We start from the raw sequence: 72,089 nt of genomic DNA on the forward strand, positions 1-72,089 counted from the left end.
CGTGTCATCCTAGCGCTCAGAACTGAACGCAGTCGTCCCGATGATTTCAATATAAGTTCCTTCCCACCTCGGGTGAATAGTTTTATCGAAGACAAACACTGAGCTTTCAACCCTCGAGAATTCCACTCATGGTGTGCGTTTTATTTCAAGAAAGATTCATCTGAATTCCACACTTCAAGAGGTTCTCGACTCAGAAGTAAATAAGGACATTCTGTAGTTTATCAACATGCTCCTGGTGACTGTGTCATATTCCCCTGCCGTTTGCATGTTGCAGGAAGTACAGTGTACGAAGCCCGCTGGAGTTAATAATTGTATCTGGGAACAAGTGTCTCTTTTTGCAACGGAGGCGAATGGTAATGTATGAGGAGGAGTGCTCTTGTCACGTTTACTGGAAGCGTAGACGATTCACTTTGGCATGCAACCAAGCTTAAGAGGGAAAACAGATTCAGGAGTGCTACAGTTCATGATTGCCACACACCTCGGAGTCCATTGCGGCAATTAAATCACACCCACCTGGATGGCGGCCCAATCGCTGTCAGTTACCTGAACAGGATACGCTGATGCTCTACTGCCCCCAAACCATTTGTCAGTTCTACACGATCCCTGAATATATTAGTTATATTTCGCCTGACAAATTCTCTCGGCTTTTTTTTGATGTTCTAATTAGCTGCAATTTAATGCCTGAATGTCAGATTGAAATAATTAAGCTTTCTGGTTGTCAGCATTCAAAAGAGAAATATGTGTCAACATTTGTAAATTGCCATGTTGAACAGCAAAGGTTAGGTGTAAGGGAAAGATAAAGGCTTTGCAACCCAAGCATTTCAGTTTCCGTGGGCGATGCACATCATGTAACATGTGAGATGCAGTTGTTGGTACTCAGCTGCAGAAGAACACGAGGTAGGTACAGATGAGGGAGGCCATTCAGCCCGTCTTGCCTGATCCACCTGCAGCAACAGACTGACATTCCTCCACCTTGTCATCAGGAGGGCTCTTCGAAGAGCACGGCCTCTTGCCTTTACTGTCCTAGCCACATAATCAATCCAAAATGTTTCCCATTCTCAAAGAATCATAGAAAGATACAGCCATTCATCATGTCTGTGGGGTCTCTTTGAAAAAGCGATTCAATTAGCCCCATTCGCCAGATCTTTCCCCGCAGCCCTGCAAATTTACCTTTCAACTATTTATCCAATTCTATTTTTAAAGTTACTATTGAATCTGCTTCCACCGCCCTTTCAGGCAGCGCGTTCCAGATCACAACAACTCGCTGCGTAAAACAATTACTTTTTATCTGATACAAAAGCAAAATACTGCAGATGCTGGAAATCTGAAATAAAAACAGAAAATGCTAGCAATACTCAGCAGGTCAGGCAGCATCCGGGGAGAGAGAAACAGCATTAACATTGCATGTCTTTGACCCATCGTCAGAACTGGCCTCACCCTAAACCTAATCCAGTTCTGATGGAAGGTCACCCTGGGGAAGGGAGCAGGAACTTGTTTGTGGGCGGGGGAAGGAGGGGTTGAGAAAAGGTCTTAACCCATGAGAGTGAGACTTGCCTGGTCCAAGTGGGCTCTCTTCTGTCGGGTCGGCAGTCAGAATGACTCGAATTACACTTTGCAAAGTCATTGATTAAGTAGGTAGGGCAGTTCTGATTACACATTCCAGAGGTATGTCTTATCCCCCATGGGAACCAATCAGCAATCAGCTCTTGTGATCAAGGGGACCCAATCAGAGCTTTAATAACATGTCCTTTTATTCTACAAACAGCCTTAATGAGACTTGAAAGCGGTTGACCAAGAGGGAATGTCACAAAGTTATGCAAGATTATAAGTGGTATGGAGAAGGTAAATCCAGAAGACTACATCAATTTAAAGCAGGATATCGAGAAAGGGTTCAAACTGGCAAAACACAAGCTTACCACAAAAAGGACTGCGGTCTCAGTTCATGTTGTTCAGATTGGGTCTCCCCCATGGTTAGTTACATTGGGAGATTAACGTGAACACAATGGCTGAGCTCCCGACAGGTTGGACGAGCCTCAGTGCTCAATGCATATTCCATCGCCCAACAGGGTGAAGTCCAGTAAGAGATTTGCCTCCGATAATCATAGCATACATTCCTATGTTTCTGGGGGGGTGCAGAATTGTTTTATGTAAATGAGTGGGCAAAACTTTGGCAAATGACGTACAATGTGGGCAAGTGTAAGGTCATCCATTTTGGATCCAGGAAAGATAAATCGCTCTATTTTCTAAATGTTGAGAAACTAGGGACTGTAGCGGGGCAGAGAGGTTTGAGAGTCCAAGTACACCAATCATGAATAAACCTGTCGAATGGTACAGAAAACAATTTTTAAAAAGACTAATGGAATGTTGGTCTTTATCTCAAGGGGGCTGGAATACAAAGTGATGGAAGTGATGCTTTGGTCAGACTCCATCTGGATACTGCGTTCGGTTCTGGCACTGCACTTCAGGATGGATATATTGGCCTTGGAGGGGGTGCTGGGCAGATTCACCAGGATTATAATGGGGCTTAAATGGTTGTAGGACAGGTTGCATATATTTGGCTTGGTACCCTTCAGTATGGAAGATTGAGGGGCAATCTGATTGAGGATTTGATCGGGTCAATACAGAGAAACTATTTCCTCTGATGGGGGAATCATCAACACAGTGACATAATCTTAAAATTAGTGCCAGGCCATTGCAACTTTCTTCCCCAAAAGGCTGTGCATGCTGATACAATTGGATCTTTCCCACATTACAACAGCGACTACACTTCACAAAGTACTTAATTGGCTGTAAAGCACTTTTGAGACGTCCGGTGGTCATGAAAGGGGCTATATAAATGTAATTTTTTTTTCCCCTTGGGTAAGGTATCAAGGGAAACGGAGCAAAGGCTGGTAAATGGAGTTGAGGTACAGATCAGCCATGATATTTTTGAATGGCGGAGCAGGATAGCGGGGCTGAATGACAATTTCTTATCCATTGCCAGATGCGACAAATTTCACACTATTGTCACCCGAAGCAGGTAGACAGAGGCTCAAGTAGCTGTTGGTATAAATATAGAATGCTGCATTTTGCACTTTGTAAATGTAAAGCTGAGCTTGGGGAAGGCGTGAGATGTATTTAAGGGGAAGCTAGATAAGTATTTGAGGGGGGAAAGGAATAAAAAGAAATGCTGATAGGGTTAGCTGAAAAAAGGCGGATAGAGGTTCATATGGAGCATAAACACTGGCACAGACTAGTTGGTCTGTTAGTGTGCTGTACATTCTGGGTATACCTAGTTAGATCATTTGGAATTGAATGCCCAGCTCATGATTGAAACATAGAAACATAAAAACATAGAAAATAGGTGCAGGAGTAGGCCATTCGGCCCTTCGATCCTGCACCACCATTCAATATGATCGTGGCTGATCATGCAACTTCAGTACCCCATTCCTGCTTTCTCTCCATACCCCTTGGTCCCTTTAGCCGTAAGGGCCACATCTAACTCCCTTTTGAATATATCTAACGAACTGGCCTCAACAACTTTCTGTGGTAGAAAATTCCACAGGTTAACAACTCTCTGAGTGAAGAAGTTTCTCCTCATCGCGGCCTTAAATGGCTTACCCCTTATCCTTAGACTGTGACCCCTGGTTCTGGACTTCCCCAACATCGGGAAGATTCTTCCTGCATTTAACCTGTCCAATAAATGTAAAGCTGAGCTTGGGGAAGGCCTGAGATGTATTTAAGGGGAAGCTAGATAAGTATTTGAGGGGAGAAAGGAATAAAAAGAAATGCTGATAGGGTTAGCTGAAGTAAAGTGGATAGAGGTTCATGTGGAGCATAAACACTGGCACAGACCAGTTGGATTGAATGGTCTGTTTGTGTGCTGTACATTCTAGGTATGCAGAGTTAGATTATTTGGAATTGAATGCCCAGCTCATGATTGGTGTTAAAACAGAAGATGCTCGAAATACTTAGCAGGTCAGGCAGCAACTGTGGAGAGAGAAACAGAGTTAACATTTCAGATCAATCATCTTTCATCAGAACTGGAAAAAGTTAGAGATATAACAAGTTTTAAGCAAGTGCAGAGACAAAGAAAGGGGGAAGAGGAGGAAGGAACAAAAGGGAAGGACTGTGATAGGGTGGAAGGCAGGAGAGATTAAATGACAAAAGTTATGATAGTACAAAGCAAAAGGAGATGATAGTGGGACAAATGAAGAAACAAAAGATGGGTCTAGAGGGGGTATAAATTGGGGTGCAATCATCAGCAATAGTTGCCGTCTGAAAAAATGGGGCAGAAATTTTGATCTGAAATTGTTGAGCTCGATGTTGAGTCCAGAAGGCTGCAAAGTGCCTAATCGAAAGATGAGGTGCTATTCCTCGAGCTTATGTTGAGCTTCATTGGAACAGTGTAGGAGGCCGAGGATGGAGATATCAGAGTGAGAGTGGAGCGAAGAATTAAAGTGACAGGTGGCTGGAAGCTTAGGATCACACTTATAGACTAAACAGAGGTGCTCCGAAAAGCGGTCACCCAATCTGCATTTGGTCTCCTCAATGAAGAGAAGACCACATCGTGAGCAGCGGATACAGTGTACTAAATTGAAAGAAGTGCAAGTAAATCGCTATTTCACATGGAAGGAGTGTTTGGGGCCCTGGACAGTTTGCTTGACAAATGTTCTAAAATTTCTTGAAGATGTAACTAGTAGAGTGGTTAAGGGAGAACTAGTGGATGTGGTGTATTTGGACTTTCAAAAGGCTTTTGACAAGATACCACATAAGAGATTAGTGTGCAAAATTAAAGCACATGGTATTGGGGAAAATGTATTGATGTGTATCGAGAACTGGTTGGCAGACAGGAAGCAAAGAGTGGGAATAAGTGGGTCCTTTTCAGAATGACAAGCAGTGACGAGTGGGGTACCGCAGGGTTAAGTGCTGGGACCCCAGCTATTTACAATATACATTAATGATTTAGATGAAGAAATTGAATGGAATATCTCCAAGTTTGCAGATGACACTAAGCTGGATGGCAGTGCAAGCTGCGAGGAGGATGCTCGGAGGCTGCAGGGGGACTTGGACAGGTTAGGTGAATGGGCAAATGTATGGCAGATGCAGTATAATGTGGATAAGTGTGAGGTTATCTACTTTGGTTGCAAAAACAGGAAGGCATATTATTATCTGAATGGTGACAGATTAGTAAAAGGGGAGGTGCAACGAGACCTGGGTGTCATGGTACACCAGTCATTGAAGGTACAGCAGGCAGTAAAGAAGGCAAATGGCATGCTGGCCTTCATAGCGAGGGGATTTGTGTACAGGAGCAGGGAGGTCTTACTGCAGTTGTACAGGACCTTGGTGAGACCACACCTTGAGTATTGTGTGCAGTTTTGGTCTCCTAATCTGAGGAAGGACATTCTTGCAATAGAGGGAGTGCAGCGAAGTTTCAACAGACTAAATCCCAGGATGGCAGGACTGACGTATGAAGAAAGACTGGATCGACTAGGCTTATATTCACTGGAATTTAGAAGAATGAGAGGGGATCTCATAGAAACATATACAATTCAGATGGGATTGGATAGGTTAGATGCAGGAAGAATGTTCCCGATGTTGGGGAAGTCCAGAACCAGGGTCACAGTCTAACGATAAGGGGTAAGCCATTTAAGACTGAGATGAGGAGGAACTTCTTCACTCAGAGAATTGTGAACCTGTGGAATTCTCTACAACAGAAAGTTGTTGAGGCCAGTTCGTTAGATATAGTCAAAAGGGAGTTAGATGTGGCCCTTATGGCTAAAGGGATCAAGGAGCATGGAAAGAAAGCAGGAATGGGGTACTGAAGGTGCATGATCAGCCATGATCATATTGAATGGTGATGCAGGCTCAAAGGGCTGAATGGCCTACTCCTGCACTTACTTTCCATGTTTCTATGAAAGGTTGAGTATGTTGGACCTCTACTCATTGGAATTCAGAAGAATGAGTGGTGATCTTATCGAAATGTATAAGATTATGAGGGGCTTGACAAGGTGGATGCAGAGAGAATGTTTCCACTGATGGGGGAGACTAGAACTAGAGAGCATAATCTTAGAATATGGGGCCGCCCATTTAGAACTGAGGTGAGGAGAAATTTCTTCTCTCAGAGGATTGTAAATCTGTGGAATTCACTGCCTCAGAGAGCTGTGGAAGCTGGGACTTAGAATAAATTTAAGACAGAAATAGACAATGTCTTGAACGATAAGGGGATAAGGGGTTATGGGGAGCAGGCAGGGAAGTGGAGCTGAGTCCATGATCGGATCAGCCATGATCTTATTGAATGGCGTAGCAGGTTCAAGGGGCCGTATGGCCTACTCCTGCTCCTATTTCTTATGTTCTTATGAAAGAGAAATGGCTGTGAAAGTGAGCTTTGATAGATAACTGATCAAACAAGCGAAGGAAACAGAAAGCAAAAAAGATGAACAAGGTAAAAGAGACAAAGGAAAATCCTGTCTTCGAGAGAAGAGCAGAACTTCTTCACAGTGGGCATTCCTGGAAGAGAAGTGTCAGTGTGGTGTGCTGATGTTGCTGCCTATGGAAGTGGATTGGGGGGATATAAGCTGCAAGGGGCACGAGTGATGTAGGACTGTGTGAATCTTAAAAGATATGAGATTTGTGAAAGGTCAGAAAACCATTTGTTCCATAGGGGATGTAAGGTCCACCATGGGAAGTGCAAGAGGGAACAATTCTTTAAATACCCTAAATTACCTTACACCGGGAGCAGTGAGATGCGATAAATACCTGCAGTCACACTGGGGTTTACCTTTAAACTTAACTAGAAGCCTTTCAGGTGAAACTTTTTCAAGTGCTTTCCGAAAGTCAGGGCACACCATGCCAGTCAATGTTCCCGTTAAGCTGCGCAGTCGCACAGCTGTCTGGGGCTCCCCCGCAGCTGCACCGCTGCCTGGGGCACCCGCGCAGTTGTACAGCTGTCTGAGGCTCCCGCGCAGCTGGCTCTTAAACACAAAAAGGATTTTGCATGCGTGGATTTTGGAATGGGCCGCACAGCCCCTTCAATGGGCCGTATGGCCGCCACCCCCCCAAAAAAATTGAAGGGAACATTGATGCTATTGCAAAAGGCTTCCTAACTTTCACTGGAAATTCTTAACACTGGTGAGTTTCGTCCAAAATAAGAAATGGGTTGCATTGCCCTGGAATAACAGCCCTCCCTTCGATAAGCGCAAAAGCAAAATCACTTCATTGTACAGGCTCTGAAACAGAAACCCATGTCTGCCCCCCAATTACAGAAAGCGATTGCCCCATTTCAAAATTGGGAAATTTCCATTTCTGAAGTATGAATGCGAATGAGGGAATAAAGCAAGATTTGGATTTATATAGTGCCTTTCACCACCACCGGACGTCTCAAAGTGTTTTACAGCCATTGAATTACAGTCACTGTTGTAATGTAGGAAATGCAGCAGCCAATTTGCACACAGCAAGCTCCCACAAACAGCAATGTGATAATGACCAGATAATCTGTTTTTTTTTTGTTATGTTAATTGAGGGATAAACATTGGCCCAGGACACCGGGGATAACTCACCTGTTCTTCTTCTAAATAGTGCCATCGGACCTTTTACATACACTTGAGAGAGCGGACAGGACCTCGGTTTAACATCTCATCCAAAACACGTCACCTTTGACAGTGAAGCACTCCCTCAGCACTGCACTGGAACATCAGCCTAGATTTTTGTGCACAAGTCCCTGGAGTGGGACTTGAACCCACAACCGTCTGATTACAGAGGCGAGGGTGCTACTCACTGAGGCACAGCTGACACCGTGCAGGGGTGCAAACTGCAACAGCGATTCAAGAAAAAGACGGCTCACCACCACCTTCTCAAGGATAATTGGGGACATGCAATAAATGCCGGCCTTGCCAGCGACGCCCACATCCCGTGAATGAATAGGAAAACAATTGTATTTTTTATCATTTTGTTCGAGAATGAATAAAACAACAAAAAACATCATAATTCGATCCAGCTTTACTCTGCCTGTGGGATAAAGGTATTTAAAATGTGCAACGTGTACAAGAAAGGGAAGCTTGACATTGCTAATGGACTGAAGTACAAATAATTTACATCCCACTTAAGAGGGTGTTTGACACAGACACAATGCCTCCTCCTCACCTGTTCAGACTAAAAAGCCACATAGATGTTAAAGGTTTAAAGTTTTTACTTTTCTGCTTACGGGACCAGTGCAAGTCAACCGGTGAATGGAAAATACTAAATGGATCGCACCCAGCAGTGAGCAGCCATTAGACTAAAGGACACTCTTCAGGAAAGACTGGTAGAATGAGTGACAACAGAAATATATCTAAACAAGAATAATTACTTCACGAAGGCTAATCGTAAGTGGCATAACATAACTGAAAGCATGATAAATACATGCACTCGTACCACGTAAGTGTTATCAGAGTTTAGCTTAATAGTCTACATGAGCACATTAAGATGCTGACTATCAGTAGGCTAGAAGCGTGCAGCCTTTATTGCAAGTGCAGAGTGACTTTAAATAGCTGCAGTCTTGCTGTATTTTTGTTACATTTATAATGCATTAATTTTTACAGCATAGTAATGGCACAACGTAATTAATTGCATAGGAAATGCTTTTGAACATTTCTGAGTGCTGTATGAATACAGGAGCCTAGTAATTCATTGAGGTGGCACTTCTTTTTCTGGGGTAAAAGTTGACAGCACAGCGTCCAATATGGCGGACGGAGCATGCGCTCATGCTCCGCTCTGGAGCTGCACCGCCTGCCATATTGGTAAAGGCCCCAGGGCACAAACGGGCGTTAAGAAACACGTGTATTCATATAGCACCTTTCACGACCACCGGACAGCCCAAAGTGTTTTGCGTTTTGAAGTGTCTCTGTTATAATGTGGGAGCCAACTTGCGCACAGCAAGCTCCCACAAACAGCAACATGATAATGACCAGATAATCTGTTTTTGTAATGTTGGTTGAGGGATAAATATTGGCCAAGAAACCAGGGATAGCTCCCCTGCTCTTCTTCAAAATAGTGCCATGGGATCTTTTACGTCCACCTGAGAGGGCAGATAGGGCCTCAATTTAACATCTCATATGAAAGAGTTCCCTCAGCACTGCATTGGGATGTCAGTCTAGACCTTTGTGCTCAAGTCCCTGGAGTGGGATTTGAACCCACAACATTCTGACTCAAAAGCAAGTGTGTTACCCACTGAGCCACAGCTGACACTGTTGAGCCCTTTATAATCAATATATATCTATATATATATATATATAAGCAAATTTAGCCTCTAATGCCTTTGTGAGACCTTATTTAAAAATGGGCTGCCCTGAATGCAGCTGGCCAAGTCTAGGATAAACAAGTCTTCAAGCGGCCTAAGCAGCAGGGCCTCGTGTCAGCGATGCCAGGCTTCTCTTACTTGTATGTGGAGCCCAGGAGTGTCTACTTCTGGCTTTACAGCAGTCTCTCTGCTCGATCCCCTCTCCTCCCAACGGACTATCCGATTGGCGTCCACAGCTCCCTAGCTCCTGCTCCACCATTGTGACTTGGCCAGAGGAACGACAGAAACCACAGGGGCTTCCACTACATCTCTGGCGAAATGAAAGATAGGACTTGCATTTTTACAGGGCCTTTCAAGACCTCAGGACATCCCAAAGCACTTTACAACCAAAGAAGTACTTTTTGAAGTGTCCTCACTGTTGTAATGTTGGAAACACAGACACCAAATTGTACACAGCAAACTCACACAAACAGCTATGTGATAATGACCAGATAATCTGTTTTTTTAGTGATGTTGGTTGAGAGATAAATGTTGAGCCAGGACACCAGCAAGAACTCCTCTTGTTTTTCTTCGACATAGTGCAATGGGATCTTTTGCCTCCACCTGAGAAGGCAGGCAGGTTTAATATCTCAACCTAAAGTCGCCACCTCTGGCAGTGCAGCACTCCCTCACTGGAGTGTCAGCCTATAATATGTGTACTTGAACCCACAACCTTCTGACTCAGAGACGAGGGCACTACCAAAGAGCCAGAGCTAAGCTATGGTTATGGAATGGGTGTAACTCTTAGGAAATTGCTGGCCCATTTTAACATTCAAGATTACAATGCAGAGAGTTTGAGTAGATTAGGCCCATATTTTCAAGAGTTTGGAAGAATGAGAGGTGATCGCATTGAAACATACACAATTCCGACAAGGCTTGACAGGGTAGATGCAGGGAGGATGTTTCTCCCTGGCTGGGGAGTCTAGAACCAGGAGTCACAGTCTCAGAATAAGGAGTCGGCCATTTATGGCTGAGGTGAAGAGAAATTTCTTCATTCAGAGGCTTGTGAATCTTTGGAATTCTCTACCCCATCATCATAGGCAGTTCCTCGGAATCGAGGAGGACTTGCTTCCATTCCCAAAGTGAGTTCTCTGATGGTTGAACAGTCCGATACGAGAGCCACAGACCCTGTTACAGGTGGGACAGACATTCATCGAGGGAAGGGATTGGTGGGGCTGGTTTGCCGTGCGCTCCTTCCGCTGCCTGTGCTTGACCTCTTCACGGTCTTTGCGTTGAGACTCGAAGAGCTCAACGCTCTCCCGGATGCACTTTCTCCACCTCGGGCGGTCTTCGGCCAGGGTCTCCCAGGTGTCAGTGGTGATGTCGCACTTTACCAGGGAGGCTTTGAGGGTGTCCTTATAACGTTTCCGCTGTCCTCCTTTGGCTCGTTTACCACGAAGGAGCTCCGCATAAAGCATTTGCTTCGGGAGTCTCGTATCTGGTATGCGAACTATGTGGCCTGCCCAGCGAAACTGATCGAGTGTGGTCAGTGCTTTAATACTGGGGATGTTAGCCTGGTCGAGGACACTGATGTTGGTCTGTCTGTCCTCCCAGGTGATTTGCAGGATCTTGCGGAGACATCGTTGGTGATATATCTCCAGCGACTTGAGGTGCCTTCTATACATTGTCCATGCCTCAGATCCATACAGGAGGGTGGGTATTACTACAGCCCTGTAGACCATGAGCTTGGTGGTAGATTTGAGGGCCTGGTCTTCAAACACTCTTTTCCTCAGATGGCCGAAGGCTGCACTGGCGCACTGGAGGCGATGTTGAATCTCCGCATCAATGTCTGTCTTTGTTGATAAGAGGCTCCCGAGATATAAGAAATGGTCCATGTTGTCCAGGGCTGCGCCGTGGATCTTGATGATTGGAGGGCATTGCTGTGCGGCGGTGACAGGCTGGTGGAGGACCTTTGTCTTACGGATGTTAAGCGTAAGACAAAGGTCAATGTATTCACTGAGGCATATGAAAGCATGGGCTTTACGCTTAACAGCTCTACCCCAGATGTCTGTGGAAGCTCAGTCGTTCAGTATATTCAAGACAGAGATTGATACATTTTTGGATATTAAGTGAATCAGGGATTTGGGAATCAGGCAGGAAAAAAGTGGAGTTGTGCTGGAAGATCATCCATGATCTTATTGAAAATCAGAACAGGCTCGAGGGGCCGAATGGCCTACTCCTGCTCTTAATTCTTAAATTCTTATGTTCTTATTACATTGAACAGGCGGATAAAGAATAAAGGGATGAAGGATGGGGCAAGTGCCCTGTTGCATGGTGTAACTTGTATTTAACAGATATGACAGAATAGTGGTTATATTACTGGACGAGTAATCCAGAGGCCTGGACTAATGATCTGGAGACAAGAGTTCAAACCTAATCACGGCATTATAATTAAGTTCAGCAAATTAAATACATACGAAATAAAAAGCTAGTATCAGTAATGGTGACCATGCAACTATCGGATTGTTGTAAAAAAAATCCATCTGGTTCACTAATGTCCTTTAGAGAAGGAAATCTGCCGTCCTTACCTGGTCTGGGCCTATATGTGACTCCATACCCACAGCAATGTGGTTGATACTTAACTGCCCTCTGAAATGGCCCTAGCTAGCCACTTAGTTACAGCAAAGGGCAATAAATGCTGGCATTGCCAGTGCCGCCCACATCCTGTGAATGAATTTAAAATAAATTGTAACGATTCATTCTGTGAACTAACCACAACCACAAAAAATGAGCCCATCTTACGCATTCAGATGTTGTACATTTGCAGCAATTTTTTGGACGGAGTGTCTCCTGACAATGAACCGGAAGCTATCAGAAGCTACAGGAAGCTGCACAAGTTAAAAAAATAATGGCAAGTTAAAAAAAATTAAGTTCCCAGCGGCTCGTGTCGTTCTGCAGCCGAGAGTTCCTGACCACCCTCGCTCAGCGGAAAACCATTTTGAAGCGCTCAGTAATTAGCATCATCACTCTCTTGCACAAATCTGTACTTTCCTGGGACCTCAAACCTCTGGAACTCGTTCCCTCCCTCAATCTTCCCTTCCTTTTAAAAAAAAATTTGTTCGTGGAATGTGGGCGTCGCATTTATTGCCCATCCCTAATTGCCCTTGAGAAGGTGATGGTGAGCCGCCATCTTGAACCGCTGCAGTCCGTGCGGTGAAGGTGCTCCCACAGTGCTGACTTTGTTTTAGCGGTTTGGTACAACTGAGTGTCTCGCTGGGCCATTCCAGAGGGCAGTTAAGAGCCAACCACATTGCTGTGGGTCTGGAGTCACATGTAGGCCCAGACTGGGTAAGGGGGGCGGATTTCCTTCCCTAAAGTGATATTAGTGAACCAGAAGGGTTTTTCGGACAATCAGGTAGTTTCATGGTCACCATTACTGACACTAGCTTTATAATTCCAGATTTATTTAATTAACTGAATTTAAATTCTCCAATTGCCTGTAATAGAGCCCCCCTGGTGGACGACATCTAGTGAACTACTGTGGTATTGCAACTACTGATGCAAATACAATAAAAGGGTCATGTCATCATCATCATAGGCAATCCCTCGAATCGAGGGTGACTTGCTTCCACGTCAAAAAGTTCACAGTTGTTTCAATGAAGGACCTAAAATTCCAGGCCCTGAACTACATCGTGAAGGGTGGAAGATGCCTGATAGAGAATTCAAACAGGCTGCATTTAGACAGGCTGTGAAAATTCACAGACACCAAGTCAGAGATGCTACGTGAGTGGGAGCATGTTGCATTAAGTCATCAATCAACTTGACATTTTAGGACCTTGGGTAGTGAGCCAATTAAAAGGTTAAAAGACTATTAATTGAGCCAATAAGGTCAAAGAAGGCGAGTTCTTTTCTGCAAATTGATCCAGGTATAAATATAGCCATTTTGGCCATGTGATATCAGATGGACAAAGACCTGGCTTAAAGCCAAGAGCTTCTTACTGCTGCCAAAAAATAAAGTGACATTAAAACTACAATTGGAGTTCGTATTTCATTGGAAATTAAGAGATCTAACAATGCCTGAGTGTGGATTTTTTTAACGAGCGGTGGTCGTTGCACACCAGCCACCACACGGGCTTGACAGAGCTAGGCCTTGGTCCAGTGGCAAGGGCTAAGGGTCATGTGGTCAAATGATGACAGTTGCCGCCATCTTGTAGACTGTGTTTGTTAGTGATGCCGTAAGAATATATCCCACTGCCGACAATCTGCAGGTGTTTAAAGACGAGTTTGTTGTCCCCTCACCATTACCTAGTCTTCTCCTTCCTTCTCAACCTCTGGTATCGTGGGCCTTTGCTCTTCACCCCCGCATTGTCAATTTAAAAAAAACAATTTGCCTATTTTATCACTTGTCGGGGCTGTCAATGCGGGAGCTGTTGGGAGAAATGTCTGATCAGAAACACTGGGGCATGTCGAAATCTCGACCTCAGAAAAGAATGACTCCGACACTTACAGCTCCGATGGAAGTTTCCCTTTTAATTTACTTGCTCGCAAGGGGTAGGTTTCACTCAGTCAAGGGCTAAATGAAACCTCCGCAATGGTACAGCTTCACAAGATATTTATACAGTAAAACCCAAGTTCTGGCCTCTCCCTGTGTATTGCTCTGTCTCACAGTCAGTGAATACAGATAAAGAGTTAATTACTATATCCTGGTCCTGAAATGGTGTCAAGATATTTCCTTTTGTCAGGGTTATCAGAAAGCCAAACAGCCATTACTCCATGAGTCATAGGTAATGGGCTATCACCTGTCTTGTATTGTATCAGGATTATCCAATTTCCTGGTCAGTTTACCTGTTTGCTTCAAATGGATGAGGTAAAGGAAAGAGATAATGGCTAGAAGATAAGGGTGGGGTGACATGGAACTCCTGTAGTGTAGACAATAGGAGAGCACCATGGGGGGTTACTTGTCTCAGCATGACTTGTCTCCTAGCTGTCTGATAACCATCAGCCATCTAACAGCAGGTTTAGCTGTTCATAATAAGCTGGCTGCTAAAATGCAGAAAGTTCTGGAAGGGCCAGGACTCCATTTTAATCAAAAGGCACACAAATACCGTATGGTATCAGCTTAGATAAAAATACATTTCCACATTCCCCCATTTTGTCCTTCACAAGGACAACTAAATCCATTCTGATCTTGTACAGTCTCTCCATTTCCATTTCTTTAGTTTCATTACTCACTAGGCATATTATACCCTCAGGATTTCCTATTCTGGGAGTAATGCTTAGGAAGGGAGGCTGATGGTTATTATCATAATTGGGCTGGTACCATCCCTGGAAGGCTGTAAGTTTATACCCTGCCGACCTCCATTCTGTTTGCTCCTTTGTTTCTGGCCCCTTAGTTAGTTTTGTCCTGTTTTGCACTGTCAACCATTCTACCATTTCTGATTCGTTGAAGGGGACAGATCTCAGGGGAATACCCCCCCTGGAGTGGACAGGTACATGGGAACATATCCAGCAACTCGACAAGTTTCTTTCTTGAGCATACCTATGACTCAGTGCCATAAATACGTTTACGTGCAATTCCCTTCGGTGGTGGGTCTGTACCCCTGGTGTAATCAATAATGTGAAGTAAAACCCTGTCAAGCCCAGCACCATCAGTCCCCATAGTCCATACAGTTCTTTATTCAGTCTTCCTTTTTCTGTTCTTCTGATTCCTTCGTCCCTTCCTCCTGGTCGGGTGCCCGTTTGCAATGGGATGCGTGGATCCATGTTGGTCTTTCCTTTACCTTGATTGCAGTATTGGTCGCCAGCAGGACCTGGTATGGTCCTTCGAATCTTGGCTGTAGACTGCTTTTCCTTTTAAAAATCTTGATGTAAACGAATTCCCCTGGCTCCAGGTTATGACACTTCCCTTCCGCTGGCTTGACTTGGGCTTCCTTTACCTGTGAATGAAAGCTGGAAATACATTTGGTTAGTGCAATACAATAATTCAACATATTTTCCTCCATTTTGTGGATGTCCATCTGTTTTGCAGTAAATGGTGCTGTAAAAGGTAGTCGTTGGGGACGTCCCATAACTATCTCATGTGGTGACAAGCCTGTTGTTCTGTTGGTTGCAGATCGCATTACCATCAAAGCTAAGGGCAGCAGTTCTGTCCATTTCAGTCCAGTGTCATTGCATAGTTTTGCCAGCTTATCTTTAAGCATTCCATTATATCTTTCAACAAGTCCAGCTGATTGTGGATGATAACTGCAATGAAAACGTTGATTAATCTGTAAAGCTTTACACATTTCTCTTATGACAGTTCCCGTGAAATGTGACCCGTTATCACTAGAAAGCTTAGCAGGAATTCCGAAGCGCGGTACAATTTCTTTTAACAAACATTTAGCAACAGTAGTGGCATCGGCCTTTTTACATGGAAAGGCTTCAATCCATCTAGAGAACACATCTACAATAACTAATACATACTTGGATCCCATACACATAGGTAATTCAATAAAATCCATTTGTAAATGTACAAAAGGCCCGACTGGATTTGGGTGGGAGGCAGATTCTACTTTTTCCGTCTTACCCGGATTCATTGTCTGACAGGTAACACAATTTTCACAGATTTGTTTTGCAATTGCCGAAATACCTGGTGCATACCAAGTTGCCAAAATATAATCTGCCAATCCCCCTTTGCCTGCATGTGTGAATGTATGAACACATCGGGCAATCCATGGAAGTAAGGATCTAGGGGCCACCACGCGGCCGTCATGGTGAACCCATATTCCTTCTGGATTTTTATAACATTGATCCTTCGTCCAGGTCACCACCTCCTCCGTACTGGCCTGTGTCTGAAAGGCCAGCACGTCATTAATAGTGGGTGGTGGGTCTGTCTCCTCCTCCTACTGGCCTGTGTCTGAAAGGTCAGCACGTCATTAATAGTGGGTGGCGGGTCTGAGCAATTATTTTTCCTTAGTGGGAACAATGACACCTGCATCCCCCCTTTCGACAGAGCTGCTGACTTAGCTGCATTATCAGCTCTGGCATTCCCAAGTGCCACCTCATTCGACTGGCCTGTATGTGCTTGGCATTTGATAATGGCAAGTTTTAAGGGGCATTGAATGGCTCGCAGGAGATTTTCCACTTGTTCTGCATTTTTGATAGGGGTTCCTGAAGAAGTCAGGTACCCGCGAATCTTCCAAATTTGTCCATAGTCATGTGATACCCCAAAAGCATACCTGGAGTCAGTGCAGATGTTAACTGTGTGTCCTTCAGCCAGAATACAGGCTCGAGTTAACGCAAACAATTCGGCTTGTTGGGCTGAAAAGGAGTCTGGAAGAGAGGCTGTTTCGACAACATTAAACTGAGTTACAATTGCATAAGCCGCTCTAGGTTGGCCCCTATCATTTCGTAAGGCTGATCCGTCAACATAGTACACTAGCTCAGGGTTACACATTGGTACATCTGTTAGATTGATACGTGGTTTAGTCACTAATTCGGTTACCATTTCACATGAATGGGGTTCGCCGTCGTCTTCCGTGGGGAGTAGAGTGGCTGGATTTAAGGTAGTACATCTTTTGATGACAAGGTTCGGATTTGATAACAGTTCGACCTCGTATTTGGTGGTTCTTGCGGAGGTTAGGTGTTGGGTGGCACATTTAGTAAGTAAAATCTCGACAGAGTGTGGGATATATAAAATGGTCTGATGATTTAGAGTTATTGTCTGAGCCTGTTGCATAGCATAATAAGCTGCTGCCAACGAAGGAAGACATCCTGGTAGTCCGCGTGCCACTGGGTCTAGTTGGGTACTGAAATACGCTACCGGTCGCTGCCTGTCCCCATGTAACTGAGTCAAAACAGATTGTGCAAAACCCGACTTGTGATGCACAAATAAGTTGAATAGCTTAGTGTAATCTGGTAATCCCAAGGCGGGTGCTGAAGTGAGGGACTGTTTAAGGTTCTGAAAAGCATTCCGGGATACCTCATTCCAAATCAACTTCTCTGGTAGTGCGGGCATGGACATGTCTAACAGTGGTCTAACAATCTCGGAATAACTCATAACCCATTGCCGGCAGTATCCTGTCATGCCGAGGAGGTGTTTCATTTCTCTCTTGGTTACTGGTAGTGGGGCAGAGCAGATTGCTTTTACTCGGTCTTGTGTCAATTGTCTCGTATCCCTGACCAATTCGTGCCCTAGATACCGAACCTTTTCTGAGACAAATTGTAACTTTGCCTTTGACACCTTGTGTCCTTTCGAGGCCAGAGCTTTTAATAACACAAGGGAGTCCGTTTCGCAGGCCAATTTGGAGGGTGAGGCGAGCAATAAGTCGTCAACATACTGCACAAGTGTAGAACCTGCTGGTAAAATTACATCTTCCAGATCCCTCTTTAGGCACTGTGAGAATATGGTAGGGCTCTCGGTAAATCCCTGCGGGAGTCTTGTCCACGTATATTGGCGTCCTTTATACGTGAAGGCAAACAGGAATTGAGACTCTGGGTGAATAGGTATTGAGAAAAATGCTGAACACAGATCAACTACTGTGTAATACGTTGATGATGCCGGAATACTGGCAAGTATAATTGCCGGGTTGGGTACCACTGGATAAGTTGGGAATACCGAATGATTCACGGCTCGTAGGTCTTGGACAAATCTCCATTTGTCACTATTGGGCTTCTGCACCGGAAAGATCGGTGTGTTACATGGACTTCTAGTTGGAACGATTACTCCCTGGGCCAGCAGGGATTTAATGACTGGCTCAATACCTTGTTCTGCGGCTGGGGACAAGGGGTATTGGGGCTTCTTGGGGAGCGGGGCGGTTGAATTGATTGCTACCTTATAGGGTTGTGCGGTAAGCATCCTCCCTACTTCATTAGCGTGTGTAGACCATAGTTGTTCTGGAACTTTCGCAAGAAGCTCTGCTGTGCTTTGTCGTACTGGGAAGCTAGTGGCTGAGAGCATCCTTTCTTCTAAGACAGCATCGAAGTATACTTTCCCATTCAACTTGACAGAATAGCCTCCCCCCTTTTCATGTTGCCCCAAAGTTCCATTACGTGTGTGCCATTCCTCTTGTACTGGGGATCCTTGCATTCTTTTAACCATTCGTCCTAAATCCTGGGGTTTATGTGTGCCTGCAACCGCAAGGGTGCAGTGTGGAATGCTCCCTTTAACCCTAAACAAGCTCTGACTGTGGGAGGATAATTCAACCCCTGCCGCTATCCCTTCGGGTCCGATAAAGATTTTTCCGATCATCAATTGATGTTTCTGGTGCAGGAATGGTTGATAAAAGATTTGTGCTGTAGCGTCTGATCCCGTTTTGTCACAATATGCTGTGCAGTGTAATGTTTCGTACCACTTGCCCAAGGTTTGAGATTTGAGGTAGTCTGTGATTAACCTTGTTACACACCAATATGAACCAACCAAATAGGATAGGGTTTTGCTTAGTGTGGGGTCCAAATTTTCCCAGGCATACAATATGGGAGTTGTGGGTTGAAGTAGTGGATATGCGCCACATTTATCTATGGGGACTCGAACCTCCAGACCAGCTGGGGAACAGAGGATCGTGGCATTCATTTTACATAACAGGTCACGTCCACACAGATTCACTGGAACCTCTTTAGACAGTAGGAATGAATGACTATCTTCGTAATCCTCTATTTGTACATTGATAGGGTTGGAGAAAAACATTTGCTGTGCGTGTCCAGATAGTCCAATCACTGAGGTTTGATTAGTGGAAGTGGGAATTCCCCTCGTATCCTCCCTTGAAAGGACCGAATAGGTGGCACCAGTATCCACTAGGAATGGGACATCCTTTCCTTGTATTCGTATTTTTACTTCAGGTTCTCCTATGGCATTTAACGAAACGACAGGCAGCTGTTTGTTCGCAGCACTCGGGTCTGGGATTGGGCGTCATTGATCATTATACGGGCAATTTGGTGGTTGGCCGAATTGCTTTTGATTCTGTGATCCAAATGGATCTTGCACAGAGAAATTAGTCTGAGGTCTAGCATGTACCTGGACTTGGGTCGCATACGGATTGGGTTCTGAAGGGGGAGGGTGTGCTCTATTACCTGCCTGTTGAGTCCAATCATGATTTGGTTGTTGCTGTTTTGCCCGGCAAGTTCTAGCCCAGTGTCCAATCTGTCCACAATTGTGACAGGTATAATATTGTTCCTGCCCTGCACCTCCTCTCCCTCTTCCCCTGTAATATCCTCCTCTGGCTCGCCCTCTTCCTCTACCCTGGGGTGGGGCGTAGGACGGTGTCACCGGGGTGGGTGTCATTGGAGCTGCTTGTCCTACAAACATGGTGACCTTGCTTTTAGATTCTCTATTTCGCTCTTGTATGTCCTTTAACATAGATACAACCTTGGATAGCGATTCCTGTCGCCATCCGAGACAAACTAGTTTAAAGGGATCTCTGAGTTCGGGCCGTAGCCCGTTTACCACGGCGCTGATCATAGGAGCCTCTACCTCCTCCATTTTCATGCCTGAACATTGGTTCATGATCTCTCGCACTCTTTCTACATAATCCTCAACATCCTCCTCCTTTCTTTGTGTAGTTTCCATAATTTTGGACCAATTCGTTTTCCTCGGGAACACCGAATGTAAGGCTTCCCAACATCTTCCCCAGAACCCCTCTCCTGGCTTCTTGCTGGGATCTGCATCCAGAGCCTCTCGATGGGTTTTAAAATCTTTGAATTTTATCTCAAGTTCGGCAAATTTTGTGTCCTTTAACCATGCTTTCAGTAAGATTTGACCATCTAATATACTGGGTTCGTGGCACAAGATGATTACTTTTAACTGGTCTATGGCCTTTTCAATATTGGTTTTGGGGTCTGCCAATCCTTCCACAATTATTCTTAATTCACTTGGTGACCATGGTCGATAAATAGGGACCGGAGCCCCCCCAGAGAGTGGACTGGGAAAAAGTCTTACTGGGTATACTGATGATGATGGCTCCAGGGCACTGGGCTCTGGTCCACGGGTATGACTTCGTGTGCTCCCTGCAGGGCCGTCACGGTATTGATTCCCTTGTGACTGACTTATATTTCCTGCAGCCGCACCTGTATTGTTGGGAGCGGGTGTTACCCCGTTTCCCTGTACTCCGGCCCGAGGATCATCTCCTCCTTGGCCTGGAGCACCCCCCGGGGATGGAACATACGGCGGTGGTCGATGGCTGTAGGGAGTCCAATCCTCATCCCAGTCCTCATCCTCATCCTTATCCCAACCCTCCGGAGCCCTAGGTGAGTGTGCCTTTGTCTCTTTAGCAACCATAACGGATGGGTGTTTGTTATGTCGAGGGCAATTCACCTGCTCTACCCGTTCATCCCCCTGCTTTCTCCCTCTAGTACACTGCTTGCTAACTCTTAGGCTCTTCTCGTGTCGTTCCTCAGCTTCCCTTTTCCAATCTCCAAACGCTGACCAATTCACTTTTTTTTTTTCTCTTCTACCTGGGTCTCTGTCTATAAGGCATTCTTCTAGACAGGTTATTCTCTCTAAATTGAATGAACCATCGGGTGGAAATGGCCTGTTTTCACCCTTAGTCCATTTTACCCATTCTCTTAGGTGGTCAATTGAAGACTGACCACAATTCTGGAGCATAAAATGGGCTGGGGTCCCTTTTGGTGGTGGTTTACTTGCTCCAGCCCCCATTCTGGATGATTTAAGATTTTACCACAGTTTCTGATCTCACAATCCTTTCGGCCAACCGAGTTCTCTACGCCCACTTCTCCTGGCCGTTACGTGGCCTGAAAAGGCTCTTAATTCGGGCTCAGTCTGGGTGTGTGAGATATGTTGGCACGAACCAATCGTAGTTGATCAATCAGTTACTGTTTCTTTTCTTAATCAATCCTTGTGTTTTTTTTTTCCCGAATCACAATTTTCCCTAGTGACTCTTCCCGTTTCTCTAATGGCAATGACTCACAAAGGTATTGCACACAACAGTAATACAAGGACAACAAACAATATTCCCGTGAGTACACAAATCATAACCTCTAAACAAATTCTCAGTCTGCGTTGTACGCCACTACAGACCGAGTCCTTAACTTATCCTAATAACAGCTGATAAAACTTAAGGTTCCGTACCCAAACTCGTTGATCGATTGCGCTCTTTTTTTTTTAATAGTCTTATCACATAAGAACCCCTTCCGAATTAAAAACAATAAAAATCTTATCACATAAGAACCTTCGATCGATTATTAGCGCTTTCTTTTTTTTCTTTTCTTTTAATAGTCTTATCACATAAGAACCCCTTCCGAATTAAAAACAATAAAAATCTTATCATATAAGAACCTGGAACCCTTTTCGATCGACTAGCGCTTCCTTACCTACTGAAACCTTCCCCGGGCTGTCTCGAGATTTTTTTCCAGAACCTGTTCTCTTCTGCTGGCGAGCTGAGAAAGAAATGGTTATAAAAAAAATACCTTTAACTTTTAAATGCCGAGTCTTGTAGATGCAGTACCTCAGCTGTGGACAACAGATTACATCTGCGATTCAACAGTGAAGAAACCTCTTGTGAGCAAAGGCTCACCTTGTTTGGCCACCGAAGCCTTTCACTGGAGAGGCACTATGCCTGTATCCGTTTTACTCACAGAACAGAGAGTATGCATCTCGGTGGAACCTCCAATAACTGTCGAAATCTCGACCTCAGAAAAGAATGACTCCGACACTTACAGCTCCGATGGAAGTTTCCCTTTTAATTTACTTGCTCGCAAGGGGTAGGTTTCACTCAGTCAAGGGCTAAATGAAACCTCCGCAATGGTACAGCTTCACAAGATATTTATACAGTAAAACCCAAGTTCTGGCCTCTCCCTGTGTATTGCTCTGTCTCACAGTCAGTGAATACAGATAAAGAGTTAATTACTATATCCTGGTCCTGAAATGGTGTCAAGATATTTCCTTTTGTCAGGGTTATCAGAAAGCCAAACGGCCATTACTCCATGAGTCATAGGAAATGGGCTATCACCTGTCTTGTATTGTATCAGGATTATCCAATTTCCTGGTCAGTTTACCTGTTTGCTTCAAATGGATGAGGTAAAGGAAAGAGATAATGGCTAGAAGATAAGGGTGGGGTGACATGGAACTCCTGTAGTGTAGACAATAGGAGAGCACCATGGGGGGTTACTTGTCTCAGCATGACTTGTCTCCTAGCTGTCTGATAACCATCAGCCATCTAACAGCAGGTTTAGCTGTTCATAATAAGCTGGCTGCTAAAATGCAGAAAGTTCTGGAAGGGCCAGGACTCCATTTTAATCAAAAGGCACACAAATACCGTATGGTATCAGCTTAGATAAAAATACATTTCCACAGGCAGACCACAATCCCCTTCCAAACAAGTGGCTCAGACCTGAATAAACTCTACAATTCACACACAGTTCATAAATTAAACTACCAATGAACAAGATTTTTTTTGAACAGCTTCTTTACTCCGCATTTTGGGAAGCCCGGCGACAACAAACAATAAAAACCCTGGCGCTGCGCATGTACACCGACTTCCGGTTCGTTGACAGCAGTCGTGTCCTTTATTAATCATCATTTGACCGACTCACAGGAGTATAATGGATGTGAGAGGCAGAGACGCTGCAGTGTGTTGGTAAGGAGGGTTGGACATCCTGTAATCTCCTCCAGCCCCACAACCCCCCGAGATGTCTGCGCTCCTCTAATTCTGCCCTCCTGAGTGTCCCTGATTATAATTGCCCAACCATTGGTGGCCGTGCCCTCTGTTGTCTAGGCCCCAAGCTGTGGGATTCCCTGCCTAAACCTCTCTGCCTCTCAACCGCTCTTCCCTCCTTCAAGACGCTCTTTAAAACATACCTCTTTGACCAAGCTTTTGTCGCTTGCGCTATTTTCTACTTATGCGGATCAGTGCCAAATTTTTTATCTCATAATATTTCTGAGAAACACCTTGGGGATGTTTCACTATGTTAAAGGTGCTATACAAATACAAGTTGTTGTTGTTGTTCAGAAGCAGTGCCCTCTTGGTCTTAGAAATCATTTCAATTTTGAGATGAATTTGCTGAGTCCTCGCTCCTCACTCTCATGCGTGGGTCACAAATTAATAATTCCTGCAACTGAAAATCTTCCAATTTTTCTCATTCTGACTCTCACGAAGGGTCAGCTGCATTACTGTGAGCATTTATAACATCTACCCATTTGTGCCCTGTCTTATTCAGACTGGTCTCCAGTCGTCTTGGTTAACCCTTGCCACTGGACCAAGGCCTAGCTCTGTCAAGCCCGTGTGGTGGCTGGTGTGCAACGGCCACCACACGTTAAACAAAATCCACGCACAGGCATCTTCCACCCTTCAAGATGTGGTTCGGGGCCTGGAATATTAGGTCCTTCATTGAAACACTTGTGAACTCATCCCTCTTTGGCGTGGAAGCAAGTCATCCTCGATATGAGGGACCGCCAAAATGATAATGATTATTTCAAATGAGAATCTTATTTTAGTTGCTAATTTACAAGAAACGACTGTGATGGTCACGATTCAAGTGCTTAATATGTTCGTGTGACACTCCTCCACCTGCCAGTGAGGGTGTTAACACTTTTATTTCAAATATGCAAAAGTCTTCATTTAAATAGTGAAGAGGAGATTGTTACACGAAAACATGAAGTGCTCATTCACTAATATCACAGTCAATTCCAGGCTTCAGAGTTCATTGCATATTTAGCCCTAATCATTTTAATGACTACTTATGTCCTTATTTACAGTGGATGAAGCAATTTCCACAGCTATTCCCATTATACCTATTGGCCTACTTACTACCTATATGAACAAGAATCGACGATTCCAATGGTCTCCCATCTCGCACCCTCCATTAACTTCAGCTCATCCAAAGGTCTGCTGGCCGTGTCCTTACTCGCACCAAGTTCCATACAACCATCACCCCTGAGTTCGCTGACCTGTATTGGCACCCGGTCTGGCAACACCTCAATTTTAAGAGTCTCATCCTCGTTTTGAGATTCTTCCACTGGCGTTGCCCCTCCCTATCTCTGTAAGCTCCTCCAGCCCTACAACCATCCGTGAGCTCGGCTCTCCTCCAATTCTGGCCTCTTGCGCATCCCCAATTTTTGTCGCTCCACCATTGGAGGCCGTGCCTCAGGTGTCTAGGCCCTCAACTCTGGAATTCCCTCCCTAAACCTCTCTGCCTCTCCACTTCCTTTTCCTCCGAGAAGACCAAAGGGGGCCGATTTTCATCAGCCCACCGCCCGCTGCCGTCGACATTCCTCCTACAGATCTGCCCAGTGCCACTTTCGGGGTGGCCTGGAGTGGGTGGGAGGGGAGCGCCGCCGGGAACCGGCCCGCTGACGTCAGCGGATGGCTGAGTGGCGCAACTGAAGCTCCCGCCCACCGAGCTCCCAGATTCCTGCGGGCGGGACTCGGTGGGACTCGGCAGCAGAACGGGGATGGACCGCTGGCTGGAGGCTGGCCTGTCCCCGACGGTAAGTAGGAAGAACCTGATAAAAAGGTAAGTGAAAATTAAAAAAAAACATTTTCCACAGTGACTTACCTGGATGGGGTCCCCTGAAGGTCTTCGAATAGTTTTTGTATTTTTATTTGTGATTTTTTTTTTCAGATCTTCGACCCTCCAAGGGCCCGACTCCATCCTCGGCGGCACTTGGGCGGCAAGCGCCTCTGCCGCCGAGAATGAGACCTCCCTCCCGCTACTGCCCAGATTGGCGGCGTACGTCGTCCATTTGCCGCCCGCCGACCTTCGAGGGACCATGAATATCCCGCCCAAAGTACCGTCCGGCACCTCGGCGGCCATCGGCGGCACTTTGGGTGGCACTTTGGGTGGCACTTTGGGCGGCACTTTGGGTGGCACTTTGGGCGGCACTTTGGGTGGCACTTTGGGCGGCACTTTGGGTGGCACTTTGGGTGGCACTTTGGGCGGCACTTTGGGTGGCACTTTGGGCGGCACTTTGGGTGGCACTTTGGGCGGCACTTTGGGTGGCACTTTGGGTGGCACTTTGGGTGGCACTTTGGGCGGCACTTTGGGCGGCACTTTGGGCGGCACTTTGGGTGGCACTTTGGGCGGCACTTTGGGCGGCACTTTGGGCGGCACTTTGGGCGGCACTTTGGGCGGGCGGAGGCCCTGACGAAAATCGACCCCCAAGTTTTTGGTCATCTGCCCTAATATCTCCTGACGTGGCTCAGTGTCAAATTTAGTTTGATAGCACTCCTGCGAAGCACGTTGGGACGTGATACTATGTTTAAGGTGCTATACATATTGTTGCTGTTGTTGGTCATAGATCATAGCATCATAGAAAGTTACAGCACAGAAGGAGGCTATTTGGCCCGTCGAGGCTGTGCCGGCTCAGAAGGAGCAGTCATGCTTAGTCCCACATCACCGCTTTATGTCCGTAACCCTGTCAGTTTCTCATCCTCCAGTACCTTCCAACTCCCCGTTAAAATTATTGATGGAATGAATCGGCTTCCAGCAGGTTTTCAGGTAGAGCGTTCCAGATCCCGACATCATTTCTCCTCATCTCCCCTCTGGGTCTTTTGCCAATGGTTTTGAATCTATCATCTCTGGTTATTGACCCACTCACCAAAGGGAATAATTTTTCTGTATTTACTCTATTAAAACCACTCATCACCTTGAAAACCTCTCTTCAGTCACCTCTTAACCTTCTCTGTTCCAAAGAGAACACTCTTGATTTTTTCAACATTTCATAATAACTAAGGCCCTCATCTCTGGGAAGATCCTGGTAAACCTCCTCCGTACTCTGAACTCTGAACTCTGTGCAGTGCCAGAATTCTCCACAATACTCCAGCTGAGGCCTAACAAGTGATTCATAAAGTTCAGCATGATCTCTTGGCTTTTAGATTCTATTCCTCTATTTAGAAACCCAAGTAACCCATATGCTTTTTTAACCATCTTATCAACCTGACATGGAAATATATCGGCCGTTCCTTCATCGTCGCTGGGTCAAAATCCTGGCACTCCTCCCTAACAGCACTGTGGGAGCACCTTCACCACACGGACTGCAGCGGTTCAAGAAGGTGGCTCACCACCACCTTCTCAAGGGGCAAGTAGGGATGGGCAATAAATTCTGGCCTTGTCAGCAACGCCCGCATCCCATGAATTAATTAAAAGAAACTTGCTGTGCCACCGTTAACGATTTGTGTATATGGGCACCAAAGTCTCTCTGTTCATCTACATTTTTCAAAATTGTGCCTGTTATTAACTAAAACAGCTATTGCTCATCTCGGCCCTTACCTCCGCTCATCCGCTGCTGAAACCCTCATCCATGCCTTTGTTACCTCTAGACTTGATGAATCCAATGTACTCCTGGCTGGTCTTCCACATTCTATCCGACGTAAACTAGAGGTGACCCAAAACTCGGCTGTCCGTGACCTAACTGGCACTAAGTCCCACTCACTCATCACCCCTGTGCTCGCTGACCTACATTGGCTTCTGGTTAAGCAACTCTTCGATTTCAAAATTCTCATCCTTGTTTACAAATCCCTCCATGGCCTCGCCCCTCCCTATCTCTGTAATCTCCTCCAGCCCCACAACCCCCCCCCGAGATGTCTGCGCTCCTCTAATTCTGCCCTCTTGAGCATCCCTGATTAGAACTGCTCAACCATGGGGTGGCCGTGCCTTCTGTTGCCTGGGCCCTTAGCTCTGGAATTCCCTGCCTAAACCTCTCCGCCGCTCTACCTCTCTTTCCTCCTTCAAGACGCTCTTTAAAACCTACCTCTTTGACCAGTCACCTGCGCTAATTTCTCCTTAAGTAGCTCGGTGTCAATTTTATTTTTTTGTTTATACTACTCCTGTGAAGTGCCTTGAGATGTTTTACTACATTAAAGGCACTATATAAATAAAAGTTGTTGTTGTTGTGGTATAATGTCTTTCCATATTAGTTCTGCCAAAGTGCATCATTTCACACTTCTCTTCTTGGTGAATTGGCACGGAGCTAAAAAGCAGCAACAACTTGGATGTACATAGTGCCATTAATGTAGAAAACACTCCCGACAGTGGACTAATTAACTGACTCTTCAGCTGAGCTGGAAGCTCTTGACATTGTCCCTATTGAATATAACGAGCACATTGGTGTCGACGCACTTTGCCCGCTATCTGCGGGAGCCGGTGTAACTGGGACAGTTTTTAAAAACACAGAGCGATTCTTCACCCTCCATCTCTCCGCTTACTGCTCCGGCTAAGTGCCCCAGTGTCAATACGCCAAACGGTAATGCTCCAACTGTGCATTGACAGACATCCTGCATAACAAAGAGAGAGAGAGAGTAAGATTGAAAGATAGAATAAAGAACAAAGTAGAAATAAAGAACTTGCATTTATATAGCATCTTATAAGACCTCAGGATGTTGCAACTTGCTTTAGAGTCAATGAAGTATGTTTGCAAGGTAGACACTGTTGTAATGTGGGAAATGCAGCAACCAATTTGCGTACAGCTAGCTTCCAAAAACAAAAATGTGATAACGACCAGATAATCTGTTTGTAGTGATGCTCATTGAGGTATATAGACTTTGATCATCTCCTTTTAGTGTCAGCTGTGACTCAATGGGTAGCATACTCATCTCTGCGTCAGAAGGTTGTGGGTTCAAGTCCGACACCAGAGACTTGGGGCCTAAGCTTGCCCAGTACAGTGTGCTGTTCTTTTGGCACTGAAGCCCAGTACAAAGTGTTGGCGTGCCGGCATCTATTACCCGCACCAGAATGTTTGGCACCATACTTTCTGGCACTGCTGTGCCTGTAAAAGAAGATTGTGTGCCCTTTCTGGGCATAAGGCTAACTTTCCCCACCAACAACATTTTTAAAACCGGCACACAGACCCGAGAAGCACCGTCGGAAAAACCCTTACTTACAGTTAGTGAAATCTACGCTGGCCTGCTCCTATCCCCGGCCGAAGGGACTCCCAGTCTCTTATAAATAAACTTAAAGGGAATTTAAAAAGCAAACAATAACTATAGGCAAGTATAAAAATAGAAATAAATGTAAACTTATCATTAATGCTGTTCCTGCGATGATAAATGTCAGCTCGCAATGAAAGAAAAAATCTTTACCTTTTTCCTGCAATCTTCTCACTCCCCAAAATCTTCCACAAAGTGCAAGAAAACCTTTTCCAATTACCAGGATTGAAAAAGTAGCAGACATATCGGAGTCTTCTTCTTAAACCATCCAATGCAGTTCTCCCGATTCTCCAGGACGTTAACTGCAGCCACTGCCTTTTCTTTTGTACACATGCGCATTTTTTTTGGAGCGCATGCGCGGTGTGTTTCCGGCATACACTGGAAGCCCTGCCCTGCTTGATCAGCTCGGCTAGCGTCGGTGCCAGAAGGTGTGCATGGTGGAAAAAACCTTTTTATTTTCAGCGCTGAGGGGCCAAATAAAAACGGGGGTCCAGGTAAGTGAGCACCATTATTTTTTATTAGGGAAACTTGGGCCCGTAAGCACGTAAATCTAGGCTGACACTCCAGTGCAGTGCTGAGGGAGCGCTGCACTGGTGGAGATGCTGCCTTTTGGACGAGCCGTTAAACCGAGGCCCCATCTGCCCTCTCAGGTGGATATAAAAGATCCCATGGCACTATTTCGAAGGATAGTAGGGGAGTTATCCCCGGTGTCCTAACCAATATTTATCCCTCAATCAACATAACAAAAAACAGATTATCTGAACATTGCTGTGTGTGGGAGCTTGCTGTGCGCAAATTGGCTGCCGCGTTTCCCACATAACAACAGCGACTACACTTCAAAAAGTACTTCATTGGCTGTAAGGCGCTTTGAGACGTCCGGTGGTCATTAAAGGCGCTATATAAATGCAAGTCTTTTGTTTTTCTTTTTTTATCTCAGCCCAGGTATTTATATATATTGTGACCTTCTCTCATCCCAACCCAAAAGGGTATCTTTAACCAGTGCGTTATTTTTTTCAGTTCCCGCACCAGCCATCTTGCAACCACTCTGAGTGATGCTGTCACCGTTGTACTGAATCGAAGGCAATTTTGTGCTTTGGGACCAAGCCCACAGGAACTGGGTTGAGACTGTCCAATCTCATTTGTCATCTCGCCAACAGAGTGAAGAATTTCATTCCATCAGTCTGGGCTGAAATTGAAGCCAGGTCCCAGCGATGAAAGGTCGGTATTTAATCCATCGAACTGCCCAGTCACCCATTACATCAAGATCTGTCATGTTGAAAATTACATTCTGAAAAGGAATTATTGCTCTCAGCCACATCACCATCAGACAGCAGGCAAAAATTGGTTCCTTCTCTCTGGAATTTCCCTCCCCAAACCCCTCTGCCTATCTGCTTCCCTCCCTGCCCTTTCGAAATCTTCTCAAAATCCGTCGAAGTTTAGGATTCACCTTGCCTAACACTTGGCGGCTGATCCTTTACTCCCATTGAATGCTCTTCTACGTGAAAGGTCAAATAACTTGAGGCGACATGAGGAAACAATTCTTTAGGTGGCCAGTTGTTGTGATCTGGAACACGTTGCCTGAAACATTCAAAAGAAAATTGGATAAATACTTGAAGGGTATAGCGTTGCTATGGTACAAACATGGAGCAAAGATATCACACACATGTCATATTGGAGCTCAACACAGGAGACCTGCACCATTTAACCTGATGCTGTCCTATCTGAGATTTGACTGGATGAAAGTGGTTCCACCATCATGTACAACAACAACTTGTATTTATATAGCGCCGTTAATTTAGTAAAACGTCCCAAGACATTTCACAGGAGTATAATAAGGCAAAACAATTTGACACCGAACCACATAAGGAGAAATTAGGGCAGGTGACCAAAAGCTTGGTAAAAGAGGTAGGTTTTAAGGAGCGTCTTAAAGGAAGAGAGAGAGGCGGAGAGATGGAGAGGTTTCGGGAGGGAATTCCAGAGCTTGGGGCCTAGGCAGCAGAAGGCACGGTCAACAATGGTGGAGCGATTATAATCAGGGATGCTCAAGAGGGCAGAGTTAGAGGCGTACAGACATCTCAGGGTGTTGTGCGGCAGGAGGGTATTACAGAGATTGGGAGGGGCGAGGCCATGGAGGATTTGAAAACAAGGATGAGAATTTTGAAATCGAGCGTTGCTTAACTGGGAGCCAATGTAGGTCAGCGAGCACAGGGGCGATGGGTGAATGGGACCTGGTGCGAGTTAGGGCAGCCACGTTTTGGATCATCTCAAGTTTATGTAGGGGAAAACATGGAGGCCAGCCAGGAGTGCGTTGGAACGTCTCTTGTTGAACACAATTTCTCCTGTGCTCAGATTGTAGCTTAATCACTAATCCTGTTGTAATGATCACCCTGTTTGCTGTCTATATATACAGGTTATCACTGAGATATAGATAAAGTCAGCCATATAGGCAGCACAGGTCTTTGGGCTAAATGCATACAATGACTGGAAAGATTGATGAACTATTACCTAGTAAATGACATACATCACTCACAAACACTCACTTAGATTAAGGATCAAGGACCAAAGAGCATCTTCCATAAAATAAGTCTTACAACCCAACACTAACAAAAACAAGAACTTGCATGAGAACATAAGAAGTAGCAGCAGGAGTTGACCATTCAGCCCCTCGAACCTGTTCCACTATTCAATAAGATCATGGCAGATCTTCTACCTCAACTCCACTTTCTCGCCCAATCCCCATATTCCTTCATTCCCACCTTTATAGCACCTTTAGCACTTTTAACCTAGTAAAATGTCCCAAGGCATTTGGAGGAGCGTAGAGTTATTGGAGGGTTGTAGGGCTGGAGGAAGTTACAGAGATAGTGAAGGGCAAGGCCCCAGAGAGAGTTTTAAAATAAGAATAAGAATTGTAAAATCGAAAACTGTTTTCCTGTTTAAATAAGGACGTGGATTTATATAGCGCCTTCCACGGCCACGGCTTTACAGCCACTTTTGGAGTGTTAGGGTTGATATGTTTTGTGATCAGGGCACAGCAAGAGGCCCCGGACTGAAATCTTGAAACAAAAACCTGTGGGACTGTTGGGCAGGAGAAAGAGTGCCAGGCTGGGGCAAGTGGTGATTCATAACTGATTAATGCAATTTCTGTGGTCAGGAGCGAGACCCGATTAACATCGAGACACAGGGTTTTGATACAGTCACGCAGAGAAGCCCCTGGATTAATTGGTCGGAGTGGAAAAACCAGTTCCCTATGGAGACTACAAGTCTGCGAAAATCCAGTACCACAAAGGATCCCACAAGGCATGTATTTTTGGATAGAGAGGCATAAAAGATAAGGAGTTATCTTTGGCCGTGCTGATTCTGTGCACAGACAAGGGGTGGAAGCAGCAGTTAATGGGGTGCAAATTGTGGCCATCCAAACAGATCCAGACCCATCATCACAGCCATCGAGGCTCAAGCAGACGCATTAACTGAAAGCAGCCCAGCAGGAGACTTGTATAATTGAATGGATATATCTGAAGGAGCTCAGAACAACACCGCAGAACAACAGGTCAAAGGAACAATCACCATGAAGGGGAACAACGGAAAGAAGACCAAGAAGAGAGAGATGACGAGAAGGAAACACAAGCAGGAGGAGAGAAGCAAGCCGCCGGGACCCACCATCTTCCCTCGCTCCACGAGCCGACAATCGACAACAGCAGCAACTGGCTGGATGGGCGATTGTATGTCTTCAGTCAATCTCTAAGAAGTCCTGTTCTGTAATTTTTAGTTGTTTTTTGTGTAATAAATTAACAGTTGGGTTTAAGCTGAAACTTTGCATTACAAGGAGTCTTTCCTGTAATTCCCGAGGTCTGTGAATCAAAGTAGAGTGGGAAACGAACATGCTACATAAAATGACGACCGCGTCAGGACCTCAGAGTTTGGAATAGGATCACAGACACAAATCAAGAGCAAGAAAAACCTGGGGAGTCTTGGTTAAATCTCAGGTCGGCTGAGATAGTCGGTGGAAGTAATAATCTCAAGGGCAGCTAGGGCAACCAAAGGAGGGAGACAGTCTTGGGTAGGCTGCAGTAAACGCGGGTTGACGAGGGTAGCCACAGTGAAAAGTAATCGCAGGTAGTCTGCGAAGGGGTCTCAGGGAGGCTGAAGCAATCTCAAGGGCGGCTCGGGCAACCAGAGGAGAGAAACAGTCTCGCATAGGCTGGAGCAATCTCGGGTTGCCTAGGGTTGCCACAGAGACAAGCCAGAGTAACAGTAACTGCAGGTCACTGCGAGGTGGTCTCAGGAGAGACCAAGGTAATCAGGAATAATTTCTCAGCCAAAGGCGCTGGAAATGGACTCACCACAGCGAAATGTGGTAGAACCAGCGGCTAAGAGCAGTCGTAGGAAGTCCATGGAGGATAAGGTAGCTCCATATACATGCAACAAACTGGACATTTCGGAGCCATGGGCATGAGAAATGCTGCACTCTGGGGATCCACAGGAAAAAGCGACAGAGTGGACAGTTAGTAGTAACCACAAAGGGTCAAAAGAGAAGGTGAGTTGGCTCATGTGCCTGCAGAAGCAAACTCAACTGTTAAGGGAAAAGGCAGGACAGTTGGAGGATGAGAGTAGGGAATTAAAAGGTGAGATACGCAATTTTAATAGAGAAAGGCAGATCCAAAGTATTAAAGAAGAAATGGCATGAAATCACCTAGAATATTTGCAGTGTCAGGTGACCGAGTGCAAAAGGCAGCAGTAGGCTTATATCGAGCAGAGTGAAAGGCACATAGAGAGAGAGCCAAAGAAGCAGAAGAACAGCTAAGAAAGATTAAAAATAGCACACCAGGTAGCGCAGAAACAGGGTTATGGGAGGGCAGATCATGGACCTTGTAAAGGAAAGATCTGTCAGTTAATGGCAGAGTTAGACGGGGCCAAAGGGATGGTTTTTCTTCTGGCACCAGGGGAAGTTTGGGACCCAGACAGGAAGGAGGCAGACGATGGGCCCCACTATAGCGAGCATCAGTTGGCTCCTGAGGCACCTGGACAACCGAAACCAATGAACCTCTTAAGACAGCAGAAGTTCAGTCCGCCCCCACCAAATAGTGGTCCAGCTCCATTACAGAGCGACTATGTGATCCCATACACACCGCTTCAGCTGCAGGAGATGCTGAGGGGTATGGCAAAATTAAAGCAAGGAGGTGTTGGGCTAAAAAGAAGACTTCTCTTCTTCAAGGTGGATCCCCTGAAATAAGGGATCGACACCCGCCCGCATAGCGACCACGGAATCACTCAGACGAAAGCTCGGTTCAACCGATCTTTATTCAAGCATATGCAGGGGAAGAGATGCGATGAACCCTTCAAAGTACAAGAATTCTACATGCACAGTTATACAATTTTTCTAGGTGTGTGATCCTCCTACAAAACTTCTATGGCCACCGGTTGGCTGGCAGCTTATCAGTGGAGATTCATTGATTCGTTGACCCTTATCAGACTGGCTGCTGAATGGTTTTCCAACCTGTCCATCTCCCATCACATGTCAACCTGCTGGAATGTGTTGTCCTACAGTGTCAACTTTGCCTCAGTTCCTATGATGTGTTGGTTGACCGTGTTTCCCAGGGTTTGCTATCTCATAAGAACATAAGAACATAAGAAATAGGAACAGGAGTAGGCCATACAGTCGCTTGAGCCTGCTCTGCCATTCATTAAGATCATGGCTGATCTGATCATGGACCCAGCTCCACTTCCCTGCCCGCTCCCCATAACCCCTTATCCCCTTATCGTTTAAGAAACTGTCTATTTCTGTCTTAAATTTATTCAATGTCCCAGCTTCCACAGCTCTCTGAGGCAGTGAATTCCACAGATTAACAACCCTCTGAAAGAAGAAATTTCTCCTCATCTCAGTTTTAAATGGGCAGCCCCTTATTCTAAGATCATGCCCTCTATTTCTAGTCTCCCCCATCAGTGGAAACATCCTCTCTGCATTCACCTTGTCAAGCCCCCTCATAAACTTATATGTTTCGATAAGATCACCTCTCATTCTTCTGAATTCCAATGAGTAGAGGCCCAACCTACTCAACCTTTCCTCTTAAGTCAACCCCCTCATCCCCGGAATCAACCAAGTGAACCTTCTCTGAACTGCCTCCAAAGCAAGTATATCCTTTCATAAATATGGAAACCAAAACTGCACGCAGTATTCCAGGTGTGGCCTCACCAATACCTTGTATAGCTGTAGCAAGACTTCCCTGCTTTTATACTCCATTCCCTTTGCAATAAAGGCCAAGATGCCATTGGCCTTCCTGATCACTTGCTGTACTGCGTACTATCCTTTTGTGTTGCATGCACAAATACCCCGAGGTCCCGCTGTACTGCAGCACTTTGCAATCTTTCTCCATTTAAATAATAATTGGCTCTTTGATCCTCTTAACCTCTCTGCTCGAAGGAGAACCCCAGCTACTCTCATCTCTTCACATAACTGAAATTCCTCATCCCTGGTACCATACTAGTAAATGTCTTCTGCACCCTTTCCAAGGCTTTGACATCCTTTCTAAAGTGTGGTGCCCGAAACTGAACACGATACTCCAACTGAGACCTAACCAGTGTTTTATTGGCTTGGAAATTCCGATGTCCCGTGCCCGTACGAAGTTTCTACGGACCCAGGAAGGCATTGGAAAAGCCGGTTTTCAGCGCGCAATGCGCATTCGCTGAAAACCGGCTGGAGCTTGATAGATCGTAGACAGATCGGGAGCGAGGACAGTTACAAGGGCAAGATTGTGGGATTTATGCATATCTTGCCCAGCAAATGTCCTCAAAAATCTTGCGCCTGAAAAAGCATGCACAGAGCCTACTGTTACAGGTGCAAGTATTTAAAATTACACAAGCACAATAAAATAAAATAAAATAAACACATTGTATTGTTAAAAACTCTGCCCACTAAGGTAAGTTTATTTTTAACCCGAATTACAAAACTTAAAAAAAAAATTGTGTATTGTTTTTGTCTAAGGCATTTATTAACTTTAACTTCAATTAATTTCAATTCCCAAGCACCTGATTTCTTATCCCTTTTCCAAGAGAACTCCAGTCAAAACGTTCTCGTTCACATGGGTGCAGCTGCTTGATTGTTTCCTCGACTGCTGACTCCCGACTGTCCTTGGTAGATATTGTTCTGTACTGAATATGTAAGTTTCCATTTTCTATCCGTCTGTACTAAAGGTTGACACAATTGATGGGTCATTTACCATCAAGCTTTGCTGCTCAGCCTTTCTCAAAAACCCATTGTAAGCGAGTGTTATAAATGTGCTTTACATACATAAGCGAGTTTTACATACAATCTGTCAATAAGCGATATATTACAATCCCTACTGTAGAATTTACCAATTCCTTGTACCTTTCCCCTGCAGAGGAGAAGAATCCCTTTCTGGACTTTAAAAATGGAAAGAAAAACTCCGGGACACAAATGAGTTTAAAGGGGCAGACGAGGCCTGCAGGGGATAAAAGGGGATGCATTCATGGAGACCCTCCCCCAGTGTTTGGACTCATAGGAAAGGGAATTTAATTTGGAACTCGATGAACATTTTGGTATCCTAGGAAAAACCCTGAGGAAGATACCTAAGAGCTTTACAAGTTTAAGATCACTAAAGGAGCATGTTGGAACAGACTGCCAGAACAGTAGGGTGGGACTTCACTCAGGAATTGGGTATTGGAGCTAATTCAATTTGTCTGGGAGAATGAGTCGATCGATAACTAACAAGGACTGTCAGACATAAAAATTTGCTCCCTTGCAACAATAAACGCATCAAGAGCTATCAGGCTAATCACCGGAGACCATTGTTGGCATGCATGTGCAAATAGACCCATAGAAATCACGGGCCCAGCCCAACAGCCCAAGTGTTTAAACACTGCTTAAACAATGCCAACAGGTGATGTTCCACATTAACACATCATAATCAAATTACTGCTGAATGAGCCCGACAAATTCTGACAAAGAAGAGAGCTCAAAACTAATAAGCAGCTCCCTTGAAACAAAGAGTTGGGCCAGATTTGGTGGGAGATAAGGAAGCCTTTTTGGGGGTATATCTATTCCCAGTTTTACAAGGCAAAGATCACACTCGCACACAAGCAGCCGGAGCTGGGGAGTGAAGAAATGGAGTAGTGAAGGAAACTACTAGAAATCATCAAGGACCGACCGAGCACGAGGCCCATGAAATGGAAGGTTGTCAGCAATCAAACTGACAACCCGGGCCACCACAACCAGAGAAACGACCAACCGAAACCAACTCAGCAAAAACCGAAGAATCGACATTTATTTCCACTCTACAATCTACTTCTGAACGACCCAACAGGTGAGAAATTACCAAAAAGGACTAACTAAAACTATTCCTAACCAAAGAAAATGGGTACTTACTCCATACATCCAAAACGCAACTTACCGCACCAACAGACGCACCCCAACTGAAGACAACGCAGTCCGAAGTCCTCTCCTCCGTCCGGGGTGCGGCTCGCCTAGAAGGCCAAGTGCAGAGAACCCCGAAACCGCGATTCACCGGCAACTGTCAAAAAGGGATTGGTGAGCATAGCCCCTGAACCCCCCAGAGCTATAACTTAGTTAGTTAGGGAAATTGGGAGGGGGGAGGCTGGTATAACTTGTGTAAATGTATCTGCATTCTCCACTTTACCCCACTTAGAGTTTGAGCTGTATTCTTTTCCCCACAGGCTGTATTTTGACATTTTATTCAATGTGTTGTACCCCTCAGGGTGTATTGGTATCACTATTCTGTGTGTGTTATTAAAAGTGTGCCTTTTTACTTCTTTTTAAACACAATAAAGCCATACCTGCTTCCTATCTTGAAACCGATTGTCTGTCCAAGTCTGTCACAGTCCCTTCATAATTCCAGTGTCTAGAACCAAGGGTGTGGGAGCAATTTGAAACCACTCATATAAGATCAGAAGGGAAAGCAGACCCCCTGAAAACCACCCCTTACACTACCATGAGGTAGGGGAATTCCTGATTCCTCACAACCTCCTAATACTGATAAGCCCTATAATCTGGATCATTTTATGTGTCAGATCAATTCACGACCTTCAGTATCCACTTTAGTGACAATCTGTCTGTCTACTTCCACTTTGGTGAGATCTTTATCCACTTACAATACTCTACCTCCTTCTGAGGGGATGTCTCCGTTCATTTTGCCAACATAGAGCAGATAGGGGATATCAATAACTGCAGCAAGGAGGAGAAAGTGAAGTGAACACTGCTCTTGCTGGAAGGGAAGCTATATCAGAGTTTGTCAACAGCCACCAAGTTAGGTGGAGGAACCCCACAGGCTTAAAGGAGGAAATCTTGGCAGCGTTAGGGTACAGTCAAGGTAGTCCATTCTGGCAAGTAGAACAGACCAGGCAGCAAGTAAACGAATCACCCGATACGTTTACAGACAGACTGTGGCCTATTTATTTCAGGGCCACTGGAAGAAATCTGATACGGGCAGGCTTAAGAGGGGAACCCAGAAATCATTGGCTGAGAAGCATAATGGCTAACAGTTTACCAAGGCTCAGAGAAAAGGTCAAAGCATGGTTTGACCCAGATGATCTCCAAAATGCTGAGGCAGTGGTATTGAGAAGATAGACTCTTGCATTTAAGTCCAGACAAGGGCAAGAGGATAAACTAAAGGGGAAAATGCACAAAGTAAGAGGAGATGTTAGGGCAAAGAGAGAATGGAGACAGGAGGGAGGTAATGCAGGTCGATCCAGAGGGTGGTTTAACTGTGGGAAGTTGTGAAACTGGAGCAATGATTGTCGACTCTCAAGAGGAGGGAAGCCATGTTACGAGGGTGCTGCGGCAGAGAAGGGCCACAGGAAGGTAGCCGATGACCCAGCAACGGTTTTAGTGGCCACATTACAGCAGGTTATGGGCACGGGTGGAGGAAAGCTGGATGCTGCAGTGGGTGAAAAGGGACCCGATGTGTCTGAACACCCACTTTGAGGTTGCGCTCAGCCAGAGTATCTGCGTCTGCTCATCTATGATGAGTGGGGCTGGCCATATGTAGATGCAAAGGTGGAAGCCGTTAGGGGAAGGTGTTTGGTAGATACAGGAGCCTCTAGTACGGTGGTCCACTCACCGAATCCGACCACTTCCCTGTGGTCGAGCGGGGTCCCTTTTACACTGGCAGGCTTTACGGGTAATGAGCAGGCTAGGGCAGTGTCGAAACCCTTCACCATAGAATTAGGACCAAACACAACAAAATGGGAATGCACTTTAATGACTCCAAAGACGATGACCCTGCGTGGAACCTCCCTTTTTATACCTGTGTGATCAGGTAATGAGTGTCTCACACAAGTTCACCCCTAGTGGTCAAGGTGTGCATCTAGGTTAAGAGTAGACAGTAATACAGTGGTGTTACAATGTGGTTACATACATGACATCACCTTCCCCCCCCAAAGTCTTATTGGGATCATAGGTTTAGTCTTTCAGGTGGTCTACGCACCCTCGTGGAGCGCCGCAGTTGGGGCTCTGGTTGTTGGACACTGACGTGAGGGTCTGTCACCTGTGGTGATTCCGGCCTGTCCGGGCTGACCGCAGGGATTGTGCATTCTTCTGATTGCTCTTGTTGCTCGTTCACTGGCGGTGTTGTGAGCTCCATCTCATGGTCTTCTTCAGGTTCCTCCGTGTCGATGCTGAACCTTTTTTTTACTTGGTCCAGATGCTTACGGCATATCTGACCATTGTTGAGTTTTATCACGATAACCCTATTCCCCTTTTTGTCAATTACAATCCCCTCAAGCCATTTGGGCCCCATGGCGTGACTGAGGACGAATACAGGATCATTTATTTCTAGACATCTCCCCCTCGAATTACGGTCATGGTACTCGTTTTGTGACTTGCGCTTGCCCTCAACTATGTCGGTCAGGACTGGGTGAATGAGGGACAACCGAGTTTTGAGTGTCCATTTCATTAGTAGCTCTGCGGGCGGGACCCCCTTGAGCGAGCGCAGTCGGGATCTATAGGCCAGCAGGAGACACGATAGGCGGCATTGTAGGGAGGGTCCTTGAATCCTGAGCATACCTTGCTTAATGATTTGGATCGCAGGTTCCACCTGGCCATTGGAGTCCTGACGTGGATGATGCCATTGCCCGACATAAACTCTCGGAATTCGTAGCTTGTGAAACATGGACCATTATCACTAATCAGGATGTCCGGCAAGCCATGGGTTGCAAAGATCGCACGAAGGCTTTCCACGGTGGTGGATGACGTGCATGAATTCAGAATGATGCACTCGATTCATTTCAAGTACGCATCTAGCACAATAAGGAACATCTTACCCATGAACGGGCCCGTGTAGTCAACATAAATGCGTGACCATGGCCTGGTGGGCCAAGGCCATGGGCTGAGCGGGGCCTCCCTGTGGGCATTACCCAGCTGGGCACACTTCGTGCACCTGCGAACACAGTGTTCCAGGTCTGAATCAATTCCAGGCCACCAAACGTGTGACTGGGCAATGGCCTTCATCAGCACAATGCCTGGGTGCTCGCTGTGGAGTTCCCTGATGAATGCCTCCCTGCCCTTCTGGGGCATAACTACCCGGCTGCCCCATAGTAGGCAGTCGGCTTGGATGGAGAGCTCATCCATCCGTTGTGGAATGGTCTGACCTCCTCAGGGCATGCTCCGTGTACGGATGCCCAATCCCCAGTCAGGACATATTTCTTAATCAGGGATAGGAGGGGATCTCTGTTTGTTCAGATTTTGATCTGGCGGCCTGTGATGGGGGAAACTGCACTGTCAAAGGCATCGACAGCCATGACCATCTCGGTGCTTTGCTCCGCTGCCCCCTCAGTGGTGGCCAGTGGAAGCCTGCTGAGCACATCAGCGCAATTTTCAGTGCCGGGCCGGTGCCGGATGGAGTAGTCATAAGCAGCCAGCGTGAGAGCCCATCGCTGTATGTGAGCTGATGCGTTGGCATTGACAGCCTTGCTGTCTGACAACAGGGATGTTAATGGCTTGTGGTCCGTCTCTAATTCAAACTTCCGACCAAAGAGGTACTGATGCATTTTTTTTACACCATGGACACATGCGAGCGCTTCCTTCTCGACCATCCCATATCCCCGTTCTGCTTGAGAGAGCGACCTGGAGGCATAAGCCACAGGTTGTAGTTGACCCTTAGCATTGCCCTGCTGCAACACGCACCCAACCCCATAGGACAATGCATCACATGTCAGAACCAATTTTTTTCAGGGGTCATACAGGGTCAACAACTTGTTTGAACAAAGTAGGTTTCGCGCCCGATCAAAAGCCCGTTCCTGACAGTCCCCCAAAACCAATCGCAACCCTTGTGCAGGAGCACGTGTAGTGGCTCCAACAATGTGCTCAAGTTCGGCAGAAAGTTCCTGAAATAGTTCAACAGTCCCAGGAATGAACGCAGCTCCGATGTGTTGCAGGGCCTGGGTGTTTGTCGAATGGCCTCTGTTTTGGATTCGGTGGGCCGAATCCCATCTGCAGCAACCCTCCTGCCCAGCAACTCAACCTCAGGAGCTAAGAACACACATTTAGACTTCTTGAGTCGCAGGCCTACCCGGTCAAGTCGGCATAGCACCTCCTCCAGGTTGTGGAGGTGTTCCTCGATGTCTCGACCTGTGATGAGGATGTCGTCCTGGAATACGATCGTTCCAGGAATGGATTTAAGCAGGCTTTCCATGTTTCATTGAAAAATCGCGGCCGCTGATCGAATGCCAAACGAACACCTGTTATAAATCAACAGTCCCTTGTGCGTGGTGATGGTGGTCAGTAGTTTAGATTCGTCGGCCAGTTCTTAGGTCATGTAGGCTGAAGTGAGGTCCAACTTGGTGAACAGCTTGCCGCCTGCCAGCGTGGCGAAGAGGTCCTCCGCTCTCGGGAGCGGGTATTGGTCTTGTAGGGACACCCGATTGATGGTGGCCATGTAGTTGCCACAGATCCTGACAGAGCCATCCACTTTTAGGACAGGAACGATGGGGCTCGCCCAGTCGCTGAATTCAACAGGCGAGATGATGCCCTCTCTCAACAGCTGGTCCAATTCGCTCTCGATCTTTTCCCGCATCACATACGGCACCGCTCTGGCTTTGTGGTGCACTGACCTGGCGCCCGGGGTGATGTGTATCACTACTTTTGTACCTTTGAAAGTCCCGACGCCAGGTTGGAATAGTGAAACGAATTGTTGTAGGACTTGTGAGCACGAACTTCGCTCCACAGATGACATTGCGTGAACATCCCCCTATTTCCAGTTCATCTCGGCTAACCAGCTCCTCCCCAACAGTGCGGGACCATTGCCCGGGACAATCCAGAGCAGCAGCCAATTCACTAACCCATTGTGTGTGACAGCCAACATTGCACTGCCTAGCACCGGAATGATTTCTTTAGTGTAAGTCCGTAATTGTGTCTCAATACGTGCTAATTTGGGTCTACTGGCTTTAAGTGGCCATAGCTTCTCAAATTGCTGAATGCCCATGAGTGACTGGCTCCACACATACAAGGATACCATTTAATAAAACCCTCATCATCATTGGTGGCGTTCTGGTGTATGAACTGTGAATATTCGCCACATGGGCCCACTGAACCTCGGCGTCCATCGATTTGCCTCAAAAGTCATCCTGCCTCAAAGAACCCTCTTCTGGCCCATCCGCCTCATATATTAGTCTGGTAGCAGACTTCCTGCACATTCGAGCTAAGTGGCCACTGAGATTGCAGTTCCTGCAGACAAACTATTCAAATCTGCAAGATCTAGCTGAGTGTTTTCCCCCACACCTCCAGCATGAGTTAAAGTTTCCATTGTTGAGAACAAAGGGACTATGGCCTGGCATTCCGCGCTGACTGTCCCTTTGACTGCTCTTAAGTACCCTATTAGTGGGTGTCAATGGCCCCATCCGGGCCGCATTGTCCACTGTGATGGTGTAAATATCCGTTCAGCCTGCCATTGTCTCTGTTGAAGTCCTACTCTGGGGTCTATTGCTGCATGAGGAGTGTCGGACTGCCCCTGCCTGCCTGCGGGGCTCTGAGTCGCATTGATGATGTTGAATCCCTGATCCATCACCGCATTAGAGGCAGAATTGTGCGCGTATATTATTTTCGTCTCTTCCTCCCCCGCCATGTAAGGTTGAGCCATCAACGCCGCCGCTTCCAAGTTCAAATCCTTGGTCTCAATTAATTTGCAGAAAATTCACGCATGACCAATGCCCTCGATAAAGAAGTCCCTTAGCATCTCCCCCCTGCAGGCATCTGTGAACTTACAGAGGTTGGCCAAACGCCGGAGGTCCGCTACGAAATCCGGTATGCTCTGTCCTTCACGACATTGGTGGGTGTAGAATCTATGGCAGGCCATGTGTATGCTACTCGCCGGTTTGAGGTGCTCCCCAATCAATTTGCTAAGTTCTTCAAAGGTTTTGTCCGCCGGCTTTTCGGGTGCTAGTAAGTCCTTCATGAGCGCGTAAGTCTTTGGTCCGCAGCTGGTCAAAAGATGAGCCCTTCGCTTGTTGGCCGCTACATCCCCCAGCCATTCTTTCGTAATTAAGCTTTGCTGAAGCCTCTCGGCAAAATCGTCCCAGTCTTCCCCAACACAATACCGTTCCTCTGTGCTACCGGTGGCCATTCTCATGGGCCACGAATTCCCGTTTCTCGTCGCCAATGTAAAGTCCTTGCTCTACAGCATGAAACCACGTGAGGCACATTCTGGGGACAAGGTCACTCGGTGACCTTAACTCTTTATTCACAGGACTCCAAAGACGATGACCCTGCGTGGGACCTCCCTTTTTATACCTGTGTGATCAGGTAAGGAGTGTCTCCCACAAGTTCACCCCTAGTGGTCAATGTGTGCATCTAGGTTGAGAGTATACAGTAATACAGTGGTGTTACATTGTGGTTACATGCATGAGAGTTAAGAGAAATGTTTAAGCAATTCTATCTGAAGAATTATGGGAACGAAAGTCAGGGGGAAGTTTACAAACCAATAATCAACAGACAGATGGGCTGAAGGGGACTGACGAATGATGTGGCTATGATGTTTAATACAGGGACATCATTGGTCAATAGTGTGGACAACGCGCATTTGCAAGTCCAAGTAAATACCTTAAGGGACCAGTGAAAAGAAAATCATCATCATCATAGGCAGTCCCTCGAAACACGGGTGACTTGCTTCCACGCCAAAAAAATGGATGAGTTCACAGGTGTTTCGAATCAAGAACCTGAACTACATCCTCGAGGGTGGAAGATGCCTGTGCGTGGATCTTTTTAACATATGGTGGCCGTTGCACACCAGCCATCACATGGGCTTGACAGAGCTAGGTCTTGGTCCAGTGGCAAGGATTCCCCAAGACAACTGGAGACCTGCTCTGCTACACGGATCAGTGCGCGCACATATCGCAGTGTGGGCTGGTCCATGCTGCCCCTGGGCTCCTGGCCCCGAACACCCGCCTCTCCTAGATCCCAATCACATCCCTCTACAATCTCTCACCGCTCCTTCACCCTGACCTCGCGGCTCCTGCTGTATCTGTCCACGCTGCAATCACCGACCTGGACCTTGGTGACGTCACTTTTCGCTGCCGTTGCCCTCCTGCACCAGCTCGCGCTGTACCTTGCCGTGGCCTGCCTCCACATTGCTCATGGGCCTCCACACGCCACTCCTTTTATGGTCCCGACCTGCCACTGATGGGATTACACAGATGTTGGTGTCATGTATGTATGTTTGGGGTTACGAGCCACCAGGGGGGGGGGGGGCGCCACTGTCGAGGTCATTGGGCTCGACGCACGTGTGTGCAGGCCAGGTATATAAAGCAAGCCCCATGTAATGCGGGCACTTTGGGCCTGAATAAAGTTGAGCCAGGTTTGCACCTGAGTGAGTTTACAGTATCCAGTCTATCGAGTTATTACATACATAAAATTTGGCGACAAGGTAATTCAAGAACCTTCGCATGCAAAATGAGCACCATTGGAATTCTGGAGAGATTTGTGGAGGGAGAGGACTGGTCGGATTTTATCGATCGTCTGGACCAGTACTTTGTGGCCAACAAAATGGAGGAAGCTTCTGATGCAGTTAGGCACAGGATGGTTTTTCTCACTGTTTGCGGTCCGAAAATCTATGGCGTCATAAAGAATCTCCTCTCGCCTGGACGTCGAACGGACAAGGACTATGAGGAATTGTGTGCTCTGGTACGCGACCATCTCAAATCAAAAGAAGGCATCATCATTTCACGCTATCGATTCTACACGCATGTTCGTTCTGAGGGCCAGGATGTGTCGGAATTCGTCACTGACCTAAGACGTCTTGCTGGGCCACATAAGTTCGAATACGCGTTGGGAGTCATGCTGTGAGATTTCTTCGTAATAGGAATCAACCCACGAGGTGATCCTCCGGAAGTTATTGGCTGGGGAGATGCTGGATTTGAGCAAGGCCATTGCGATTGTCCAGGCATGTATGACGACGGACAATAATTTAAGGTAGATATCATCGAAGAGTCGGAGCTCCACGGCAAGTATTGTAAACAAGATTGTGTCGTCGTATGGCAGAGCTGCTTATGGTAGGGCCTACTCGACTGCATATGCAAAACCTGTAGCTGCTCAAAGTCCGCCAAAGGGAAAGAAAATACTGGGAGATGGTAGTGACATAGAGGGTCACGACCTACAGGAAGACCAGGTAATGACAATCCATGTGAAGGAGATGGTAGCTGAGGTGGAGACACATGCTCAGACCATCAATGCTTTAATAAAGGAGGGTAGAAACGTGTCAGATCAAGCTGCTCAGAATGACGTGTGTGTCATGTATGGGGCTTGGCTGTTAAATGAAGGATGCAGTAACTTAGAGGATTTAAAACAAGGCCACATACCATCGTGGGTCAGTAACAAGCACCTAAAAGCTTTAAGTGTCTACAATAACCTCCTGAATTTGTGCCAGCTACGGTCAGCCTCTGAAGCGTACTCAGTCCTGATAAACAGTCTATAACGGGGATAGTGCTTCGAATACCGGTGATGGATCAGTCACAACGATCTGTACTGGTATACCGGGTGGAAAACATTGGGGTAATTCGACACGGGGTACATGTGAAACACAATAAAATCCCTCAGTATGTGGTGAAATTGGGAGACGCAATAACGGGTGCTAGTCTGGAGAGATGTCAGAGAGGGGGTACACAAGTGATATTGTGCCCGTATCATCTGAATCCTTTCGACCGGCCGGTATGTGGGTTCAAGTACAGGGATGGGCAGCCAATAAGCTGTATCATGGAAGTGACGGCTCACAACCATGTTCCGCCATAGGTTGCGTACACGGGGAACGGTACATACAGCGAAAGTCGGAATAGAGTACACCAGGACACTTGGTGTCCAGTGAAAGATTCGGCCTTTTGCTTCGAACAGAGACAGGTAGAGACACAAGTAGCACAAGAAAGGATAATTCCTATCTCAGACCACCAACATATCAGTATTACAGTCAACGATGCTTTACCGAACCTCCAGGGATACATATCGCGTTTTGGATACGACGTCCAGCCGTTACCCGAACATTTGACTGAACTATTAAAGTACATCAAGCTGTCCCACAAACATTATTACATGTTACACCAAAAGAACGAAAAAGTAAGGGAAGAAATTGAGGAAATGATTGCCCCTCCACGGTGGGATGTAGGACTTAATATTGAGATCCCCCTTTGGGTTCGAATCGTATCACACTTGTTAGTAATTGTACAGTTAGTAATATTGTTGAGATGAGGAGGAATTTCTTCTCTCAGAGGGTTGTAAATCTGTGGAATTTGCGGCCTCAGAGTGCTGTGGAAGCCAGGACATTGAATAAATTTAAGACAGAGATAGACAGTTTCTTAACCGATAAGGGATTAAGGGGTTATGGGAGCGGGCAGGGAAGTGGAGCTGAGTCCATGATCGGATCAGCCATGATCATATTAAATGGTGGAGCAGGCTCGAGGGGCTGTGTGGCCTACTCCTGCTCCTATTTCTTATGTTCTTATGTTCTTATCTATTCGTCTTATCCTGTAAATTAAAGCACAAGATGAGGGAAGGGAATATTGAAGGGTTATTAAAATGAACCAAGGCCAAAATGTTTGTAAAAATATAAACTGAAGTCAGATGGATGAAGGCCAAATATTGTTTTGGTTGTAAAAAGTATGTAAAAAGTATGTAAAAAGTATGGAGGTTTGATTGAAGACTGCAATACACCCAAAAAGGCTCAGGAAAAAGAAGAGGAAGCCACCTATAGTAATGTCGCTGAATTTATAACAAGAGACATTAAAGTGGGAAGTGTGAGAGATTACACGTTTCGTGATCAGGACACAGCAAGAGGCCCCGGACTGAAATGGTTGAAACAAAAACTTGTGGGACTGTTGGGCGGGAGAAAGAGTGCCACCTGGGGCAGGTGGTGATTCATAACTGATTAATGCAATTTCTGCGGTCAGGAGTGAGACCCGATTAACATCGAGACACAGGGTTTTGATACAGTCACGCAGTGAAGCCCCTGGATTAATTGGCCAGAGGGGAAAAACCAGTTCCCTATGGAGACTACAAGTCTGCGAAAACCCAGGACAACAAAGGATCAGATGAGGCGTGCATTTTTGGATAGAGAGGCATAAAAGATAAGAGGCAAGAACCTCCACTTTTGTGGTTATGGGCGATATTTCCAGTGTGGGCATTAAAAAAAGGTTTTTAGATCGCTGGCTTCTCGCCCATTCTCAAACCATCTAGTCACCACTTTTGAAAATAGGCGTTACCGCAAGTGATATAAAATGGGCAGTAGCGTAACATTTTTTTGACCTCCTGCCGTAAAGTGTGGCCATCCTTAACAATGGCATGGTAACGCTCGATTCCCGCGATTCTGGAGGTCAAGGGTCATCCTGACATGTGCAGAAGAGGAGACAGAGAGAGAGGGAGCTCAAAGGGACTGAAGGTGTGGCTGGGTTTGGTGTGGCTGCTTTGGGAGAAAGGAGGGAGACTTTAGAGCTTCACAGCAAGTAGGCAAACAAAAATTAGCTGTTACCAGCCATATTTTTGACCGAATTTGCCCTATAATGGAGAGAGAGGAGGAGGCATCACAGCACGCTGTGGAGACTGACGCTGGAGAGAGCAGTGAGGTGGGAGAGGAGCACATTGGAGGCCGCAAAAGAGCCAGGAGGTTCTCGGACGAGGCGAATGCCTCCCTCCTGCAGGAGGTCGAGTTACGCTGGGGTGATTTGACACAAGGAGGGTGCGGGAAGCCCACCCCAAAGGCCTACCAGAGGATATGGACCGAGATAGCAGAGGTGGTCTCGTCGGCGACCAACGAGGTGCGTGAGGGCAACCAATGCCACAAACAATGGAGTGACCTTGTGGGATCCGCAAGAGTAAGTATTACATTGATTTACATGTACTTATGTATTTATATCATTTGATTTGTAACATTCTGAGTGATGATCATCAGATGTGAGGTCTTTCACTTTTACCGGGAATGTTTTACTCAAAGCCTGTTGTCACGCTGCACGTCTTTAGGTAAAGAATGATAATTTTCATAATAATGATGATTACATCTGTCGGTTATGTGTTTTATCAGTGTCTGTGACAGTACCTAGCAATGATATCACGCAATGATCTCATGCCATGTCGTCCTGACACCTTTTACAGAAGAAGCTATTGATAATGAGATCCATGCAGAGGTGAACGGGTGGGGGGCCACCAGTCCCCAGTGACATCACTGACATGGAGGAGTGAGTGCTCGCACTCGTGGGGAAGCAGCCCCCAGACAGTCACGGATGCATCTGCAGACCCTGAGGTGATGTGACGTGAGTAAAGCTTACACCATTGCGTAATGTAAAGTCAATAGATGCCATACACGCTCATCTCCGAACAATCATATATGATAGATGATTTCTGAAATTGTCATAGAAATAACGATGACCCAATGAAAATCACTGGAATGCAAATATGTTGATGGTCATGAAATGTGGTGTCTGTGATGATTTTGAGAGTGGTGGTGCTTTTGTTGTGCTATGCTGTGTATAGCGCTGGACTCACCTTGTGACCCTAGCACTCCCTTCTCCTCTAATAACCTCAATTGTGTCTTGCAGCTCAGCCAGCAGCGCGGACCCGGGCAAGAACACAGAGGCCAGAAGGTGGGAGCGCGGGGCAGTAGTCGACTAATGATCCTACATCTGGTGCTGAGAAGCTCTGATTCTCGCCTGTCAATCTGCAGGGTCTGTTCTCAACTGATGAGAGTGCGGATTTCGAGGAACCTGCATCACCACACTCCAGAAGCCGTTCCACCCCATGGCCATCTAGTGGTCCTCCGGTCATCTAGTGGTCTTCCGGTCATTCCCGCCTCCACTCTGGAGGTACCGGACCAAAGCACCTCGCCACAGGGCACCCCATTTGTCCCCAGGATGGCGCCGACCCCGCGGAGGTCCCGTGGACGCAGTAGGTCTGTTCCACAAGCGCCACATGACAGCAAAGAGATGGTACAATTGTCCAGGAGGACTGTAGGCATTGGTAACCATCTCATCGCAGCATTGGGGGGCGTATCCCGACAGCTGGCCACCATGAAACAGTACATTCCACAGGTGGTGGAGGCCCTGGATATGATAGCCAGGAACACTGCTGCCACAGCCCTCCCAGTGCTTCCCGAGCACGGCTTTCCACATCTAGGTTCCGCACCACCACTGCGAACGACAGATGAGAGCAAGGACCAAGATCCTGCTTCTGCATCAGAAAATGTTTCCCCCTAGGCATCCCCCGCTCCCGTACCCGTACAACGACCGCATCTGCCTTCATCTCCCCCAATGAGGCACCACCTGAGGAGCTCCTCGGCCAGGCACAGTGGAACGAGTAGAGGAAGGGATAGAGGTGGGAAGAAGAAGGGGAGGGGGGAAGGAAAGTGAGGTGCATGTGCGCAGGTGATGGCTGTGTTATATCTCCATCTGGGTTTATGCAATTTGTTGCAATGTATGGGGGCTGGGGACCACGCTCCTGCTTTGCCTTTGTATTCTGTGTTGCTGGACATGTTGAATATGTAATTTATGTTAATGGTGGATAAAGTGGGATGTGGGTGGGTGTTATTGCCTGTGATACTTATGATTTCAGACTAATGTTGGTATTAACATTTTTGTTATTGAACATAACCTTGTTGCACATTGTCTCAGATAGCTGCACCGTTACACACTGTTGATTCTTTAACATGAAAGGGTTAAATACAACTTAACATCAATCAATGTAAACTTTAACTGGCACCAAGGTGATGGGCACCATTGATGTCTGAGCTGCATACACACACACAGCACTGTGTCAGTGTTGTCACTCACATCAATGCTCTTTCAGGCAAATCGTTCAGATTTCAGCTCCTCACGCAAGAGTGGGATTTTAAAAATGCCAGCCACACCGCTGGCGTTCATTCAGAACAGTTCCACTTTTTGCGGGCGATTTTTTGGCGAGCGATATTGTGGCCGATATATGTGCGAGGTGGGGAAAGTGATGGTGGGCGATCTCCTGGGCGTCCGTTTCGCCAAATCTGCTCTTTACGTCAAAAAAAAGTGGTCTGGTGGTATAATTGAATTTCGGCGTCATTGCGTGCGGAAAGTAACGCTGGGCGATATTATGGCCGATGATTTCGCCCATTCTAATGATTCCGTCCCAAAAAGTGGGCGGGCAGTAATATTTTTCCCCGGCATTAACCACGTGGGGAAAGTAACGTTCGCCAATAACTTTTCTAAAAATGCCCGTCAGTTCCCATTTTGGCACAAAATGGGAAATATCTGGGCGCTATACATCATTTCAGCAGTAAAATGGGCGTTAAGTTGGCGTTACGCATGCAAAAAAATTGGAGGTTCTAGCCCAAGAAGTTATCTTTGGCCCTGTCGATTCCATGCACAGAACGAATGGTGGAAGCAAATTGTGGCCATCCAGACAGGTTCAGACCCATCATCACAGCCATCGAGACTCATCCAGACGCATTAACTGAAAGCAGCCCAGCAGGAGACTTGTACAATCGAATGGATATATATGAAGGAGCTCACAGAAGTAAAACACCTCAGAACAACAGGTCAAAGGAACAACGAACACGAGGGGAACAACGGAAAGAAGAACAAGAAGAGAGAGATGACGAGAAGGAAACACAAGCAGGAGGAGAGAAGCAAGCAGCAGGGACCCACCATCTTCCCTCGCTCCATGAGCCGACAATCGACAACAGCAGCAACTGGCTGGATGGGTGATTGTATGTCTTCAGTCAATCTCTAAGTCCTGTTCTGTAATTTTTAGTTGATTTTTTTGTGTAATAAACTAACAGTTGGGTTTAAGCCTAAACTTTGTGTTACGTGGAGTCCTTCCTGAAATTCCCGAGGTCTATCAATCACAGTAGAGTGGGAAACGAACACCCCGTACTATTGTAATGTTGGAAACACGGCAACCAATATATGCACAGCAAGATCCCACAAACAGCACTATGATAATGATCAGATAATCTGATTCTTTTGTTATGTTGATTGAGAGATAACTATTGGTCAGGGCACTGGGGATAACTCCCCTGCTATTATTCAAAATAGTGCCATGGGATCTTTTACACCCACTTGAGAGAGCAGACTGGGCCTCGGTTTCATCTGAAAGACAGCACCTCTCCCTCAGCACTGCACTGGAGTATCAGCCTAGATTTTTTGTGCGCAAGTCCATGGAGTGGGATTTGAACCCACACCCTTCTGACTCAGAGGTGAGAGTGGTATTCACTGAGCCACAGCTGACACTGACAAAAGCCTTCAAAATATACGAAGGCTGTTTATATCATCATCATCATAGGCAGTCCCGCGAAATCGAGGAAGACTTGCTTCCACTCTAAAAGTGGGTTCTCACGTGACTGTGCATTCCAATGCGGTGTTATGTATGCAATAAAGGTACAAACAGAGTATTGTTTAACTGAACAAGTACAACCTTGCTTCTGCTTTATTATAGCCCAAAGTGCCTGACTCACAAAATGGCTGGCCTTTTATACCAGAGCAGCACCATCGGCGCGCTGCTCAGTGGCCTCCAACAATGACACCATCTGGTGGCTACAAACAGCATGTACATACATGACAGCGGGAATTACAGTCTCTGTAACAGGTTGGGCACAATGTGGTTGAAGGATAGGGTGGGTGGGGAGTCTGGTTTGCTGCATGCTCCTTCCGCTGTCTGCACTTGATTTCTGCATGCTCTCGGCGACGAGACTCGAGGTGCTCAACGCCTTCCCGGATGCTCTTCCTCCACTTTGGGCGGTCTTTGGCAAGGGACCCACAGGTGTCAGTGGGGATGTTGCATTTTATCAAGGAGGCTTTGAGGGTGTCCTTGAAACGTTTCCTCTGACCAGCAGGGGCTCGCTTGCCGTGTAGGAGTTCCAAGTAGAACACTTGCTTTGGGAGTCTCGTGTCGGGCATGCAAACGATGTGGTCTGTCCAATGGAACTGTTCGAGTGTGGTCAGTGCTTCAATGCTGGGAATGTTGGCCTGAGCAAGTACACTGATGTTGGTGCGTCTGTGCTCCCAGTAGTTTTGCAGGATCTTGCGGAGCCAGCACTGGTGGTACTTCTCCAGTGATTTAAGAATAAATGGTGGGTGGAGAGAGCACAGGAGATTCAGCAGCTGGTCGCCAGCCATGACATGCGATGATTCTTCACCGCAGTTAAGACCACCTACGGCCCAAGCACCCAAGGTCCCATCCCACTGCTGGCCAGGAATGGAGAGATACTCATTAAGGACACCGAGGCAGTCAGTGCCCACTGGAAGGAGCACTTTGAAGATGTCCTTAACCAAGACTCTGCCTTTGACATGAGAGTCCTCAACTCCATCCCGCAGCACGCTACCCGCCACCATCTCAGCACAACCCCAGCCCTGCACGAGGTAGAAAAGGCCATCTGTCAGCTCAAGAACAACAAGGCATCAGGAGCAGATGGAATACCCACTGAGGCACTGAAGTATGGTGCAGAAGCACTTTTGGCGTGAATGCACGACCTCATCTCACTTATCTGGAAGGAGGAGAGCATGCCGGGAGATCTCAGAGATGCCGTAATCGTGACCATCTTCAAAAAAGGGGACAAGTCCGACTGCGGCAACTACAGAGGAATCTCCCTCATGTCGGCCACTGGGAAAGTCATCGCAAGAATCTTCCTAAACTGCTACTTATATATTGGTGCAATGTGTACACTGTCTTTTATGGTACAAGACCGAGCCAATGAAGAAAATTTCAGCTATTGCCTTTTCATAGTTTTCACTTAATTAATATCACCTTTCTTTAAATCGGTTGAATATCTCCCGCAGTGAGGTGCACTGCCTTTCACTGAAATACTTGTAGTTTTTTTGTCATGGGCTTTGATTGTAATGTAATACTTTCTGACCTTTCTGAACCTTGCTGAATTGTTTCACAGCAGGGGAGGGAGCGAGACAATTTCTCTCCTTGATTTCCAGCATGCAGACTCTTTCTTTCGAGAGAAACTGATTGCTGAACATGAACCTTACCCCTCCGCAAATCTTTTTTCTCAAACCAGCAGGGAATCTTTCTTAATTCGGTATACACAAGTCTTTAAAAGCCAAATGCCTTTAATGTAAGATACATATTTCACATTAAAACAAAATAAATTGCCTGGGGTGACATTTCCCTCCGAGATTTCTGCGCTCCTCCAATTCTGGACCCTCGCGCATCCTCAGTATTTATTGCTACACCATCGGCGGCCGTGCCTTCAGCTGTCGAGGCCCTAAACTCTGGAATTCTCTCCCTAAACCCCTGCACCTCACTTTCTCTCTTTCCTCCTTTAAGATGCTCATTGAAACACACCCCTTTGACCTGCCCAATTTTTCTTTACATGGCTTAGTGTCAATTTTTGTTTGATAATCGCTCCTGTGAAGCACCTAGGGAATTTTACCATGTTTAAGACTTTGGGTTAGACTTTCCACTTTCTGGTTAAGGCCGAAACAAATGGGCCTTGTTCCAGCGATGCTGGACCTATCGCCCGTGCTGATCGCCGGCACAAGGCCCATTTATTTTTCACGATTTTCCACTCGGCCTTAGCCCAGCGATGTCAAATGGGCGATGTCATTTCGCGGCGATCTCACGATCGCCCAAAGAAAACGGAAGTGAATGATTAAAAAAAAAGCTTCCCTAGCAACGCATTGCTGTGCATGTGCAGGTTGATTTTTTTTTCAGGTTGAAGCTCCTTCCCGCGTTTTGGGAGGTCAGGGGTCATCACACATGCTCAGAAGCTCTGTGAGGGTCGGGGGAGAGAGAGAGAGAGAGGAGAAAGCATTTTGTGGTCTGATTTATCTGATATTAATCGACATGGAGAGATCATTTGAGAGGCGTAGGGCCAAGCCCTTCAGCGATGAGGCCAATGAGGCCCTCGTGAATGCTGTCAGCACCAGGTGGGAGGATCTGACATGGGGTGGGCATGGGAACCTCCACCCCGTGCATATCGGAGGATTTGGTCTGACATTGTCGACGTGGTCACATCGGCCTCTAATGAAACGTGCACACCAGACCAGTGCCGCAAACAGTGGAACAGCCAACTGGCAGCTGCGAGAGTAAGTTGAAATTTATATTTATGTATTATATAATGATCTAAATAGTAACTAGAATCTGCAATGTTATTTGGTTACATTTAAACATAACTAAATTATGAATAAATTTATGCAACCCAGCATAAAGTTAAATGTTGTAGTGTGAAATATGCAACGTAATGCTAATTTGTAATAAAACATTTAAATCTGTCAGTCTTAAATATCCTCAATGTCATAAATTGCCTGATCCATTTGCTTATGCCGTGCAATGTTATCGTATCATTTACTGAAGAAGATCTCAATCAATAATCGGGAGCAGTGCAGGACGGCCGGGGGCTCTGCAATGATGCACAGTTTAAGTGCTTACCAGGAGCTCGCGGTGGTCTTGGTGGGGCCAGAAAGCAGTTCGGTCACATCCCGTGGTGTGGCCGAACGCACCCTTGAGGCATGTGAGTAATGAGAAATGTGTATTGTGCAATGTGCGAATCATTAGTAAATACTGAAAATATCGTAGTTACGCATGTAATGTTATGCAATTATAATGTAATTTGATGCTCTGCAATGTTATGCAATTACAATGTAATATTATGCAATTATAATATAATCTGATATATAATAGTGATGTACTATAGATGTTCGAATGAGGTCGTGTCAGGTTATGTTAAAGCTTGTGATCACCTGTGCATATGGGGTAATGGAAAGCATTGTTAAACGTTGTTTGTAAAATTAAAGGTCAAGTGGTCATTGAGTTGGTGGAGTCCACTGCCACTGAACCGTCTCCAACATCGCAGGAGGCTGAAGAAGAAGAGGAGCCACTGCAGACTCCTGCTGCTGTGCTTCAGCAGGAGGAGGAGGAGGAGGAGAAGGAGGAGGAGGAGGAGACGGAGACGGAAGAAGAAGAGATTTTTCTGGGGGTGGAACAACCTGCGGCCATCTCGGTTGAGATGGAAGAAGCACCGGGACCAAGCGGTGTGCAGGTGGCGACGCCAAGGCGCGTCATATCGCAAACGCCGACCCCCACGGAGGTCCGGTCAGCGTGGTGAGCAATCGCCTGCCCTGGAGGGCCAGACAGAGCGCTTGATTTCCCTGTGCAGGGAGACGGTCGCGATTGGTCGCGACCTTATCCAGGGGTTCGCGGGATTCTCTGCGAACTGGAGCCAGTTCTCTGCGAACTGGAGCCAGTTTCCAGCACCCTGGAGCGAGTTCTGCCAGAACTTCTCCAGCTGGTCTTCTGAGCAGTCACAGGTTGCAAGGGAGACCTTGAAGGCTATTCGGCAGCAGACAGCCGCAACCAATGCCCTACGGCATGCGTTGCTGGCTGGACACGGCGCTGCACCCCAAGGTGTCGTGTCTGCTCGTAGCGACACCCCGAGCACGCAAGCGAGTACGGAGGGCACAGTTCCTCCGGACTCGGAAATGGAGCCTCAGGCTTCCGCTTCCTCTCCGTCACCTCCACCACGGCAGGAAGTCTTGACATCCCACTCTGCTCAACGTCTTGGTGTCGGTCTGTGTAGACCAAAATGGGCGGGTGGGGTGCGAACACGGGGTGGGACAGGATCTGGAGGGAAACGTGGCCGCAGGTAGGGAGGGGGGGAGTGCTTCTCTATAGTTCAGTTGTTTTAAAATGTTCACTTGTTATTATCAATTCATTATACTCTTGTTATTGTTATTGTTGTTGTTACTAAATTGGCCAATTGTATTCAATAGTTAAATGTTCACTTGTTCACTTGTTATCATTACTTAACTGCTCCCTTTCCATTCTTTCCGAAATGGTCACTTGTTATCATTACTGAAATGGTCACTTGTTAGCATGACTGAAATGGTCACTTGTTGTCATCACTGAAATGGTCACTTGTTAGCATGACTGAAATGGTCACTTGTTGTCATCACTGAAATGGTCACTTGTTAGCATGACTGAAATGGTCACTTGTTGTCATCACTGAAATGGTCACTTGTTAGCGTCACTGAAATGGTCACTTGTTGTCATCACTGAAATGGTCACTTGTTATCGTTACTGAAATGGTCACTTGTTAGCGTCACTGAAATGGTCACTTGTTGTCATCACTGAAATGGTCACTTGTCAGCATGACTGAAATGGTCACTTGTTAGCGTCACTGAAATGGTCACTTGTTGTCATCACTGAAATGGTCACTTGTCAGCATGACTGAAATGGTCACTTGTTATCATTACTTAAGTGGCCACTTGTTCTTTAAAATGTTCAATTTCTTCTTCTAACGTTTTGGGGATTTTGAGGGAAGGCTGCTTGGTGCGAGGGGTGGGGGGTTGGAGAGAGTGTGTTGTTCATTAGTTCTTAAAAAAATTTTGTTTGTTAATAAAGAAAACATTTTCTACAACTTTTGTACCTTCTCTCTTATTTACATAAGTTTTACAACGTACGGTTCTTCATGCAGATTTGTTTGTTTATTCTGTTTCCCCATGGAATATCATTAAATAACTTCACTATGTAAAAGCTATTTACTAAATAATTCCAATATATGAGATCTATTTAGCATAAATAAGGTGATAATACCTATTTATATTCCCTGTCCCAAATTTCTGAGTACAATTTGCTTCAATTTTACTCTCTAAATAACTCAGAACAATTCTCCACCCTTCTTCAGAGGCTAAAAATGGTGTCCATAGTGCCCATTTCCCTCTCTAAGACCCTGAAAAAGCAACTATTTTTGAGCACTCTTTTAGGCCTTGCATTGGCCCAGCGAAGTCCATGCTAAGTGCTGAGACTTGGGATGGGCCTTGTGTGGGCGATCATTTGGGTGATCATCTCAGCGATCAAAGTGGAAACTTGGGGGCCTATTTTTCCGGCGATATTTTGGGCCTAGTTTCTTTTTTTGCTCAAAATGGGCGATAGAGGTCCGTTTTGGGCCATAGATGGGCCTTAGATGGGCGATGTGAAGTGGAAAGTCGAGCCCTTTATATAAGTGCATATTGTTGCTTTTATTGTTGTTTCTCATTTTAACAGCAAGGTAGACAAGATGCTAGGGGCACCACTGGAATCACATCTATATTTTCACCAATATTACGCAAAAGAAGGAAATTTACCTCTTGTGTCTACGGTGATGCAAAGAAGGTCTTTGCAAGTATTTTGGCGAGTGTCAGCTTTGGTAGTACTCTCGCCTGAGTCAGAAGACTGTGGGTTCAAGTCCGACTCAAGACTTGAGCACATAACCCAGGCTGACATTACAACAGTGACTACAAGTTAAAACATAGAAAACATAGAAAATAGGTGCAGGAGTAGGCCATTCGGCCCTTCGAGCCTGCACCACCACTCAATAAGATCATGGCTGATCATTCCCTCAGTATTCCTTTCTTGCTTTCTCTCCATACCCCTTGATCCCCTTTAGCCGCAAGGGCCATATCTAACTCCCTCTTGAATATATCCAATGAACTGATATCAACAACTCTCTGCAGCAGGGAATTCCACAGGTTAACAACTCTCTGAGTGAAGAAGTTGCTCCTCATCTCAGTCCTAAATGGCCTATCCGTTATCCTAAGACCGTGTCCCCTGGTTCTGGACTTGCCCAACATCGGAAACATTCTACCCGCATCTAACCTGTCCCGTCCCGTCAGAATCTGATATGTTTCTATGAGATCCCCTCTCATCCTTTTAAACTCCAATGTATAAAGGCCCAGTTGATCCAGTCTCTCCTCATATGTCAGTCCTGCCATTCCGGGAATCAGTCTGGTGAACCTTCGCTGCACTCACTCAACAGCAAGAACGTCCTTTCTCAGATTAGGAGACCAAAACTGAACACAATATTCCAGGTGAGGCCTCACTAAGGCCCTGTACAACTGCAGTAAGACCTCCTTGCTCCTATACTCAAAACCCCTAGCTAAGATGGCCAACATACCATTTGCCTTCTTCACCACCTGCTGTACCTGTATGCCAACTTTCAATGACTGATGAACCATGACACCCAGGTCTCGTTGCACCTCCCCTTTTCCGAATCTGCCGCCATTCAAATACTATTCTGTCTTTGCGTTTTTGCCCCTAAAGTGGATAACCTCACTTAATTGGTTTTTAAGCGCTTTGGAATATCCAGAAGTTGTGAAACTTGCATTTATATAAATGCAAGTTCTTTCTTTTGATATGTCTTAACAAATATAATGACAGGTGGGATCATCTTGCCATGTGAACTACAGACATACACACGGTGCATGATTAGGAAGAGGGAAAAGCCATTGGGTCCAACAAGCCCATTCCTTTTCCCTCCCGAACACCACTGTGACATCACCATCAACATCGCCACAGGGCAGCAGCAGTTTAAGGAGGTTCAACCTATTCAGGACAACTAGGGAGGGCCAATGTATGGCTTTGCCAGCATCATCTACATCCCTGAACAATATCTCACCTTTACAACATATTCCTCAAACCCTTAACCAATATGTTCTTATGTTCTTCTTCTCTCTTCAGACACCCATTTACATAAGAACTTAAGAAATAGGAGCAGGAGTAGGCCATTTCGGCCCTCGAGCCTGCTCCGCCATTCAATAAGATCATGACTGATCCGATCATGAACTCAGCTCCACTTCCCTGCCCCCTCCCTTGACTCCCTTAATGAGAACATAAGTTATAGGAGCAAATTTAGTTTCCCCTTAAACCCATTGATATGGTGATTATTCTGGTCGCCACCTTGGTGTCATATTGGATCATGCCTACCTCATTATCATTAAGACCGCCAATTTCCATCTTCATAATATCGCACTTACCTCAACTATCTGCTGCCGAAGACCTCATTCATGAAGGTTGTGGGACCTGCACACAAAAGTCTAGGCTGACACTCCAGTGCAGTGCTGAGGGAGTGCTGCACTATCAGAGTTGCCACCTGTTGGATGAGACAATAAACTGAGGCCCCATCTGCCCTCTCAGGTGGAATTAAAAGATCCCATTGAACTATTTTGAAAAAGAGCGGGCGGGATATACCTGGTGTCCCAGCTCATATATACCCCTCAATCAACATCACCAAATCAGATTATCTGGTCATTATCATATTACTGTTTGAGGGAGGTTGCTGTGCGCACATTGACTGCCACATTTCCTACATTACAAAAGTGACTACAATTCAAAAAGTACTTCATTGGCAGTAAAGTGCTTTGGGACATCCGGTGTTTATGAAAGAAGCTAAAAATGCAAATCTTTCTTTTTCTTTTTTATCATCTCTCGACTTGACTATACCAACACACTGGCCTCCCACATTCAACCCTCCATAAACTTGAGGTCATCCAAACTCTTCTGCCCGTGTCCTAACTTGCACCAAGCCCTGTTCACCCATCACCCCTGCACTCGCTGACCTACTTTGGCTCCCAGTTAAGCAACACCTCGGTTTTAAAATTCTCATCCTTGTTTCCAAATCCTTCCGTGGGCATGGTCTCGTCCCTTCTTATCTCTGTAATCTCCTCCAGCCCTATAATCCCCATAGACCTCTGCGCTCCACCTATTCTGGCTTTTTGAAGATCGCCAATTTTAAATGCTTCACCATGGGTGGCCGTGCTTTCAACTACCTGGGCCCTAAGCTCTGGAATACCCTCTCTAAATCTCTCTGCCATTCTGCCTCTCCTTCATGATGCCCCTTAAAACCTACCTCTTTGACCAAAGCTTTAGGTCACCTGCCCTAACATCTCCTCACAGTTTGTTGTCAATTTTTGTTATAACATTCCTGTGAAGCAACTTGGGATGTTTTATTATGTTAAAGGTACTGTATAAAAATAGGGACAGAAATTCAGTAGGATAGTGCCCCTTGCGAGGGTGGGAATAGGAGTGCTAAAGCGTTTGCAGCCACGAACGCCGGCATTTGCGCAGCTCGGCAAATTCAGTGTGCCGGTACCGGCGGCGCTGAGCAGTATCGCCCGGGAGCACCGCGCCGGTGTGCAACGCCCCCGGTTTCAACACAGAGGCAACATTCGGTTCGCGCTGCAACCATAGCGTCCCCTAGTGACACCACCAGAGAACACTGGCATGCAGAGCTGTCCCGGGGGGCTACGGGAAGGAACGACTTTCATGAGGTAAGTGTGATTGTTTTCTGTTTCATTTTTTTCGCGATTTTCCTTTCTTTGGGGTGAGTAACGTATCGTAAATGTTTTTTGTGTTTTTTGTTCCGATTCTTTTTTTGGCAGGGAGGCCTCTCTTAGGGCACTACTTATCCGGCTCTTTAGCAACGGGATATTCAGTTGCTCACATGGCCTAGTGCCCTGAGAGAAGTGTGGAACGCCTCCTTCAGTGCTTCCCCGCCCCGCCTCCCCACCCGCCACTGTCAGGATGCAACCACTGAATTTGTTGGCTGCCATCACTAACCATTTTCCAACGCTAAATTTAGGCCCCGCCTGACATTAACGCCTTAAAAAAAACAACCGAATTTCCAGCCCAAGTTGCTGTTGTTGTATTATTCAGTTTCCTTCACTTGTGACCTTTTATTGCAGCATGACCTTTTAGATGATGACATTCCACCTGACTTCCCTTCTTACTCTTACCTGCTGAGCCTTTAACCCATGACCTCGCCATTAACTCCACTGAGCCAGATTAAAATGGGACACGAAAGTGCCAGTCAATAGGAACCATTGGATGGCCAACATCCACCTGGACAGGGCCTCGGTTTAATGTCTCTCTCTGTAGAGCAGCAATGCTGACAGTGCAGCACTCCCTCAGTATCACAGTGAAATGTCAGCCTCGACTTGGTGCTTAGGTCCTGGACTGGGTCTATGAACCCGTGACCTTCTGACTGAGAGGCAAAAGTGTTACTACTGAGCCAAGTTGCCATGAGTTTTGATTTTCTACACATTACACCTGTGAAGCATCTTCTAGTTTTTATCCGTCTCTACAAAACTTTCCTAGTTTGGATGGATGATAAGCCTGAATCTATACTCATGCCAGAAAGGTATACTTTTCATGTTGACAATAAAAGTGTCTGCTATTCCTAAATTATGTCAATGGCTATTTATGATGTTTCTTTGGTGCCATAATGGTGAAATGCAGATGTCTTGTTTCCGTCAATAAATCTCTTACAGCAAAAGGATTGCCGAGAACTGGGCCTTGCCCCAAGTGCCTATAAATGTATTTTATCCAGTTACCACGGTAATCGAATAACTGCAAGGTACTTCAGCACATGCTGAAACAGACTGCAAAGGATAGTGTTCAGATGTGATGCTCAAGGCTACTTTTGTTCTTTCACTTACAATACCCATGACGATGCGATTCCCAAGCTCTTAATTTGCCCGAGACCAAATGATTCATTTACCCTTTGGAGTGTGTCAGTGTGATGTGGAATGATATGTTTCAGGTCGGTACCTGTTGGGAGCAACTTCGGACTGGCAGACTTGAGTTATACTGTTACCTGCGGGTGCGGCTGCACAAGGAAAACTGAGCCTTGCGCATGCGGGTAAATTTTAATCTTAAAGAGATACCAAACAATTTTTTTTTGACAATTGCTCTATCTATCCGTGAGTGAGAAGAAAGAAAGGCTTGGATTTATATAGCGCCTTTTACAACCACCGGACGCCTCAAAGCGCTTTACAGCCAGTTAAGTAATTTTGAAATGTAGTCACTGTTGTAATGTGGGAAATGCAGCAGCCAATTTGCGCACAGCAAGCTCCCACAAACAGCAATTTGATAACGACCAGATAATCTGTTTTTGTTATGTTGATTGAGGGAATGTTGGCCAGGACACCGGGGATAACTCCCCTGCTCTTCGTTGAAATAGTGCCATGGGATCTTTTACGTTCACTTGAGAGAGCAGATAGAGCCTAGATTTGAAGCCTCATCCGAAAGACGGCATCTCCGACAGTGTAGCGCTCTCTCAGCACTGCACTGGTGTGCCAGCCTAGATTTTTGTGCTCAAGTTCCTGGAGTGGGACTTGAAACATAGATTCATAGACATAGAAAATAGGTGCAGGAGTAGGCCATTCGGCCCTTCAAGCCTGCACCAACATTCAATATGATCATGGTTGATCATGCAACTTCAGTACCCCTTTCATGGAAGGGGAAGAAATAGCGGGATATCTAGATAGGAATAGTGCAATCAAGCAGACGCAACATGGATTCATGAAGGGGAAATCATGTTTAACTAATTTACTGGAATTCTTTGAGGATATAACGAGCATGGTGGATAGAGGTGTACCGATGGATGTGGTGTATTTAGATTTCCAAAAGGCATTCGATAAAGGTGCCACAGAAAAGGTTACTGCAGAAGATAAAGGTACGTGGTGTCAGAGGAAATGTATTAGCATGGATCGAGAAATGGCTGGCTAACAGAAAGCAGAGAGTCAGGATAAATGGGTCCTTTTCGGGTTGGAAATCGGTGGTTAGTGGTGTGCCACAGGGATCGGTGCTGGGACCACAACTGTTTACAATATACATAGATGACCTGGAAGAGGCGACGGAGTGTAGTGTAACAAAATTTGCAGATGACACAAAGATTAGTGGGAAAGCGGGTTGTGTAGAGGAAACGAGAGGCTGCAAAAGATTTAGATAGGTTAAGCGAATGGGCTAAGGTTTGGCAGATGGAATACAATGTTGGAAAGTGTGAGGTCATCCACCTTGGAAAAGTATAACATTAAAAGGGAATATTATTTGAATGGGGACAAATTACAACATGCTGCGGTGCAGAGGGACCTGGGGGTCCTTGTGCATGAAACCCAAAAAGTTAGTTTTCAGGTGCAGCAGATAATCAGGAAGGCGAATGGAATGTTGGCCTTCATTGTGAAAGGGATGGAGTACAAAAGCAGGGAGGTCCTGCTGCAACTGTACAGGATATTGGTGAGGCCGCACCTGGAGTACTGTGTGCAGTTTTGGTCACCTTACTAAAGGAAGGATATACTAGCTTTGGAGGAGGTACAGAGACGATTCACTAGGCTGATTCTGAAGATGAGGGGGTTACCTTATGATGATAGATTGAGTGGACTAGGTCTTTACTTGTTGGAGTTCAGAAGGATGAGGGGTGATCTGATAGAAACATTTAAAATAATGAAAGGGATAGACAAGATAGAGGCAGAGAGGTTGTTTCCACTGGTCGGGGAGACTAGAACTAGGGGGCACAGCCTCAAAATACGGGGGAGCCAATTTAAAACCGAGTTGAGAAGGAATTTCTTCTCCCAGAGGGTTGTGAATCTGTGGAATTCTCTGCCCAAGGAAGCAGTTGAGGCTGGCTCATTGAATGTATTCATATCACAGATAGATAGATTTTTAACCAATAAGGGAATTAAGGGTTATGGGGAGCGGGCGGGTAAGTGGAGCTGAGTCCACGGCCAGATCAGCCATGATCTTTTTGAATGGCGGAGCAGGCTCGAGGGGCTAGATGGCCTATTACTGTTCCTAATTCTTATGTTCTTATGTTCTTTCCATACCCCTTGATCCCTTTAGCCATAAGGGCACATCTAACTCCCTTTTGAATATATCTAACGAACTGGCCTCAACAATTTTTTGTGGTAGAGAATTCCACAGGTTGACAATGCTCTGCGTGAAGAAGTTTCTCCTCATCTCGGTCCTAAATGGCTCACCTCTTACTTAACCTTGGACTGAGACCCCAGGTTCTAGACTTCCCCAACATCGAGAACATTCTTCCAACATCTAACCTGTCCAATCCCGTCAGAATTTGATATGTTTCTATGAGATTCCCCCTCATTTTTCTAAATTCTAGTGAATATAAGCCGAGTCGATCCAATCTTTCTTCATATGTCAGTCCTGCCATCCCGGGAATCAGTCTGGTGAACCTGCACTGCACTCCCTCAATAGCAAGAATGTCCTTTCTCAGATTAGGCGACCAAAACTGTACACAACATTCAAGGTGTTGCCTCACCAAGGCCCTGTACAACTGAACTAAGACCTCCCTGCTCCTATACTTAATTCCTCTCTCTATGAAGGCGAATATGCCATTTACCTTCTTCACCACCTGCTGTACTGCATGCCAACTTTCAATGACTGATGTACCATGACACCCAAGTCTCGTTGCACCTCTCCTTTTCCTAATCTGTCACCATTGATAATATTCTGATTCCTGTTTTTGCCACTACAGAGGATAACCTCACATTTATCCAATTATACTGCATCTGCCATGCATTTGCCCACTCACCTAACCTGTCCAAGTCATGCTGCAACCTCTTAGCATCCTCCTCACAGCTCACACTGCCACCCACTTTCGTGTCATCTGCAAGCTTGGAGATATTACATTCAATTCCTTCGTCCAAATCATTAATGTATATTGTAACTAGCTGGGGTCCCAGCACTGAACCCTGCGGCACCCCACTAGTCACTGCCTGCCATTCTGAAAAGGACCCGTTTATCCCGACTCTTTGCTCCCTGTCTGCCAACCATTTCTCTATCCACATCAATACATTACCTTCAATACCATGTTCCTTAATTTTGCACAATAATCTCTTGTGTGGGACCTTGTCAAAAGCCTTTTGAAAGTCCAAATACACCACATCAACAACCTACTGACTCAGAGGCGAGCCACAGCTGACACTGGCCAAAGTAATGTGGGATTATGTCCTTGCCTAGATTAGATTTGGGCAACTTCTCTCTCAAATTGTGTAGATTTACATAGAATTTATATTTCTCTCCAATCCACTCCTGAAGGCATTAAATTCAGCACACCACACATCAGCTCGTTGTTCAGTTCCAAATGATCTATCTTGGTGAACATAGAATATACAGCGCAGATACAGGTCCTTCAGCCCACTGGTCCATGCTGGTGTTTACACTCCACACGATCCTCCTCCCACCTTACTTCATCTCACCCCATCAGCATCTCCTTCTATTCCTTTCTCCCTCTTTCGTTTATCTAGCTTTTCCTTAAATACATCTATGCTATTCACCTCCACGACTCCATGTGGTAGCAAGTTCCACATTCTTACCACTCTCCGGGTAGAGAGCTTTTAGGATCCGTTCCTCACCTCCAACGGTAAGAATAGGACTATGAAATCTAAAAAAAAACAGAACTGCATCACAGCCCGCAGAAAAGCTGGGCAATAAAGGGTTAATTCAGACATTGCAGCCGAAGACCACAAACTCTCAGGACAATCTACATCATCATCATCATAGGCGATCCCTCGAACGAGGATGACTTGCTTCCACATGAGTTCACAGATGTTTCAATGAAGGACCCGATGTTCCAGTCCTGAACTCCAGTTGAGGGGGTGGAAGATGCCTGTGCGTGGATTTTTTTAACGTGTGGTGACTGTTGCACATCAGCCACCACAGGGGCTTGACAGAGCTAGGTCTTTATCCAGTGGCAAGGGTTAACCAGGATAACTGGAGACCTGCTCTGCTGCACGGACCCAGTGTGCGCACATATCGCAGTGTGGGCTGGCCCGTGCTGCTCCTGGGCCCTCGGCTCTTCTGGGCCCCGAACCTTCATTTGCCGCACCTCCGCCATGATCTGTCGCTGCTCCTCCACCACAAAACACTCACCGCACCTTTGCCACAATGGCACAGATTGCTATACGAATGTTTTCTGTCTAGGGAAGATACAAGAACATTCACACATTCATTTAACTTAAGAGATTACATTGTTAAAGAAGCATACCTTGGATCATGGCGTCAGGAAGGCTGGTATCAGTATAGGCCTAGACAATGGACTGGGCCCTGAAGCATTTGAATACGAATGCTACCAGAAACCAACAATTAGCATACGCAGTCACCTTGGGAAGGTCGCATTGTCAGAAAAGGCCTCGCCCTTCAGACAGGCGGGGGCCAGAGGAGTCATGGACAATGCCTCTAATCCAGGGACAATTAGCCATCGAGTTCTCTGCAAGAGACATTCACATGCATTTGATGTGGCCATCATCTTCACTTGACGGCAACAGGAAATCTGTTTCAGGATATTGCACGTTGGGTTTGTATAAAGAAAAGTCATTTTCGAAGGGAAAAGCACAGAACACAAAGCCCAGCTACAGAAAGGCAGCAACAACAGTGGTGTCTTCAGGCCTACAATCTACCTCAAGAGACAGCCGGGGAATTGGTGATTGTATGTTTCCAGTCAATCATAGAAGGGTTGTCGTTGGTTGAGTCTGGGTAACTTTATATGTAACAGTCAAATCGAGGACGGGTTGAATTGCCTCAAATTGTGCCGATGCAAATTACCCTTTGGTAGGGGTTTGTGTTCTGGGGTTTGTTAGTCCAATATAAACCGTGGATGTCATGTATTTAACCATCTTGCAATGACCTAGTCATGCAACTGTAACTCATGTACACTGTCCCTGTACCCCAGAAATGCACACCCTGAGAACAGGGGGTGAACTTGCGGGTTTCCAGGTATAAAAGGGGAGGTCCCATCCAGGGTAAGGCTCCTTGGTCCTGGGAATAAAGGTGAAGGTCACAGAGTGACCGTGTCTGATATACATGCCTCGTGTGAGTTTGTGATAAGGTGCTGAGACATTACATTTGGCAACGAGAAACGGGAATCACCGAACCACGAGGATGGCCATCGGTGGCACAGCGGAACGTTACTGTGTGGGTGAGGACTGGGACGACTTCATGGAAGGACTCCAGCAGAGCTTTGTCACATAGGATTGGCTGGGAGCGGCAGCGACTGACAAGCGGAGGGCGCATCTACTGACCAGCTGCGGACCACAGACGTATGCGCTGATGAAAGACCTGCTCGCATCCCAAAAGCCGGCGGACAAATCCTTTGAAGAGCTCAGCCAGCAGATCAGTGAGAATCTCAAGCCGGCGAGTAGCGTACACATGGCCCGGCACCGGTTCTACTCTCACCGGCGTCGGGAGGGACAAAATGTCTCGGACTTCGTGGCGGAACTGCGGCATTTGGCCAGTCTCTGTAAGTTCTCCGATGCCTGCAGGGGGGAGATGTGAAGGGACTTTTTCATCGAGGGCATTAATCATGTCGGCATTTTCAGGAAGCTCATAAAGACTAAGGACTTAACTTTTGAAGGGGCAGCGTTGATAGCTCAGACCTTTATGGCAGGGGAAGAGGAGACCAAGCTAATTTATGCGCGCAGCCCTGGTCCAAACATGCCGACGGACCAGGGAGGTAACATGGTAAACGCGGCTCGGGACCCCGCAGGCAAGCAAGGGCATTTCAAAACCGCCCAGGCAGCAATAGGCTCTAGGGTGGGCCCGCAACAAGGACAATGGAAAGGGGATCGGCAATTCATGCCATCACGAGGAACAATGTGTCCCGCGATGGGAACATTAACACCCACCATCAGAGTGCTTAGAAACAGCCAAATGGGCAATCAGAGAGGAATGCCTGGTAATCGTCCTTTTGTTAACAGCAATCTAAGCTCATGCTGGAGATGCGGGGGTAGACATACTGCGAAAAGCTGCAGGTTCCAGCAATATACCTGTAGGATTTGCAATGTCAATGGACACTTGGCCAGGATGTGCAAAAAGGCAGTAGCGAGGCTAATCTGCGAGACAGAGGAACCAGACGAGGGGTCTGCAATACAGGATGAGGCCTGGGGGAAAGCCATGGATGCTGAAGTTCAGCGGGTTCATGTGGCTGACATCCACAGCTCATACACTAAAACACTACACATGATGATGAAAGCACATGGAGCTGAATACGGGAGCTAGCCAGTCATTCATGAGTACCCAACAATTTGAGAGACTATGGCCACACAGAGCTAGCAGGCCCAAACTGGAACGCATTGAGACGCAGCTACGGATGTACACCAAAGAGATCATCCCAGTGCTGGGCAGTGCAAACTTGGTGGTAACACATAATGGATTATAGAACCGGCTGCCACTTTGGATTGTTCCGGGAAATGGCCCCGCGCTTTTAGGGAGGAGTTGGCTAGCTGAGATGAATTGGAAATGGGGGCGATGTGCACGCCATTTCATCTGTGGAGCGAAATTCATGCTCACAAGTCCTGCAAAATTCAGGTCACTGTTTCAACCCGGTGTCGGAACATTCAAGGGCACTAAAGTAGTGATAGGCATTACTCCTTATGCCAGACCAGTGCACCACAAAGCCAGAGCGGTGCCGTATGTGATGCATGAAAAAATTGAAAGTGAACTGAACAGGCTGCTCAGAGAGGGCATAATTTCGGCCGTTGAATTCAGTGACTGGGCAAGTCCCATCGTTCCTGTCCTTAAAGCAGATGGCTCGGTCAGGATTTGTGGTGATTACAAAGCCACCATCAACCGAGTGTCGCTGCACGACCAATACCCGCTTCCGAGAGCGGAGGACCTTTTTGCCGCGCTGGCAGGTGGCAAGCTGGACCTCACTTCGACCTACATAACTCAGGAACTGGCTGAAGAATCCAAGCTTCTGACCACCATCACGACGCACAAGGGATTATTTATCTACAACAGGTGCCCGTTTGGCATTCGATCAGCAGCAGCTATCTTTCAGAGAAACATGGAAAGCTTGCTCAAATCCATTCCTGGAACGATCGTATCCCAAGACGACATTCTTATAACGAGTCGAGATGCCGAGGAACACCTCCACAACCTGGAGGAGATACTACCCTGATTGGATCGGCTCCCAGCTTGCAGCTGAAAAAGGCCAAGTGTGTGTTTTTGGCCCCAGAAGTCGAGTTTTTGGGCAGGAGTGTTGCCGCAGATGGGACCCGGCCCACTGAATCAAAAACGGAGGCGATTCGCCGGGTGCCCAGGCCCGGCAACACGTCAGAGTTACGATCATTCCTGGGACTTTTGAACTATTTTGGGAACTTTCTGCCGAACTTAAGCACATTATTGGAGCCGTTACACATGCTCCTCCGTAAAGGTTGTGAATGGCTTTGGGGGGATTGTCAAGAACGAGCTTTCAATAAAGTGAGGAACCTGCTGTGTTCCAACAAACTGTTGACTTTGTATAACCCCTGTAAAAAACTGGTGTTAACATGCGATGCATCATCCTACGGGGTTGGGTGTGTGTTGTAGAGGGTATTGATGACGGCCGACTCCAACCGGTGGCTTACTCCTCCAGGTCGCTCTCCCAGGCAGAGCGTGGATACAGCATGGTCGAAAAGGAAGCACTCGCTTGTGTTCACGGTGTGAAAAAGAGCTAGAGACGGACCACAAGCCGTTAACATCCTTGTTGTCCGATAGCAAGGCTGTCAATGCCAATGCGTCAGCTCGCATACAACGATGGGCCCTCATGCTGGTTGCGTATGATTACACCATACGGCACCGGCCAGGCACCGAAAATTGCGCTGACGCGCTAAGCAGGCTCCCACTGACCACCACCGAGGGGGCGTCGGAGCAGAGCGCCTAGATAGTCATGGCCGTTGAGGCTTTTGACACTGTGGGCTCCCCATCACAGCCCGCCAGATCAAACTCTGGACCAACAGGGACCCCCTCCTATCCATGATAAAGAAATGTGTCCAGACTGGGGATTGGGCGCCCGCACACGGGGCGTGCCCCGAGGAGGTCAGACCGTTTCAGAGACGGATGGATGAGCTCTCCATCCAAGCCGACTGCCTGCTATGGAGCAGCCGGGTAGTCATGCCCCAGAAAGGAAGGGAAGCGTTCATCAGGGAACTCCACAGCGAGCACCCTGGCATTGTGTTAATGAAGACCATTGCCCGGTCACATGTATGGTGGCCGGGGATTGACTCAGACCTGGAACACTGGGTTTGCAGGTGCACGACGTGTGCCCAGCTGGGCAATGCCCCCAGGGAGGCCACACTCAGCCCATGGCCCTGGCCCACCAGGCCATGGTCACAATTCACGTAGACTATGCGGACCCGTTCATGGGGAAAATGTTCCTGATCGTTGTCGATGCATACTCGAAGTGGATCGAGTGCATCATATTAAACTCGTGCACGACATCCATCACTGTGGAGAGTCTGTGTACAGTTTTCGTGACCCATGGCTTGCCGAGCATCCTGGTCAGCGACAATGGCCCGTGTTTTACCAGCCATGAATTCCAGAAGTTTATGTCGGGCAATGGTATCAAACATGTCCGGACAGCGCCGTTCAAGCCGGCTTCCAATGGCGAGGCAGAATGGGTGGTCCAAGTCATAAAACAGGGTATGCTACGCATCCAAGGACCCTCCCTTCAGTACCGCCTATTACGCCTCCTGCTGGCCTACAGGTCTCGCCCGCACTCGCTCATGGGAGTCCCGCCAGCGGAACTCCTCATGAAACGCACACTCAAGACGCGGCTGTCCCTTATTCACCCAGCCCTGGCAGACATTGTTGAGGGCAGGCGCCAGTCCCAAACCGAGCTCCATGATCGTAGCTCAAGGGGGATGTGTATAGAAATAGATGACCCGGTATTTGTTCTTAACCATGCTTTGGGATCCAAGTGGAGGGCACTGTAATTGGCAAAGAAGGAAATAGGGTCATGGTGGTCCCACTAAACAATGGGCAGATATGCCGCAAACACTTGGACCAAGTAAAAAAAAGGTTCAGCATAGACACGGAGGAACCTGAAGAAGAGCATGAGCTGGCATCCACACCACTGCCAGTGACCGAGCAACAAAGACAGTCCTCAGCATGCACAGTCCCTGCGGTCAGCCTGGACAGGCCGGAATCATCTCAAGTGACAGAGACGCGTGCCGAGGCTCAGCCACCAGAGCCACAACTGCGGCACTCCACGGGAGAGCGTCGACCACCTGACAGACTTAACCTCTGAAACAAAAAGACTTAAGGGAGGAGTTGATGTCATGTATTTAACCATCTTGCAATGACATAGTCATGTAACTGTAACTCATGTACACTGTACCTGTACCCCAGAAATGTCCACCCTGACCACAGGGGGTGAACTTGCGGGAGACACTCCTCACCTGGGTTTCCAGGTATAAAAGTGGAGGTCCCACCCAGGGTCAGGCTCCTTGGTCCTGGGAATAAAGGTGATGGTCACAGAGTGAACGTGTCTCACATACATACCTCATGTGAGTTTGTAATAAGGTGCTGAGACACTACAGTGGGGATTTATACTGGGTAAGTAAATGAGTGTATGTTCAATAAACGAACACATCTTGATTGAGCCAAAATCCTGTGCCATGAGTATTGTTTTCTTATAAATCCTGAATTAGTATCAGAAACTCTTACAGCTTCCTACTGAATTTCCTGCTGGATTTATTAGTGACGATCTTATATTTATGACGAGTTTTGGACCCCTCACCCACAAGTGGAGACATCTTCTCCATGTCTACCCTATCAGTCCCTTGATAATTATAATCAGGTTACCCCTCAGCCTTCTCTTTTCCAGAGAAAAGAGCCCCAACCTGTTCATCCTTGTACATCTTTTTTGAACCTTCTCCAGTGCCTCGATATCCTTTTTGTAAGTTGGAGATCAGAACTGTGCACAGTTACATTTCACAAAAATTCAGTTGCTTTGCAGTGATCTGAGGTATGTAGTCTATCTGGCCCACAGTCAACAGAAACACAGTCAAACCTATACATAGCAACATAGGAATTGATGGACATGAGAAGACCAAGGCCCATCTAGTTCGCCATCGACCATCCCGGTAGTCTCATGAGGGGAGATGAAGAGAAATGTTTTCACTCAGAGAGTTGTCGGGATCTGGAACGTTCGATCTGAAAGGGAGGTAGAAGCTGATTCCATAAATAATTTTAAATGGGCAGATATTTGAGGAGGAGGAAGTTACTTGCATTGGGGGCTGTTCAGAGAAGGTTCACTCGGTTGATTCCGGGGATGTGGGGGTTGACTTATGAGGAAGGGTTGAGTAGGTTGGGCCTCTACTCATTGGACTTCAGAAGAATGAGGGATGATCTTATCGAAACATATAAGATAATGAAGGGGCTTGACAAGGTGGATGCAGAGAGGATGTTTCCACTCATTGGGGAAACTAAAACGAGAGGGCATAATCTTAGAATAAGGGGTCGCCCATTTAAAACTGAGATGAGGAGAAATTTCTTCTCTCAGAGGGTGGTAAATCGATGGAATTCTCTGCCCCAGAGAGCTGTGGAGGCTGGGTCATTGAATATATTTAAGGTGGAGATAGACAGATTTTTGGGAGATAAGGGAATAAAGGGTTATGGGGAGTGGGCAGGGAAGTGGAGCTGAGTCCATGATCGGATCAGCCATGATCTTATTGAATGGCGGAGCAGGCTCGGGTCACCAAAGGGCCTACTCCTGCTCCTATTTCTTATGTTCTTATGTTCTTAAGTTTTTTACTTTACGGACATAAAGGGGGGTTGGCAGTGCTGTGGGACTAAGCACAACTGTTCTTTCAAAGAGCCAGCATGGGCACGATGGGCCGAATGGGCTCCTTCTGTGCTGTCGGTTTCTATGATTCTATGTTTCTTTGATACCACCATCCCTCTTCCAGGTGGTCCATGGATTTGGCACGATCAGCGGCAGAAGGCAGTTGAATTGGGTTTGGTTGCTGGGCCCTGTAGTCCTGCCATGGTGGGCCGGTGAAGGGGTAACCAGTGACCTCCAATGCTGGGGCAGTAGGAGGAAAATTTAGGTGGGAACCGATGGGACATTAAGCCACTCCAGCCTGATCTCCCTCTTTTCTCTGCCGCTAACACCGCCCGAATTGGGGGCGGCATAGCAGAGGAAATAAAGGCGTAATGTTTCAAGGTCCTCAGGTCAACCATGGCCACTTGGATAAGAGCCAACAAAGGTGTAACCTAA

The sequence above is a fragment of the Pristiophorus japonicus genome, chromosome 13 (genome assembly GCF_044704955.1).
Source record: "Pristiophorus japonicus isolate sPriJap1 chromosome 13, sPriJap1.hap1, whole genome shotgun sequence".
Taxonomy (NCBI): Eukaryota; Metazoa; Chordata; class Chondrichthyes; family Pristiophoridae; genus Pristiophorus; species Pristiophorus japonicus.